Source organism: Triticum urartu, chromosome 6, assembly GCF_003073215.2.
Source record: "Triticum urartu cultivar G1812 chromosome 6, Tu2.1, whole genome shotgun sequence".
In the NCBI taxonomy this organism is placed as follows: domain Eukaryota; kingdom Viridiplantae; phylum Streptophyta; class Magnoliopsida; order Poales; family Poaceae; genus Triticum; species Triticum urartu.
In genome coordinates this window covers 274461943-274534031 of record NC_053027.1, presented here as the reverse complement: position 1 = coordinate 274534031, position 72089 = coordinate 274461943, and the positions used below count along the sequence as shown (strand labels likewise).

Sequence of the window (72089 nt, the reverse complement as noted above, 5' to 3'; positions counted from 1 at the left end):
GATAACGATTTGACCTACGAGGAGAAACCAATTAAGATTCTTGAGTTTGCCAGCCGAGTCACTCGCAGCAAGGTTATTAAGTTTTGCAAAGTTCAGTGGAGCCACCACACAGAGGATGAAGCCACCTGGGAACGAGAGGAAGATTTGCTCAAGGACCACCCTACCTATTTTCTAGACAACCCGAATCTCGAGGGCGAGATTCATCTTAAGGGGGGTAGGTTTGTAACATCCCAAATTTTCAAATTGGAATGTTATACATTAGATCATCATTGCATATCATATTTTGTTTTGCTTTTGGTTTGATCCTAGAAATTTCTACGCAACTCAAGGACCCACGGAGAGAGTTGGGAAATTCTTTATTTTCATATTTGAGTTTTCTCAAATTTTGAGAATAGGATCATTTGATTTTAATTATTTTATCATCAATTATTTCTATTACAAAAATATGAGAGAGGGAATAAAATGACTTTCCCAAAATAAATAAATATTGAGGATTTAATAATAAAATCAAATAAGATTTTATTTCGGAGTTTTTCGTTATTTTATTTGAATTTAGGAAAAATGTGCGTTTCTCAAAATTGCATTTAGGCCCCAAATAAATGTTCACCTTGTGCAGCTTGATTTTAGAAGCCCGGGAAAATTTATTTCGGGATTTTTCGAGTCCGTTTAGTATTTCTTTTTATTTTTCTTCTGCGCGTAATTACTTAAAAAAACGAACCGACCTACGGGCCGTGTCCGACCGGGACTCCGGCCCGCCAAGGCTTTATAAGCCGGGGGGAGCCAGCCCAAGGCCCAGCCGCCGCCCCGAAACCCTAGCCGCCGCCCGCCGCCGCCGCCGAGGTCGCCTCGAAATCCGTGCCGTTTTTTTTATTTTTTTTCGAAAAACCGTTTGGTTTTTCCGTCGGTTTTTCGTTGGTTTTTATTTTTTTAGTTTCGGTTTTTTTTAAATAGATCGGTTTTTCCGACTTATTTAATTAGCAAGCGTTCGTCCGTTCGTTCGTTCTAGCGAATGTTCGTCGTTTTTCTTTTTCACGGATTAAATCCGTGATTTTTCTGATCGTGATTTCCGATCTGATTTTCTTTTTAGTATAACTTTTCGCTCGTTTATTGGAATCAGGCGATTCAAGCGCATGGAGTTTCGTCTCGAAACCCTCTATCCATTTAACCAACTTAAACAAGTTTTTGCTACTGTAAAATTTGACTTAGATCCAGATTAGTAGAACGAAGTTGTTTTCTTTCGCCGTTTGACTTTCGTTGCTTCGTTCGATTTGACTCTTTTTGCAAACCGGAGTTCTTAAGTTGAACCTTCTGGTTAGATCTCTTATTAGAGTTTTACCCGTGCATTAGATGAGTACTTATTGTGTGCTTGTTTGTTTGCGATAGAGTACCCGGAGTGCGCCGCTTGTTACTTCGAATCGCTAGGTTTCCCGGATCATCAGCAAGGCAAGTAACACTTTGATCATACCTTTTCTACTACCCAGTTTTAATGCATTAGATCAAATCCTCAAACATTGCATGATTAGGATCTAATTAAATTGTGGGATGGGAAGTAGTTGAGGTAGTACCTATTACCTGTTTATTTTCAAACCTTTGGGAGTTACTTCTATGTTTGCTTATTATGCCATGCTATGCTAGTAGACGTGGATTGGGTGAGTGATATCCATGACAGATGTGAATTTGTTAATTAATGGTTTATCTAAGGTGCCAACTTAAACACACATCTGGGTGGATTGAGGTACCTGGGTAATCCAGGATTTTCCTGTTTTCTTTTGGACCGCCACCCAGGCTCAAAGGGATCATGAGATTATTCATACTAGAAACTTCCGTGTGCAGCCACAAGCTATTATGGGCTCTAGCATAGTTGACTAAGTCGTGCGAACTCTTACAGTGGTAGACTAGCAGATGTAGGGGATGCAGGTGGTACGGTCTACCCGATCGTAAGGTGCTAGCGCTTCTGAAAGACTATGTCTCGGTCATCCGTTTCTCAAACACCATGTAGTGCGAGAAACCAAACGGAGGCGATCGAGTCTTGTGGGGAAAAGTGCGCAAACCTCTGCAGAGTGTATTAAACTAATCATGGTTAGCCGTGTCCCCGGTTATGGACGTTTTGAGTATCTAGTACATGGATTATCATGTGAATCTCAACATGTTACTCTAAATTAATTTTGTTGGGTTTTCTGATAATGATGATGTTTAATTGGGATTGAGGATGCTGTCAACCATTCTCAATGTTTAACAACTACCAAGGTAGTTAAATAAATTTATTCCTTTGTAGTAGGGAAAAATTGGCTTTATGCAAAACTATAAACATAGAGCTTTCGACCAGCCAAATATGCATATAGTATAGCTATTTCATTCCATTACTCTCTATGTGTTACCTTGCCAGCATATTCCATGTGCTGACCCGTTTCGGGCTGCAACGTTAATGTTGCAGACTTTTTAGACGACGATTAAGGAGTTTTAGGTCATGGTTCTACACTCAGTGATGCCGTTGGAGTTGATGGACTCACTTATCTTCCAAGCCTTCCACTGTTATCGTTATTAGATGGCCTTAAGCCATATTTATGGTAATAAGTTCTCTATGGAGACACTCGATGTAATAAGTGTGTGATTGCTACTCTGTTATAAATCCTCCGAGTACTGTGTGGTGTCAGCATTACTGATCCAGGGATGACACCGGAGCACAGAGATCAGACTGTTTGAGGTCTGGTCACTACAATAGTACGGGTATCAAACCTATAATCCGGTCTCTCTCCAAGCACCATGAGACCGGAAAAACTAGGAAAACCTAGCTAAGGTATACCTTTGCCTTGCATATTCAACTTGAGCTTGGTGATGACTCCAATGCTTGTCCCAAGTTGGAATCCCTTTCTTGTCCACAACCACTTGGTGAAGATGCTTGAATTGCTTCCTCATATTGCAATGAGGGAAGCCTTAACTTAAGCCCATCTTCACATGAGCATTATCATGATGTGGACCGCAAGATTCAAAGCATATAACCTCCGGCTTCTCATCTTGCACTTGGACTCTTCGAACCCGATGACCATCACCAATTGATGTCATCCACACATAGGCTACTTGAGATCTTTCCTTTTGATGCAAGCCCATGAGAAATACCTAACCACATAGACATAACAAACACATAACATGGGTTAGGTAACAAAGCATAATTCACAATTACTTACCATACCACTAGATCACTTGATCGCATGTGGTACAATGTTTGCGCTTTGAGAGTTGACCATCTAGATATAATCTTCGAGCTTCATCTTGGTCAACCAACATCTTTACTCCAAGCTCCATCTTGGTTTCTTGAAAGCCACAATGAACTCTTCATTTCCCTTAATTGCTTCAATACGATATCACCAAAGACTCTTTCATGGCCATATCAAGTTCCACTATGAATATCATCTTGGCCACCACTTGCCCTTCTAAAAACTCCATCACAATCTCTTGAGAGGCATAATGAATTCGTCACTCTAGTTGCTTGCTTCAAGGCTTGATCAACCGAAACCCAACACATGAGCTCACCATGATCTTGTCTTGAGACCATTACTTGAATTCTTCTCTTTGATTATTCTCTCAAGCCCTTGATCCTTAAAAGCCCTCCATCATAATATCTTGAGAGGCACAATGAATTGTTCACTCTAGTTGTTTGCCTAAAGACTTGATCAACCTAAACCCAACACATGAGCTCACCATGATCTTGTCTTGAAACCATAACTTGAATTCTTATCTTTGATTATTCTCTCAAGCCCTTGATCCTTAAAAGCCCTCCATCATAATATCTTGAGAGGCACAATGAATTCTTCACTCTAGTTGTTTGCTTCAAGACTTGATCAACCTAAACCCAACACATGAGCTCACCATGATCTTGTCTTGAAACCATAACTTGAATTCTTCTCTTTGATTACTCTCTCAAGCCTTGATCCTCAGAAGCCCAAATATATCAATCTTTGAGATCCTCCAATGAACTCCATCATAAACATAATTAGATTAGGCATTGAAACCAATCTTGATGTCTTCAATAGAAGTACCTGAAGACCAACTTGAAACCTTACTGGATATGGGATCTCGAGAGCCAACACCTAGGCCCCGTGAGCACGGGGTATCCAGAGAGTTGACACTCGACCCCGTGCACATGGTACAAGCCCGTGTGCACGGGGTATCCAGAGAAGGATACCATGAGGACTTCTTCGGATGCTTTGATGGAAGACTTCACAAAACAACCCAATGCACTTCAAGCATCACTATGGAACATATCTTCATATAAGATTCAATGCACTTGATTCTCCATAGGAATTTTCATTTAATACCAAAGCATGGGGCAAATATATCTTCATATATATGGACTTCATCCTTGATTCCATCCAATATCCTTGTGGCACCATCTATGGACAAAACCTTCAAATATATCTCACTGAAAACATTAGTCCATAGAGATTGTCATTTAATTACCAAAACCACACTTAGGGGCTACATGTCCTTTCAATCTCCCCCATTTTGGTAATTGATGACAATCTCAACAAGAGGGTTTATACAATGAATTTAAAACAAGTATGCAATCTATCAGAGAATAAATTGTATACTTGAGGTGGTTTTGATAGCCTCAAACATCACAAAGATAGTTGATGTTATCCAAACCGGTTGTACTAGCATCGAAATACTACACAAGAATTTGATGCTAGAGGAACCACAATATATAGAGCAAACTCCCCCACAATATATGCACAGGAAATAACTTGGTGGAGTTTCCTCTATATACACATCCATGCAATGAGCAAGCACAACAAAAGTAGATAAGCAGGAATGACAAGAACCAACCCACTTCACCTAAACCCTCTAAACTTCTCCCCCATTGGCAACAAGTGCCAAAATGGAAGAAAAATCTAGACGACCAATATAGTATGAGTTCCTCCTTAATTTGTGCATTTCTCATATTGTGAGTGGAATCAAATGCACATATCCAGTTACGAACAAACAAAGAAATTCACACTATATTGAGGATCCATAGAATGCACCAAAAAGATATGACAAGAGAATCAAACATTCAAAGGATCCAATGAACATATTTTGGACAAGGGATAATGGAGATATCCAATATGATAATCATGCTAAGCATGGGTCCAAAATATATCCAACAACTCATGAGTGCAAACATATATGCAAAACATACAAGCACTCACTCAACAAGTACTAATCATGCTATGATGCAACATACACAATGTTGACTCTAATTTAAATAAATGCATGAAGTAAGTACTTGTTACCGAGAGAGAGAGAGCATTGGTTCAAGGGGCCCTTGATCTAGTAAGGTAACATGAGGGACTTGATCTTGTTCTTGGATAGGTACATGATCTACCATAGCATCTTGTTCTTATGTTGGGGGTGATGACTTCCCTTGTGGTGGATCCACAAGAGGGGCTCTTACTCCTTCTTCTTATACATGGACAAGGGGTGTTTCTTGTGGAATAATATGACCAACCCCCATTGTACTTGTATCTCGGGAAGGAGCCTCATCACCTACAACACTTGAAACAAATTGCTCCGCATGGAAGGACCGAACCGGGTTTTCATTTATCTTCTCCCTCAAATCAAAGAATCAATCAAGCTTGGCCCTAATAATTTCCCACGGTGTCTCCACCTTCCTCGTGAATAAGCCAAGCATCCAATGCTTCTCCAAGGTACCTAAAACACATTAAGGTACAAAATGGTCCCCAAACATATTGGGTCCGAAGTAGTAAGCACAACCACAATACATAGGGCAAACTCCACAATAAGTATGTGCAAAAGGATATGAAATTGAATTTCATGCACACCTTTAACCATTAATGATATTATGGAGTTTACCCTATATAGAGGATCAAGAGAGCAAGCAAGGCATGAAGAAGTACATAAATAAATATGCATGCACAAGCCTACCAAGATCCAAAGAGATATAATTTGGACAAAAGAACACTTAAAAGATGAATACTCCAATAATGACATAAAGCATTCAAGTTGTCCAAATTATATCAAAATGACGAATCCACACAGGACCGCACACAAAGTACAACATATGAACTAAGCAAAAACCAAAGAGCATAAAGGATACACATTACACACATGCTCAAAGGCTTATCTCACTCAAGTAGATAAAATATAGTACAAGTAGTGAGATAAGGCAAGTTGAAGCACAAGCCGAGAAGAAGATGATCATAAAATTCTACCACAAGAAGAAATACCAATTGGTATTTGGAATTAACACTCGGTGGTAGAATCCGAAGAAGCACAAGATCATAATCAACAACCACCCCGTGCGCACGGGGGTCAAAAGACCCCGTGCACACGGGGTATCCAGGGAGTTACATAGTACCCCGTGCGCACGGGGGTTAAAAGACCCCTTGCGCACGGGGTACCCAGAGAGTTACGCAACACCCCATGCGCACAGGGGTCAAAAGACCCCGTGCGCACGGGGTATCCAGAACTTTTCTGGTGCAAATTTCTGGATACCACGGCAAGCACACAACAGAGGCAAATAACCACCTACAAGAGATAGTTAATGGATACTCTGAGAATCTGAATTTCAAATGAGCTTGACATACCACATAGTGAATAGATAATATTGAATATCAATTCTATGTAATATTTCTCATATTCACATTTTTGGTTTGTGATGCGCACAAAACATAACACTCCCCATAATGTGATGATCCATTAATATGTCGCAAGAGCCAAACAACATACAAATAAGGCTCAAGAGAACAAGAAGCACTATGATGTGCAATGCAACCTACACATGCTAGATAACACAAATCAAGCATACTAGGAAGCACAACATATAAATGCACATGCTAGATACAAAACCTAAGCATGCAAGGGGCGAGTAACTTTCAATGTAAGCAATAAAAATACAAGTTACCGCAAGGAGGAACATTGGATAGATAAAATAAAGATAATCCACATGACTTGGCTCGAACAAATAAATGGTGAATATTATTTTTCTTCATGAACTAGCCAAATCTCCAATGTCCTCCACACACCTATTGATCAAGGTTGAGCTTGATGGTCCCCAACCAAATTGGGTCCTAAGAAGTTATTCACAATAGGATTGGCAACCCAAATGGCCTTTTCCATTTCCAAACCACTTTGGGCGCCAACAAACTTGGCAAACAAATTGCCAAGAACATCTTTCCTAAGCGAATAAGGATCATTGACTAGAGGAGGCTTAGGGATGTTACCATTGGGACAAGATGAAGATATGTGTCCCTTCTCACAACAAATATAGCAACATGTGCTCCCCCTTCTCTTCTTCTTTACTTTCTCAACTTGGGGAGCATTTCCTTGGTTCATTATTGATAGTGGCCTTTCTTTAACTTGAGGTTGACCTTGAGATTGAACTTGAGGTTGGCCTTGAGATTGAAATTGAGGCCGCTTCCCTTGTTGCTTCACATTTGAAGCATTATTCTTCAATGGACAAGATCTCACATGGTGTCCAACATTCTTGCACTTGAAGCATGTGATGTTGGCCGGATTCTTGACTTGGTCTTGTCCCTTATTCCTTTTCTTGGACTTCATGTTGTTGGAGATGAAACCAAGTCCACCCATGTCATGAGGGGATTTTTGACCACTCAAAATATTGTTGAGAATGGAATTTCCTTTATGACACATTTCCAAGTCTTTCTTCAAATTAGTGACTTGAGCCTTGAGCTCTTTGTTTTCCTCTACAAGGTTAGTATCAACAAAAGTACTAGAGGGAGTAGAAACTTCATTATTAGAGCAACAAGGCAAGGGGAGCAATTCATCACAAGAATTGACTATAATATGTCTAGATGAATTACTAGGACTAGCACATGTCAATAAATCATTTTGAATAGATATAGTGCTAATGTCCACATGAGGCTCACGAGATGTTACCTTAGTCACAATAGCCTCATGAGCTAACTTTAGCCTTTCATGGGAGATTAGAAGGTCATCATGAGAGCTCGAGAGCTTTTCATGACTTTCTTCTAAATTCCCATAATTTCTAGTTAGCAAAACAAGTTGAGCCCTTAGCTCAACATTCTCCTTCAAGATAGATGCTTCAAAAGGAGTAGAGTTAGTAGCACAAGCATCATTGACAATGTGAGAGGAGCTAGTAGAGACTAGAGACTTCACATGACTAGCTTGAAGTTCCTCATAAGACTTAGAGAGTTTGGTGAGCTCTCCTTTGACATTCTTGTAGCCAAGGTCAAGGTGCGCAAAATCCTCTTTAAGTTGATCATGAGCAACTTCAATTTCTTCTTTGGAAGATTCTAAGTCTCTAAGAGTTTCTAGAGCATCAAGAAGGTTACTATCAAGTTTTTCATTTTGTTCTTGCTCTTTGTGAAGTAAATCATTACACTTTCCAAAATGAGTAATAAGATCTTTAAATATCTCATAAGTGTTCTTATTTACCCCACGAAGAGAATTACCAATTTCATATATTTCTTGACTCATATCCCTATCACATTCATCATCACTCTCATCATTATCATTACTATGAGTAGATGATACCTCGGTATTACCTCTTGCCATGAGGCACATGTGAATATCGGAGGTTGATGATGATTCTTTTGGAGAGGGAGTTTCTTTATCATCAGGAGTAGGATGTTCGTGTCCATCCTCTTGACACTCATAGCATTTCCTCTCCAACGAGGTGATGTCCTTCTTTGCTCCTCTAGCAATTTCCTCAATAATGGTGTGTACACTATTTTCTCTTGTTTCCTCTACATGGTTAGTCAAACAACAACTAGAGCAAATAGAAGCATAGAGATCATGGAAACAAGGAGTATCAAGCATATCCTCACAAAAGGTATTCAAGGAATCTCCAAATGATATGCATGGACTATCAACACAAGAATGTAAGTCATTTTTGCTAGATATGCTCAAGTCCATAGAATCTACAACACTAGCATGTATACATGAAAGATAATCAATGTTTAGCACAACATCATCATCACAAATAATATTTCCACTCACCATGTCATTACCTTGGGACATACCATATGATGGTGAGGTGGAAGAAGTAGAAATGTCCAAGCACATGGATGAAGAATCAATATGGAGTTCTTCATGATTTGAAGATGTGGAGAACTCCTCAATTGAATCCTCCGACATATGATGAATATCAACAAGATTGGACCCACCATATATTTCTTCAAGTTTGGTCCACATATCATGAGCCATCACACAGGTCATGATTGACTCAAACACTTCGAGGTATATAGACCGGATTATGGCATTCTTAGCACCATAACCACAAAGCATATCATCATTTTCCTCATTAGTTGGAAAAAGGTCATCCTTCCACGGAGAAGCCCCTACAAGAACAATTCACACAAAATTTGGACCCATGGTCCGGAAATGACAAAGCATGCGAATTTTCCATAAGTGATAGTTTGTGCCACTAAAACAAAAGGTGCCATCATGCACTATACCACAAGTTGACATCTTTACTCTCTAGGCGGTGAAGCCTACCAAGGAGAGACCAAAGCTCTGATACCAATTCAAATGATCTAGATGACGACTAGAGGGGGGTGAATAGGCATTTTAAAACTTTTACGGATTTGGCTTTATCCGAATGCGGAATTAAACTAATGGATACTTTTCATGCACAAATCCTAAATATGCTAGGCTCAACTAAGTGCACCAACAACCTATGCTAAACAAGATAGGCACTAAAAGTAAAGGGTGTGGTATGAGATAACCACAAGTGAGTCGGAGACGCGGATTTATCCCGAAGTTCACACTCGTGAGAGTGCTAATCTCCATTAGAGCGATGCCAAAGCCAAAGCTCCGGGGCGTCACCAAGTGACTCACCGTATTCTCCCTTCCGAGTCACCCCCAACGGATGAGCCTCGGTTCACTCGGGGTTGGTCTTGAAGGCGACCACCACACCTTTACAAACTTCTCCGGAGCACACTACAACCACAGAAGCTTCCGGAGGAACTTGACCACCTAGGCCACTTCAACACCCTTCCCCGGAGCACACCACAAAAGGAAGCTTCCGGGGGAACCTTGGCCACATAGGCCTCTTCACAATCTTCTCAATGTATCACCAAACCGTCTAGGAGGCGAAGCCTCCAAGAGTAAAAAACTCACGGGCTCTCACTCGAACAAATTGATGTGGGGATCTCAAACCAAAGCAACAAATACAATGCAAGGTCAAGCAACAAATGCTCAACTCACTCTCTCAATCTCACAAGATGCAACTCAAGAAAGTAGGGGATTGAAGAGAGGGGATGCAATGGAGGAAATCAACAAATGACTCCAAGATCCATCCACAAATCCCCCTTCACTTAGAGGGGAGATAGGGGTTTGGGAGAGGTGGTAAGAGGCTCAAAATGATGTTTATAATGTGAATGAACAACCCCCCAACCGGTGGGAGGAAGGAGCCCTTAAATAGCCAAAACCCAAAACTAGCCGTTGGGGCTCAACGGGCAGTTCCTGGACACCCCGTGCCCACGGGGGTTTAGACCCCGTGCCCACGGGGTCCCGTGCACACGGCACGAGCCCGTGCCCACGGGGGTCAAAAACCCCGTGCCCACGAGGTACCCAGGACAGCCTGCAGTAGCCCACTAAAACATGCATAACTTTGGCATACGAACTTCGAATTTGATGATCTTGGGCTCGTTTTGAAGCTAGGGAAAAGCCCAAGGTCCTCACATAGAGAACCACCCAAGATCAACAAGAAATTATGATGCAAGTAATGCAAAGGTTTGAGCTCTCTACATGCGATGTGATCAAGCTACTCGCCCGAGAGTCCCTCTTGATAGTACGGGTATCAAACCTATAATCCGGTCTCTCTCCAAGCACCATGAGACCGGCAAAACTAGGAAAACCTAGCTAAGGTATACCTTTGCCTTGCATATTCAACTTGAGCTTGGTGATGAGTCCAATGCTTGTCCCAAGTTGGAATCCCTTTCTTGTCCACAACCACTTGGTGAAGATGCTTGAATTGCTTCCTCATATTGCAATGAGGGAAGCCTTAACTTAAGCCCATCTTCACATGAGCATTATCATGATGTGGACCGCAAGATTCAAAGCATATAACCTCCGGCTTCTCATGTTGCACTTGGACTCCTCGAACCCGATGACCATCACCACTTGATGTCATCCACACATAGGCTACTTGAGATCTTTCCTTTTGATGCAAGCCCATGAGAAACACCTAACCCACATAGACATAACAAACACATAGCATGGGTTAGGTAACAAAGCACAATTCACAATTACTTACCATACCACTAGATCACTTGATCCCACGTGGTACAATGTTTGCGCCTTGCGAGTTGACCATCTAGATATAATCTTCGAGCTTCATCTTGGTCAACCAACATCTTTACTCCAAGCTCCATCTTGGTTTCTTGAAAGCCACAATGAACTCTTCATTTCCCTTAATTGCTTCAAGACGATATCACCAAAGACTCTTTCATGGCCAATTCAAGTTCCACTATGAATATCATCTTGGCCACAACTTGCCCTTCTAAAAACTCCATCACAATCTCTTGAGAGGCATAATGAATTCGTCACTCTAGTTGCTTGCTTCAAGACTTGATCAACCGAAACCCAACACATGAGCTCACCATGATCTTGTCTTGAGACCATAACTTGAATTCTTCTCTTTGATTATTCTCTCAAGCCCTTGATCCTTAAAAGCCCTCCATCATAATATCTTGAGAGGAACAATGAATTCTTCACTCTAGTTGTTTGATTCAAGACTTGATCAACCTAAACCCAACACATGAGCTCACCATGATCTTGTCTTGAAACCATAACTTGAATTCTTCTCTTTGATTACTCTCTCAAGCCTTGATCCTCAAAAGCCCAAATATATCAATCTTTGAGATCCTCCAATGAACTCCATCATAAACATAATTAGATTAGGCATTGAAACCAATCTTGATGGCTTCAATAGAAGTACCCGAAGACCAACTTGAAACCTTACTGGATATGGGATCTCAAGAGCCAACACCTAGGCCCCGTGAGCACGGGGTATCCAGAGAGTTCACACTCGACCCCGTATATATGGTACAAGCCCATGTGCATGGGGTATCCAGAGAAGGATACCATGAGGACTTCTTCGGATGCTTTGATGGCAGACTTCACAAAACAACCCAATGCACTTCAAGCATCACTGTCGGTGTCAAAACCTGCGGATCTCGGGTAGGGGGTCCCGAACTGTGCGTCTAAGGCGGATGTTAACAGGAGGCAGGGGACACGATGTTTTATCCAGGTTCTGGCCATCTTGATGGAGGTAAAACCCTACGTCCTGGTTGATTAATATTGATTATATGGGTAGTACAAGAGTAGATCTACCACGAGATCAGAGAGGCTAAACCCTAGAAGCTACCCTATGGTATGATTGTATGTTGTCCTACGGACTAAAACCCTCCGGTTTATATAGACACCGGAGAGGTTAGGTTTACACAGGGTTGGTCACAAAGGAGGAGATATACATATCCGTATTGCCTAGCTTGCCTTCCACGCCAAGTAGAGTCCCATCCGGACACGAGACGAAGTCTTCAATCTTCTATTTTCATAGTCCAACGGATATAATCCGGCTGTCCGGAGACCCCCTAATCCAGGACTCCCTCAGTAGCCCCTTAACCAGGCTTTCAATGACAATGAGTCTGGCGCGCAGTATTGTCTTCGACATTGCAAGGCGGGTTCCTCCTCCGAATACACCACGGAAGAATTTGAATACAAGGATAGTGTCCGACCATGCAAAATAAATTCCACACACCACCGTAGAGAGAATAATATTTCCACAAATCCAATTTGCTGACTTGTTTTGGCAACACGACATTATGTCATGGCCCGGTGATTATTCGAACCGTTTCCTTTGACTAGCCCCGCACATAACGCAAGGCAGTTTGTTGACACGTCTTGTCAAAGCAGAGATTGTGTCCCCTTATCACGGGATTCTCATCAATACGGGCGTGGGTAACCCAACGGCGCCATCGATTACGACGCTTGGGGGATAAGCGAGTTTTACCAGGCTAGTGGGGGGCGCATAGTTTCGTCCGCCCATATAAAGGGATAAAGATTTTCCTTTTCATCCACGCCTTCTTCCTCCTTTGCTCATCCGTTTCCGCGCACTCGAGCTCCAGCGCCCAAGTTTGCATTTCCCACCTCGACCTTCTCCAACCATGTCCGGAGTGGGAGGCAGGTGGATGGTCTCCTTCGTCACGGAGGGACACATCAAGAAGCTGAGGAGAGCCGGATACTTGCCCGACGACGTCGCGCACCGGCTTCTAGACGAGGGGCAGCTCATCCCCACCCCCAGGCCCCATGAGAGGGCAGTGTTCCTCACCCATTTCCTCCGCGGTCTGGAATTCCCTCTCCACCCATTTGTCCGGGGGCTCATGTTCTACTACGGCCTGGATTTCCACGATCTGGCCCCGAACTTCATCCTCAACATCTCGGCGTTTATCATCGTGTGCGAGGCCTTCCTCCGCATCAAGCCCCACTTCGGCTTATGGCTGAAGACTTTTAATGTCAAGCTGAAGGTAGTGAACGGCTGCCAGGTGGAGTGCGGAGGCGCCATGGTGGGCAAGATGTCCAACGTCACATGGCTCGAGGGCTCCTTCGTGGAGACCATAAAGGGGTGGCAATCGGGGTGGTTCTACATCACCGAACCGCGTGACCCTACATGGGTAGCGGCCCCCGAGTTCTGATCTGGCTTCCCCACATGGCTCACCTCCTGGCAAGGGAAGGGCCTGTCCTGGGGTAGTTCGGGAGAGCTGACCGGACTCCAAACATGTATTCAAAACACGGTGAACAAGAAGCTCAAACTCGTCAACGTAGTCCAGGTCATGCTCAACCGCCGATTCTCCCGTGCCAACAACGGGCCTTCAACCTGTGGGAGTTCGACCCGGCACAACACCGAACTCTGAACAGGCTCTTCGACACAACTCACGAAGATGCCTGGAGGGTGCTGTTACAGAGCGCCGAGGTCCCCCCTCCTACTACTGAGGATCGCGGATTCAGCGCGAAGCGCCAAGCCAGCGCGGTAAGCTGCTTTACCTCTTACAAGATAGATGTTTTTCATAGCTTGACTTCATGCGGGATCTAAACTCCCATACCTTTGACAGGACTGGCAGGAGACGGCCGGACAGATCGACTGTCCGGCTCCTTTGCCCGAAGGCCCAGCAAACGCTCTTCTGACGAAGATGCTGACTCCGGCTCCTTATACGGTGCCGGAGAAGACCAAGAAGGGTAAGGGAACTCGAAAGAGTTCCGGACGCCAGGCGACATCGGACTCACCGTCCGAGGACTCTACGGCGCAATCCTCCCCCGAAGACGAGGAGGAAGAAGAAGATGCTCCACCTCCAGACGCGGGAGACAAGAAAAGGAAGGCCACCCCAACCGGGGAGGCCGAAGGATCCAAGAAGGGAAGGACTCTCCTTCCGGACAGCTCTACTACCACCGCCGACGGCGAAGACGAGTGGCTTCCCAGGGTCAAGCCCCTGGGGAAGTCGTAAGTATTCGGATACCAGAGTCACTCGTAGCACTCCTTTTCTGCACTACTTTACCTAACGCCGAATGTGATAATGCAGGTTGCCCCGAGCTAGTATCGATGTATCATCGGACGGCTGCTTGGGCTCGTCGAATATGGATAGCGATCTAGTTCTGACCGCCACCTCCCCCCATCCTGCGGACGACGCTGAGGTGCTGTCTCAAGAGGCACCGGGTCGAGGGGAGACAGTCCCGGAGGCGCCTCAAGGCGGCCTCCCGGACTCCGGGAGCAGAGGGACAAGGCCCCTGAGGGCTCCGAGTTCGGCCCTCAGCCGAACACCATGCCGGAACCTCCAGTGGTTCCGAACTCGGGCAGGCGGCCTCCTTCTAAGAGGGGCAAGACGCATGCACCGGTGACCTCTGTCCATCCAGAGGCGCCGGATAATCTGCTGGAAGCGCTTCACAGCGCTTCCATCGACGAGGAGCACTGCACTATCATGAGTGCGGTGATCCAGAAGGTTCAGTCCGCCAAGAGCGGATTGACTGAAGCCTGTGCCATCCTTCTAACAGGCTTTGAGGTAAGTGTTTAAAATATAGGAAAAATATTACCGCATAGACAGTAGCCCCTGATGCTCTGTTCAGTGTTCCCAAAGAAAAGCCGAACAGAGGATCAAACAATATCGCAGGAGTCTAATATAAGTATGTCAATATGCATATGTAGGCTTCGCTGCTGGCGTCCGCCGCACTTACTACGGAGATCACTGTACTGAAGCAGGACCTGAAAGGGTCCCAGGACGAGCTCGGCCTTGCCAAGAGGCAGCTCGAGGAGAACAAAGGTAAGTAGTACCTAGTCTATGGATATGTATAAAAAGAATGCGATTGCAAAATGACAGGATCATCATGAATTTGCCAGGGGGCACGACCGAAGTGGCGACCCTAAAGCAAGCGCTGTCCGAGGCCGAAGATAAAGCGGCCAAGGAGCGCACCGAGCGAGAAAAACAAGAGGCTCGGGTGGGCGAGGTGCAGAAAGAGCTCCAGGCTCTCGTGATGAAGCACGAGGCGTTGGAGCTTGACTCGAAGACGCGAGACTCTGAGCTTGCCGCGGCCCTCGAGAGCGCAAAAAGTGCCAAGGCCGAAGCCCAAAAGGCCCTCCAGGAGATCGACACAATGAAGAAGATAGCGGCGGGTAAGGCATTCTATATGCAAAGCAAGCATGTAAAAGTAAATCACCGATTACTTACCCAAATCCGGAGCTCTTCAGGAGCATTCGCAGATTTGCCCCGCAGCGTGTCCGATGCCGCACAATTTTACTAGGCCGAGGAGGGAAGCTAATGAGCTACATGGAGAAGTTGTTCTGGTCTTAGTATACTGGGACCGAACACCCGGTGCCAATGAGCGACCAACTGAAGCAGCTGGTCGAGCTACATAAGGCGGCCGAACAGGCTATGAAGGACTTTATAGTCTGGCTGTGGCCTGGCGACGCCCTTCCGAACAGCTTCTTCGGCCTGGTGAGGCGGCTTGTGGATGCCTGCCCGCGGCTGGAGGTTGTCAAGCGATCCGTCTGCATTGAAGGTGCACGCCGGGCTTTCGCCTGTGTGAAATTGCAGTGGGTCAAGCTAGATGCCGTGAAGCTGGTCAAGGAAGGGCCGCCGGAGGGCAAGGAGCACCGCCACCCCAAGATGTATTACAAGGGTGTTCTGCCGGGTGCCCGTCTCATAGCGGACGAGTGTACAAAAGATGTAATATTTGAGTGAACTTGCTCGTGTGATCCTGTATTTATGAAAACTTGTTTCATATGTGCTATGCAACGCTTGTTTGAATTTAAAATATTACCTTCTGTTTGGCTGTTTATCCAATCTGAGAGATGGCTAGCCCTCGGCTTCTGCCCCCATGCCACGAGTGCTGGGGTGTTCGGGATAAACCTGAGCACTCTTGTTCCCATATTTGGGTCCTTCGAGGGAGGCGCTCAGCACAACGAACAAGGTAACCGGACTAATAATGCTTTATCACTCTCACTTAGCCATAGAATTCTATAATTTTAAATTTCGGCGAAGCCCCTGGTATTCAGAAGGCCGAATTCGGGGCACGATACACGCCTTTAAGCCGGACAGGGCCGACCCCTCGATCGAAGCGGCATAAGTCTTTAGGGACTCGAAAACCTCGCCGAACAGCGATCAGTCTCTCGCCTTATCATGACAGTCAGTTTTAGCTTTCTCTACTGAGGTTCTTAGCCCAGCAGAACCAGGGCACAATCGCAGTAGTTCTCCTAGCGCTACCTTAGCCAATAGAGCGGAACGTAAGGTACCAAAACATAGGAGCCGGGCAAACCCAACATTTGACCAAAGACATGATTCGGAGCTGATGCATATAATGCTATAAGTTCAGGGTGCCGCAATTGTGAAAGTGTTCAGACTTTTCATACCGTATTGTGGGGTACGTAAGCCCCTGGTGTATTGGTTGTACAAAAGTGTACGGTTGCAAGGCGTCATTAATGAACACATATATACAAAACAAGAATGCAATAATAGTCGTAATGCTATGCATTGTTTATTAAAAAAGGTGCGTTAAAGTAGAATGGTACAGATAGTGCGATAAGCAAAGAGTAGGACTGTGTCCCTTCCAAGGGCAAGCTGAGGAATAGTACTAAATCAAATATTTCGCTCGTTACTGTAATCCACCTGGGAATTCCATGGTGTGACGTAGCTTTCTGCCTCCTTGGTTGCTGCATCATGTGTTCGGCAATAGTGCTGCCGGACAGGGTTTCCAGAGATTAAAGTCCGGAAAAAGAGAAAAAATAACAAAGAGGGAAGCCCCTAGTGCGGTTTAAGCCGCGTCTTGGGGCGTGCCGCAGTTGTGCCCCCCTCCCCACCTGCGCCCATGGTATTTTTAATGCGTAATTATGTACGTGTGGCACGGATTTCGCCATTTGGCTGGGACTGGGGTGGGGGCCGCATTGCTACGCGAGCTCAGATCGCGCCAGGTGGTCTAATTGCCGATTACTCCGAGCGCTCTTGGAGGTGTCCGGGTTTTGAAACGACGAACTGGTAGATTGCCTTGAGAGGCTGCTTTGCGCTTCTGCCGCGAGGGCCGCAGTGTGCTCCTCCGTTCGGAGAGAGCGCTCTGTGTTTCCATTAACTGTAATAACCCCACGAGGTCCTGGCATCTTGAGCTTGAGGTATGCATAATGTGGTACCGTATTGAATCTCGCAAATGCGGTTCGCCCGAGCAGTGTGTCGTAACCACTACGGAACGGGACTATATCGAAGATTAATTCTTCGCTTCGGAAGTTATCCGGGGATCCGAAGACCACTTCCAGTGTAATTGAGCCTGTGCAATGGGCCTCTACACTTGGAATAATGCCTTTAAAGGTCGTTTTTGTGGGTTTGATCCTTGAGGGGTCTATACCCAATAAAGCAGGTTCAGGCTGCTGCCGCCATCCATAAGGACTCGAGTGAGGTGAAATACGTCAATGATTGGGTCTAGAACCAGTGCAACGAATCCGCCATGACGGATACTAGTGGGGTGGTCCCTGCGATCGAAAGTGATCAGATAGGAGGACCATGGGTTGAACTTTGGGGTGACTGGCTCCAATGCATATACGTCCCTGAGTGCACGCTTCCGCTCCCTGTTAGGGATGTGGGTTGCGTATATCATGTTCACCGTCCGCACTTGTGGGGGAAACCTCTTCTGTCCTCCGGTGTGTGGCTGCCGGGGCTCCTCATCATCATCGCTATGTGACCCCTTATCCTTGTTTTCGGCAATTAACTTGCCGGCCTGCTTGAACACCCAACAATCCCTGTTGGTGTGATTGGCTGGCTTGTCTGGGGTGCCGTGTATTTGACACGAGCGATCGAGTATACGGTCCAAACTGGACGGGCCCGGCGTACTTTGTTTAAATGGCTTTTTCTGCTGACCGGGTTTAGAGCCTTTAAATCCGGCATTGACTGTCGTATCCTCAGTATTATCGCTGTTAATGCGGCGCTTATGTTTGTTGCGACGTGACCTGCTATTATCGTCCTTGGTATCCGAGGTACCATGGTTCTTTGACATATTGTTACTGCGAGCCAGCCAGCTGTCTTCTCCCGCGCAAAAGCGGGTCATGAGCGTCGTGAGGGCTGCCATAGATTTTGGATTTTCCTGACCAAGGTCCCGGGCTAGCCACTCGTCGCGGATGTTGTGTTTGAAAGCCGCTAGGGCCTCTGCATACGGACAGTCGACGATTTGATTTTTCTTTGTTAGGAACCGAGTCCAGAATTGCCTGGCCGATTCTTCTGGCTGCTAAATTATGTGGCTCAAGTCATCAGCGTCTGGTGGTCGCACATAAGTGCCCTGAAAGTTGTCAAGGAATGCGGCCTCCAGATCTTCCCAACAACTAATGGACTCTGCTAGCAAGCTGTTAAGCCAATGCCGCGCTGGTCCTTTGAGCTTTAGTGGGAGGTATTTGATGGCGTGTAAGTCATCACCGCGGGCCATGTGGATGTAGGGGAGGAAATCCTCGATCCATATCGCAGGATCTGTTGTGCCATCGTATGATTCAATATTTACAAGTTTGAAACCTTCTGGGATTTGATGATCCATTACTTCGTCTGTGAAGCATAAGGGGTGTGCGGCGCCTCTGTATTGGGCTATATCGCATCGCAGCTCAAATGGGTCTTGCCCGCTGTGTTCGGCCCGGCCGGATTTACTTTTACTGTATCTGGCATGACGTTTATCGTCTCGCATAGTGGCGCGCCCTCGTGATCCATAGATCGATCTTGCATGTTTGTCCTCCAATATGTCTCGCAGGTCTGGTGTGTTTCCCCATGCTTTTTTATTTGAATGGCATCGGGGTGCGGGCTGAGATTTTTGGCTGGAATGCCTCTCTATCACGGCCACAAGGTGGCCGATCAGCCGCAGCATATGCTTCTGCCTCCAGTCGAGGTAGCAGCCTGCATTTGGGGTAACTCTTGGAGGGGCGCTCGAGTTTATGTTCCTCGACCGCGAGGACTTCAGTCCATCTGACAGCTAGCAGATCTTGATCAGCTTGAAGCTGCTGCTGCTTTTTCTTAAGGCTATTTGCCGTGGCCATAAGCCGGCGCTTGAAGCTCTCTTGTTCGACGGGATCCTCTGGCACGGAGAATTCATCATTGCCGAGGCTTGCCTCGTCTTCGGAGGGGGGGCATGTAATTATCATCCTCCGCCTCTCCGTCTGCCGCTCTCTCAGGAGGGCTGGCTCCTCCATCCTCCTGCTCTAAATCTTGCTGGAGGGGGTTGTTGTTGTCTTCGGCACTATCCGGAGTGTTATCTGTGCCGGTATCACCACTTTTGCTTTGGCGGGACTTAGAGCGGCGCCGCTGACGTCGGCGCTTGGGTTGCTTCTTGGAGGGGTCATCCTCCACTGTCTCATTGCCATTGCCTTCTTTGGGTGTATCCACCATGTATATATCGTATGATGAGGTGGTTGTCCAGTGCCCCATGGGCAGTGGTTCCTCTACGTCTCCCGCATCGTCGTCCATACCGTCGATGTCGTCGAAGTCGAAGTCGAGCATGTCGGTTAAGTCATCGACAGTGGCTACTAAGTGGGTGGTGGGTGGGCCGCGAATATCTTCGTCGTCCGCATCCCAGTCCTGCCGGACATAGTTTGGCCAGGACTCTCCTGATAAGGAGAGAGACCTTAATGAGTTCAGTATGTCGCCGAAGGTCGGGTGCTGAAAGATATCCGCGGAGGTAAACTCCATGATCGGCGCCCAGCCAAATTCGATGGGCACGGGCGCAGGCGGTTCGGAGTCCGTGGCCGGAGAAGAATCCGGCAGTTTAACAAGACAGCTCTCGTGCAAGGTAAGGTCGATGTTCGGCTCGATTGCTGCTGAGGGTAACGCCTCCGTGGCGGGGTCCATCCACCCGTCCATGGGCGGCGCAACTGGCTCCAAATTGAGGGTCGGAGCGGCTGCCGGTGCGATCGCCTGAATGCTGTCCGATGGTAGAGCTAAATCGTACTCATCGTGACTGCGTGACGCACAAGGCAGAGGCTCGAATCTGTCGAAGATCAAGTCTCCGCGGATATTGGCCGTGTAGTTTAAGCTTCCAAACCTGACCTGATGGCCAGGGGCGTAACTTTCAATCTGCTCCAGATGGCCAAGCGAATTGGCCCGCAGTGCAAAGCCGCCGAATACAAAGATCTGTCCGGGGAGAAAAGTCTCACCCTGGACTGCATCGCCATCGATGATAGTAGGAGCCATCAAGCCTAACGGCGACGACACAGAGGAACTCTCAATGAAAGCACCAATGTTAGTGTCAAAACCGGCGGATCTCAGGTAGGGGGTCCCGAACTGTGCGTCTAAGGCGGATGGTAACAGGAGGCATGGGACACGATGTTTTATCCAGGTTAGGGCCCTCTTGATGTAGGTAAAACCCTACATCCTGCTTGATTAATATTGATAATATGGGTAGTACAAGAGTAGATCTACCACGAGATCAGAGAGGCTAAACCCTAGAAGCTAGCCTATGGTATGGTTGTATGTTGTCCTACGGACTAAAACCCTCCGGTTTATATAGACACCGGAGAGGTTAGGTTTACACAAGGTCGGTTACAAAGGAGGAGATATACATATCCGTATTGCATAGCTTGCCTTCCACGCCAAGTAGAGTCCCATCCGGACACGAGACGAAGTCTTCAATCTTCTATCTTCATAGTCCAAAGGATATAATCCGGCTGTCCGAAGACCTCCTAATCCAGGACTCCCTCAATCACTATGGAACATATCTTCATATAAGATTCAATGCACTTGATTCTCCATAGGAATTATCATTTAATACCAAAGCATAGGGCAAATATATCTTCATATATATGGACTTCATCCTTGATTCCATACAATATCCTTGTGGCACCATCTATGGACAAAACCATCAAATATATCTCACTGAAAACATTAGTCCATAGAGATTGTCATTTAATTACCAAAACCACACTTAGGGGCTACATGCCCTTTCAGCCGGGTTTGACACTTTTCAAGCCCTTGAGATAGCAGGCTATTCTTCTCCGCGAGTGCGTGATTATACAATGATCCTTGAATCAGTTGTATCAACGGCTTCAAGTCTTGGGGGCTACTGGTATATGATTACCAAACCTGTACTTACCCATATATCTTTTAAATGCTGGTCGGTGGCTCTGGCAAGCCCATCCCGAGCAGCTAGGATGTATGCATCGGCCGAGCTGAAGGCATTGAATGCCTCTTTTGAAAAGCCGAGGTCGCGGAGAGCGGCCCTCCAGCGCCGATGATTCATGGCACTCTCCACTTCAGAGTTCGTGACAGACACGTCATCTGAATCCTCTACGGAAGGACAATCCAACGTCACTCCCGTGTTAGCCTCCATCCTTAAGGCAGGGTCTGGAACCTGACTGGTCTTCGGCGTTTCTCTGAGCCTAAGCGACAAGCCATGGGAGAAGAGTTATCCAAGTTACTCGAGGCCGGATTCATTAGAGAAATAAAACATCCGGACTGGCTAGCAAACCTGGTGATGCTACCAAAGAAGGAAAAATCCTGGTGCCTATGTGTCGATTTCATGGACCTTAACCAGGCTTGCCACAAGGATCCCTTCCCCCTCCCCCGCGTCGATCAAATTATCAATGCAACCGCAGGACACAACTCATTGTGCTTCCTGGACGCATACTCCGGATACCATCAAATTAAGATGGCGGATCCCGATCAAGCCGCAACGGCATTCATCACTCCATACGGCCCCTTCTGTTTTAACACCATGCCTTTCAGGCTTAAAAACGCCGGTGCAACCTATCAACGCATGATTCAGACATGCCTGGAAACACAAATTGGCAAAATAGTGGAGGCATACGTAGACGATGTGGTCATTAAAACAAGACACGTCGAATCCTTAATGGACGACTTGAGGCTCACGTTCGACAATCTCCGAACATATGACATCAAGCTCAATCCGGAAAAATGCGTTTTCAGCATGCCGCCGGAAAGCTCTTGGGCTTCATCATCTCCAATAGAGGAATTGAGGCAAATCCGGCTAAAATCCGAGCTTTGTCACAATTGGCTATCCCAACAGACCTCAAGCAAATCCAGAAGTTAACTGGATGCGTTTCTGCCTTAAGCCGCTTTATCTCCCGATTAGGAGAAAAGGAACTACCTCTTTATCGCCTTCTTCGACGCACCGAACACTTCGAGTGGCCGGATGCGGCCATGGCCGGATTGGAAGAAATAAAGGCCGTATTCGCCACCAACCCAATATTGGCCGCACCAAATGTCGGCGAACCAATGCTGTTATATATAGCGGCAACACACCAAGTTGTAAGCGCAGTGCTCGTCATTGAACGAGAGACGGACGGACATAAGTTCCCGCTTCAAAAGCCGGTATACTACGTATCCACCGTCCTCACTCCATGCAAATCACGGTACCCACATTATCAAAAGATAGCATACGCGGTCTTCATGGCATCCCGGAAACTACGACACTACTTTCAAGAGTGTTCAATTACGGTGGCCTCCGAAGTACCATTGAACGACATAATAAATAACCGCGATGCCACGGGCCGGATTGCTAAATGGGCTATCGAGCTCCTCCCGTTCGACATAACATATAAACCACGGCGAGCCATTAAGTCGCAAGTACTGGCTGATTTCGTCGCCGAATGGACGGAAGCCGAACTCCCTAAACAATACAGCGCGTACTCCAATTGGATCATGCACTTTGACGGCTCTAAGATGCTGGCTGGTCTGCGGGCAGGCGTTGTCCTGACATCCCCCATCAGAGATACAGTCCAATACGTACACCAAATATTATACATAGACTCCAACAATGCAGCAGAATATGAGACCCTGTTGCATGTTCTCCGGATGGCAGTCTCCATGGACATTCAACGCCTAGAGGTGCGGGGGGATTCTAACCTCGCAATATCTCAAATAAATGGGGACTTTAACGCCAAGGACCCAAAAATGGCGGCTTACCGCAACGCCGTCCTCAAAATGTCAGCTCGGTTTGAGGGCCTCGAATTCCACCACATGGTCCGAGAAAACAACCAAGCGGCGGATATCCTCGCCCGCATCAGCGCTAAGCGCGACCCTATCCCACCTAATATCTTCTTGGAAAGGCTGTTTAAGCCATCCGTGGTGTGGGATGGGGAGGCCGGCAATAACAGTCCGGATCCGGCCACAACACCAGACCCCGAACACTCTGACGTAATCGGAGGCTCTGCCACTGAAATAACACCTTCAGCCCACATGATTATGGCTGTCATCGCCCCATGGACAGAACCCTTCTTGGCTTACCTTACTAGGCAAGAACTCCCTGATGTCTCAAACAAGGCACGTTGCATTGTGCAGCGGTCTAAAGCCTACAAGGTCCACGGGAGAGCTTTATAAGAAAAGCGCTAGTGGACTACTTCAAAGGTGCATCTCCAGAGAGGAAGGATAGAAACTTTCGGCAGAAATTCATGCTGGACCTGGCGGCTACCACGCTGCAGCTCGGGCCCTTGTAAGCAAGGCCTTCCGTACAGGTTTTTACTGGCCGACGGCTCGAGCAAACGCACAGGACCTCGTTCAACGTTGCGTCGGTTGCCAGCTTTTTGCAAACCAAAGCCATATGCCACCTACCGCTCTCCAAACAATCCCCATTACTTGGCCCTTTGCGGTCTGGGGGCTTGATATGGTCGGACCCCTTAAAGGGGGAAGCCATAAGAAAAAAATACCTATTGGTCATGGTGGATAAATTCACCAAATGGATAGAAGCCAAACCAGTTAAAACGGTCGAGTCTGGACCAGTGATAGACTTCATATCCGAGGTTGTACACCGTTACGGCGTCCCCCACAGCATCATCACCGATAACGGCTCGAACTTTACAGCCGACGATGTAAAAACTTGGTGCAGCAACATGGGCATTAAGCTCGATTATGCCTCTATCTATCACCCGCAAACTAACGGTCAAGTCGAGCGAGCAAATGGTCTTATCATGAGCGGCATTAAACCTAGATTAGTGTGATCCTTGAAGGAATCAGATACACACTGGGTGGAGGAGCTTGACTCCATACTATGGGGGCTGCGGACCACGCCGAATCACACTACCGGATACACACCGTTCTTTATGGTGTACGGCGCAGAGGCGGTACTGCCCTACGACATCATTCATGACTCACCTCTAGTGCGCATGTACGAAGAGAAAGAAGCCGAGCTTGATCGGCATGACACTTTGGACGCCTGGAGGAGGAGCGTGATGTGGCAAAAGCCCGCTCCACATTCTATCAGCAACAGGCTCGACGGTATCAAAGCAGAGAAGTACAGGCCAAAACTTATAACGTTGGCGAACTTGTTCTACGCCTACCGGAGAAGAAAAAGAACAAGCTCAAGCCCAAATGGGAAGGTCCCTTCGTTATCGACAAAGTTCTGACCGGTGGAGCATACCATCCGCGGGAGGCATCGGAAAATCGACTCGAACCAAACCAATGGAACGCAGCCAAACTCCGAAGGTTCTACGCCTAGCGCCGGACTCTGTGTTCGTCTCCTTACCTCCATCAATTTTTTACATATCCGTTATTTGTCTTTTCTTTCTTTCTTTCTTTCTTTCTTCCCTTTTTCTTCACGGCCTTAAAAGGTTAAAATGTGTCTTGACTACACAATCTTGACACGCTAGGCATGCTCATTATACCTGGGGGCTTCCTATACAGAATCTTAACATAACCATGTTCCGGGCTCTATGCCCCCCGCACATGTGTTACTTTTCCACATGTACCTTTCCTTCGCCATTATATGCATCGATATGACTTAAGTTTTGGCCAAGCTGGGTTGCCTGGCTCTTGTGTTTATGCCCTACGTTCCCGTTAATTCGGCTAGCGCATAAGGGGAGCACCTCTGCGATTGTTATTGCCGGGTCATCTGGATGTGTACCTCAGACTGGGTGAAGCCGAAAGCTAGCGTTCTTAAGGGAATATTCGGTCGGTGAACAAAAGATCACTTTTATTTATTGTAATACATGCCCCCAGATGTTTATATCCTGCGTCTCTTTTCGCAGTTCGGACATGCACATTAATGCATGTGTACCCAGGGAAAGGAACCCTTAACGGAACTATTCTCCCTAGAAGATGTTTCTTACTATCCATGTAATATAACATAGCTAGTTGGGTACTTCTCTGTTCAAGCACTTATGACCCCTACGCCTAGTTTCCATGCATACCCCGGTTTTTACATAACTGTGCAGGTATTCGGATACACTCTTGACTGTCGGGTCCGGGGGTCGAAGCGAAAAGGTCTGCCATGACAAATGATTTACTATCCGGCTAGGGACAATAAATGTCACTTGAAGTACACAGTCACTTAGACTGACTAAATTCTTCTTCTATACCATCCAACAGGATGTCTAGCCTACAATCCTGTTGGGAATACTTTGCGGCTAATTTCACCTGGTCATACACCAAACTAACGGGGATCTCTTTCCCATCAGACCCCACAGGTCCGACCTCGGCCATGTGGTTCGGGTCTGCCTTGGTATATCGCGTCTTCACCATGGCCCAGGCTTCCTTTGCACCTTGTCGGCAGGCTGATATCTTCCATAATCAAAAGCACTGCCGTGGTCCCTTGAGCATCTCTACAAGCTCCCCCATTCCTCCTGGCAGGGAGGCGGATGGCCACAAGGCTTGGGCAATGCCCTGCATCACCTGCCGAACTTGTTCGTGCAGTTGTGAGAGCTCTGGCAGAAGATCACCCGCAGACCCAGGCATCTCCTCTACGGACGACCCATCAGCATACCTACAGATATAATTCTGTTAGCCGGTTTCTTTGCCGAACTCTATAAAAGTTCGTTCAAGCACTTACTAAAAATGCTGCGTCGAAGCCTCTTATTCTCCTTTACGGAGTCAGCAAGTTGGGCCCGAACATCTTTCAGTTCAATGCCCAACCGGGTATTGACATCTTGGAGGTCGTTTTTCTCCCGCCTAACCTGCGTAAGCACACGCTCGCCAGCCTTCAGCTGTCGTTGACCATGTTGCTCATCCCCTCGCACGACCTTCGGATTCACTCCGGGATCATCTGCAGAATCTATTGTTAAATTTGCATGCATGCCGAATACTAACTGGTACATGTCATTCTTTTAGAAACAAGTGTTACCAGATGGGGCCTTCTCGGAATCCTTCATTGCGGCATCTGTGGCCCGTAGCTGGGCTTCGCACTCCTCCAGCTCTTGAGACAATTGGGTATTCTTCTCTGTAAGAACCTACGCACACAATGATCCTTAAATCAGTTGTGCCAACTATTTCAAGTCTCAGGGGCTACAGATATACACAATTATTAGATTTTCTTACCCATATATCCTTCACATACTGGTCCGTGGCTCGGGGAAGACCATTTTGAGCAGTTCAGATGTACGCGTCACCTAAGTTGAAGGCATCGAACGCCTCTTGAGAGAAACAAGCGTCGCGGAGTACGACCCGGCGACGCCTGTGATTCATGGCACTCTCCACTTCGGAATTCGTAGCGGACAGCCTATCCGCATCCTCCGTAGGAGGAACATCTGGTGTTGGCCCCACGTTAGCATCTGCCTCTAAGTCTGGCTCTGGAGCCCGGTTGGTGGAAGCTTGGCCAGCAGGCTCTCTGGATATGGTCCGGCGAGAGTTTTTCCTTCCAGGAACCATGGACGTTATTATATTTTAAAAGACGGCAACCACGGAGCAGGGTTCTTTTTCATACCTCTGCAACGGCGTCTCAGCCCTGACCGCCTTCCGTTTAAGCCTACCCGGCTTCGGTGCCCCTTGTTGGTGAGTCACTACGGGTTCGGCATGGCGTCCCGAGGGCCTTCCCTGTAAGACACCAGTGTGCTGTAGGTGAAGTGCGAAAAAAAGGGAATCCTTCTCGGAAGTAGGGACTTCGGTTTTACTTACATGCGATGCAGGGAGCAGTCCAGGATAATCGGCTATGATGGCCACCAAGGCACCGTTGTAGCTTAACTGATAGAACGTCCTATCGATGAGCTCCACAAATGTGTCCGGATCTTCTTTGAGTCCGGGGTCGAGGGCCCGGTCAGGGTCCTCTAGTTGTGGAGGTGGGCTGTGGACCTCCCTCATAGCTTTTCGCAGTTCCTGCTATGAAATAGCAAGGTAAATACTTATGACGAAGAATGCGGGAAGGTCTGGACTAGAAAGTAGCAGCTCACCCAGTTTGGGGGGTTGTACATGGAGAATCCATCCCGTGGCTTAATGCAGATGAACTCCTCTTCCTCTCCTTTATATAGATCGTATAGTATTTTCGCTAGAGCAGCGACGGAGTCCGGTCCCTTACGACCGCAGCGGGTGGCATCGTCTTCTCCATTAATGTGCCACATGGGTTGTCCCCGATATTGAAGTGGCTACACCCCCCGCATTATACATATTGACATAACCTCGATTATTGTCAATCCTGATTTGGCCAGCATTTTTATCCGGCCCATCAGGTAAAGGATCTCTCTGTTATCTTCCTCCTGGGGGTCCCGAGGGCGCTAGCTGCGGCGTTTCTTCAGAGGGGCATTATAGAACTCAGGAAGGCCCATCTGAATAGGATCTGGAAGGGGGACGTCCTCCATATAAAACCACTCCGAAGGCCAGTCTTCGGATGTCTTCTTCGGAGTACCGGACAGGTATCCGGTCCCGGCGATACGCCATATCTCGGCTCCGCCCACTTGATATAGTGACCCCTCCTGTGTACAGGGTACGAGGTAGAATAGCCTCTTCCATAGCTTGAAATGAGCTTTGCAGCCCAAAAACAGCTCGCAAAAGGCGACATAGCCAGTGATGTGTAATATGAAGGCGGGAGTAAAGTTATGCAGCTGGAGGCCGTAGAACTCCAGAAGCCCGCGGAGGAATGGATGGATTGGAAATCCAAGCCCCCTTAATAAGTAAGGGACAAGGCATACCCGCTCCCCCATGGATGGGTTGGGAAAGCTCTCCGCTTGCTCCCTGCCGTTGTAAGTGGAAAGTTCGGCTCAAACGGGGACCATATACGCTGGAGGGAGAAACCCCTGGGTCTGTAACTCTACTAATTGGCTGTGGGGGACGGACCACTTCTTCCAATCGCTTGGCTTAGGGCTACGGGAGCGAGAGGAGGAGCTGCGATGGCCGGCCATGATGGGATGGACTTTTTCCGGGCACGCTCCGATGGATACTCGCTGTGGGAGGATGGTGTGATCTGGATCTGAGGATCCCCGTCTCTATAAATAGACGATTTACTCACATGGTTATGGTGGCAAGTGTAAAAATGCCCTGACTTCTCGCATTCGCTCATCACGTGGAGGATAGCCATTATTAGGCGCAGAAGCCAAGGAGTGCAGCATTCATGGGAAGCCGAACACTACTCGACAGGTATTCAGAATTTGGAGAAGAACCCGCCTTGCAATGTCGAAGACAATCTGCGCGCCAGACTCATCGTCATTGAAGCCTGGTTCAGGGGCTACTAAGGGAGTCCTGGATTAGGGGGTCCTCGTATAGCTGGACTATATCCTTTGGCCGGACTATTGGATTATGAAGATACAATATTGAAGACTTCGTCCCATGTCTGGGTGGGACTCTCCTTTGTGTGGAAGGCAAGCTTGTCAATTCGGATATGTAGATCTCCCCCCTTGTAACCAACTCTGTGTAACCCTAGCCCCCTCCGGTGTCTGTATAAACCGGAGGGTTTAGTCCGTAGGACAAGAACAATCATAATCATAGGCTAGCTTCTAGGGTTTAGCCTCTACGATCTCGTGGTAGATCAACTCTTGTAATACTCATATCATCAAGATCAATCAAGCAGGAAGTAGGGTATTACCTCCATCGAGAGGGCCCGAACCTGGGTAAACATTGTGTCCCCCGCCTCATGTTACCATCCGCCTTAGACGCACAGTTCGGGACCCCCTACCCGAGATCCGCCCGGTTTTGACATCAACACCCCTCCACTAGGGCGCCTCCTCCTCTCTTCCACTAAAGCCCATGAAGGCCCATTAACTCCCCGAGGGGTTCCGGTAACCCCCGGTACTCCGGAAAATGCCCGAATCTATCTAAAACCTTTCTGGTGTCCAAACATAACCTTCCAATATATCAATCTTTATGTCTCGACCATTTCAAGACTCCTCGTCATGTCCGTGATCACACCCGGGACTCCGAACAACCTTCGGTACATCAAATCACATAACTCACAATACATATCGTCATCACGTTAAGCGTGCGGACCCTACGGGTTCGAGAACTATGTAGACATGACCGAGACTCATCTCTGGTCAATAACCAATAGCGGAACCTGGATGCTCATATTGGTTCCTACATCATGAAGATCTTTATCGGTCAAACCGCATAACAACATATGTTGTTCCCTTTGTCATCGGTATGTTACTTGCCCGAGATTCGATCGTCGGTATCATCATACCTAGTTCAATCTCATTACCGGCAAGTCTCTTTACTCGTTCCGTAATGCAACATCCCGCAACTAACTCATTAGTCACATTGCTTGCAAGGCTTATAGTGATGTGCATTACCAAGAGGGCCCAGAGATACCTCTCCGACAATCAGAGTGACAAATCCTAATATTGATCTATGCTAACTCAACAAACACCATCGGAGACACCTTTAGAGCATATTTATAACCACCCAGTTACGTTGTGACATTTGATAGCACACTAAGTGTCCCTCCAGTATTCGGGAGTTGCATAATCTCATAGTCATAGGAACATGTATAAGTCATGAAGAAAGCAATAGCAATAAACTAAACGATCATAGTGCTAAGCTAATGGATGAGTCTAGTCCATCACATCATTCTCTAATGATGTGATCCCGTTCATCAAATGACAACACATGTCCATGGCTAGGAAACTTAAGCATATTTGATTAATGAGCTATCAAGTAGAGGCATACTAGGGACACTCTATTTGTCTATGTATTCACACATGTACTAAGTTTCCGGTTAATACAATTCTAGCATGAATAATAAACATTTATCATGATATAAGGAAATATAAATAACAACTTTATTATTTCCTCTAGGGAATATTTCCTTCAATCTCCCACTTGCACTAGAGTCAATTATCTAGTTCACATCATCATGTGATTTCACACCAATAGTTCACATATTTATGTGATTAGTTCACATCTTCATGTGAGTAATACCCAAAGGGCTTACTAGAGTCAATAATCTAGTTTAGTCTACTGGTCTGCAACATTCAGATCCGCATGTATTTTGCAAATTTCTATGTCTACAATGCTCTTCACGGAGCTACACTAGCTAATTGCTCCCACTTTCAATATGTATCTAGATCGAGACTTAGAGTCATCTAGATTGGTGTAAAAAGCTTGCATCAATGTAACTCTTTACGACGAACTCTTTTATCACCTCCATAACCGAGAAATATTTCTTTAGTCCTCTAAGGATAATTTGGACCGCTGTCCAGTGATCTACTCCTAGATCACTATTGTACTTGTTGGGGATATTACTACTGGAGGTAAACCGGCGTTATGTAGCCGGATTGACTCTTTGAAGATTAGAAGCCCATGAAGATGTGAGGATAATGGCGCTTTAAGGAAGGCCCAAGGCCCAAAGGCGGGTTATAGCCTGTAAATGTAAACCGACCTAGTCAAATAACCTGTATGATAAGATAGGGAGAGTAGAGACCGAACCGGACACGTTTATGATCCGGCTTCGGGGCTCTGTAGTCCGGCGGGCGTCAACCTATGTATATAAAGGACGACCCGGCCGCGGTTTAGAGACATATAACAACAACTCGAGAGCCAGACAAAGCGGATTCGCTCCCTAGCCTTCGAAACCCTAGCAATACCAATCACAACTAGACGTAGGCTTTTACCTTCCTCGAAGGGGCCGAACTAGTATAAAATTCCCCGTGTCCCTTGTCCGGTTTAACCCCTTAAGCTAACCCGTTGCGATGGATCCACAACTAAGTCCTTTCATGAGGACATCTGTCGTGACAAACCCACGATAGTTGGCGCCCACCGTGGGGCTATCGCATGATGGTTTTGAGTTCTTGAATGGCAGCTTCGATGGACTTAAGGGATACGCTGTGGGCCGGATGATGAAGAGTCGTCGCGGCAAGCTCTACATCGACAACACAGGATGGGGTCCCGAGGCCGATTCAATCGAGTACGGGTACCGGGTCCCCTTTGGTGGGATTCATGTCTTCATCAGCAAGATCGGCGAACCGGCCCCCGAGCCGAACATCTACACCGACATCATCGAAACAGCGCGGCGTGCAAGTTCTTCGCCGATTCAGCCCGAGGCAAGGCATGTTTTCGTAGGTGTCATCCATGGATCGAGGTACGAGGATGGACTGGTGTCCGATGGAGAAACCGTAGTCTGTTTTGATAACGAGTCTTCTGGAGAGACCGAATCACTTTACCAGTTGCAGGACGGCCGGATTGAGGGAGGACCCGAGGGCAACAATATTCCGGATTCCCCCGGTCTACCAAACCGGGCCGCCATCTTCATGGCCGGCACACAATCAGCGCCTCATTCATCTACCGCTGCAGCAATGCTCTCCAATTCAACGGCAGCCACACCAGCAGGGGCAGGAAGCTCGGCGCCGCCTCCGGTCCAAGTCTTGTCTGATTTGTTCGACGCTTTGGTAGTGTTGATGTCCGCGGAGGTGGATGCAGCAGCTAGGGATCAGCACAATGCGGAGATTGCAAAGGTGAAAGATCAGATAGCCCAGGCTAAAGCGGACCTGGCAACAGAGAATGCTAGGATGGATACAGAGCGGGCTGAATTGGAAGCACAGGCCTACCGGATTAGACTGCTTCAGAGGAAGTCCTGAGAAGAAGGTATCGATCATGTCTCCCGTCGGTTTATGAGCCGCAGAATCTTTTCAACACACTAGGTGCAGGAGCTGGTAACCAACCCACGCTAAACCGGGCGGGGGCGCCGGGAACAGGAGCGCCGGTTCAGCCACGCACGACGGACCCACCTCGCCAGAACAACGTTGTGCCGTCGATGCCGCCCGGGCATTATTCCAACCCGTTGGACAACATTGTGGCCGCCGCTTCACGCCTGGCGGCCCTCCCAACCGATAGCGAGTCACCAGTTGCAGTGGAAGCACGTTGGGCCAGGGATCTCCTTCAAACAACACTAAATCAACAGCAGGCGTATTCACACAGTCGTGAGAGGATCCATTCCACTCCCCGTCCAAGCCAGAGTTATAGCAGACACGTGGAGGATGAACCGGCCATGTCCAGTAGCGCACGTCGCCGAAATTCACCACGAGGGAACAACCCGGCCGGGGGAGGCACTAATGCGCAAGATGTTGTGGACCATGGCCGCGCATGTCGGGAGGCCGAGTTGACGGCTCGACACGGAGCACAACAGCATACTCCGGTTCACCCCACGGCCTCCGTGGAGCCAGGGGTGATGTTCAGTTCCTTAGGGGTGCCGTGTTTAACTCCCGCTTTGCATAATGTGAGACTGCCCAAGGATTTCAAGGGACCTCGTAAGGTACCAAATTACACCGCCAATTTGCAACCAGAGGCGTGGGTGGAGAGCTATGAGATGGCAATGGAGATGTTAGATGTGGATGAGGCAGTGTGTGCTAAATATTTCACCATGATGTTGGAAGGAATAGCTCGCACTTAATTGAAGAGCTTGTCGACCAACTTTGTTGGATCATGGGCCGAATTGAAGCACCGGTTTATCCAGAACTTCAAGGATACGTGTAAGCAGCCAATGTCAATCGTAGATCTGGCCGCTTGTGTCCAAGAGGAAGGGGAGTCCACGACCCATTGGGTCAAATGGGTCTCGGCGATTTTGCATTCATCAGGTCGTATCAATGCAGACACTGCAGTGTTAACATTAGAGGGCAATTGCTGTTTCAAACCGTTAAAATAGAAGTTGGGAAGGCTCAAACATCACTGCAATGGCATGTCAACACTCATGGCTGCTTTGGTTAAATATGCCGATTCAGATAATACCAAGGATCCGGATTCAGAGGAGGACAAACCGGAGAAAGGTAAGAAGAGCGGCAATGCCAAAGGTCAACAACATAATCCGGTAGGTCATGGAAACGGTGGTAAGTGCAAGGCCGACAGTAGCTTGGACTTTGTTGCAAATACCAACGCGCAGGAGAATGGCCAGCGCCGTAAAGGCAAGCAGCCCCAGAGGGGTGGAGGTTCAGGCAACAATTTGGAGTGCTTGTTAAATCAACCCTGTCCAAAGCATGGATCAAGGAGAAGCCGGCATCACATCTTTGGAAAGACTGTTATATCATGCGAGATTTCAAGAATTCCAATATGTTCCAATATGACAACGGCCCGCCCGGCGGTTCAGGAGGAGGTTTCCACGGGCCAGGTTAAGGAGGTGGTGGTTCCGGTTCAGGGTTTCCAGGCAACCAAACCAGACACATCAATCAAGGGCACCAAGGCAACCAGGGAGGTTACAACCATCAGGGGAGTCAGCAGCAGTAGCAGTCGGGTTATCAGAGCAACCCAAGCAGCTGAACAGCGGGCAATATCATGTCTTCACTACTAGTTTGTGCAAACGTGATCAGAAGCTTCACAAAAGGGTAGTAAATTCTGTTGAACTGGCAGTACCTCAGTATTTTCGCGGGTCTGAGCAACCTATCTTGTGGAGTAGAGATGATCACCCCCCTCCCCGGGTTGATAATCCAGGTCACTTGGCCCTGGTGGTAGCCCCTCAAGTTGGGGGATACAAGTTCACTAAGGGTGTGTTTGGTAGCCTGCGCGGAGGGTGTATGAGACTAAAAGTTCTCTACCCAACCCACTTTCACGTGTTTGGCAGGGTGTATAGGCTCTTCTGGGCATAGCCCGTCTGATGCAAAAAAGGCCCTGAGCTATGCTCGCTGGAGCACCCAGATACATGCGAGCTGGGCTCAGCGTGGCTCTGTTGGACCCTAGCAAAATTCTCCTCCCGACCCACTACGCTCGCCCCACCCCTCTCGCTAACCTAGCCGCCACCCCTCGCCCCCATCTGGCATCTCTCTCCCGCGAGGCCGCGAACCATGGCGACTGGCGCCTGATCTTCATCCCCGCCGGCCCCCTGTTCTTCCACCTCGCCGCCGTAACCGCCGCCCCGGTCTACCTCGCCACCGCGCTGGTCTACCTCGCCACTGCGCCGGTCTACCTCGCCACCGCCCTGGTCTTGAAATTGCGGCCGCCGCACGTGGATCTCGCCGCTGCCAGGCCTAGCCAACCGTCGCCGCCAGAGAGGTAGCTTCCTCACCCCTTCCTTCCTGCCTCGTTCCCCTCTGCCCTCCTCACCCCTTCCTTCCTACCTTGGGCTCACAGGTTGTAGTCGCTGCTACTGACCAGAAACTGCTCCTCTGTTCCCTTATGATTATCATGTATAAGTGGTCAAAATGATTATAGTAGATGTATAACTTATGATTGTTGTACCTATTATGCTCATATTTTAGTTTGTTCATTGCTTGTCATGCTGGATGAATTGGAAAAAAATCTGTTGTGCTAAGTATCAATTTGTTTGTATTGTGATAGATGGATGAATTGGCAAGAAAACGAAGGCAATTAATTGTGAGAGGAGCCGGTCTAGTGGCTGGATTGTATGCATACAAGATGATCATGTTTAGAAGAGCTAGGCAACAAACCGCGAGGATAACCGTGGGCAGCATGGTCGATCGTGCCATATCTAGAGAGTCCAATTTGAGATATATTTATCACTCTAGTGACATAAATTGTTCAAATCAATTAAGAATGAGAAAAGCTCCTTTTTTCCGTTTGTGTGCTATATTTAGAGAGAGAAATCTGTTGTTGGATAGCATCCATACTTCTATTGAGGAACAAGTAGCCATGTTTCTTCTAGTAGTTGGCCATAACCAAAGGTATAGGACACTTCAACCGATCTTTAGAAGATCTACCGAAGTCATTAGTAGGTATTTTAAGGCAGTGCTTTATGCTATTGGGGGTTGAGAGATGAGATGATTCGGCCTCCCTCCAAACATTGTCATCATAAAATACAAGAAAGCACTCGCTTCAATCCATATTTCAAGGTAATTATTTTTGCAAACAAATACAAACAATCAATGTGACTTATGAATAACAATCATTTGCCTTTTTTAATTAGGATTGTGTTGGAGCAATTGATGGGACTCATGTACTTGCTAGAGTCCCAAAAAGTATCTCAGCTGCCTTTAGGGGTAGAAAGGTGGGGACTACCCAAAATGTCATGGCTGCGGTAGACTTTGATCTAAAGTTTACCTATGTACTTGCGGGTTGGGAGGGATCAGCTCATGATGCCCTTATACTTGCAAATGCATTGGAGAGGGAAGATGGGTTGAAAGTTCCTACAGGTAATAAATTAGGGCCTACTACCTAAATATATTAATATTTCTACCCATAGCTAATAGTTGCTATTTCATAGGAAAATTCTTCCTTGTTGATGCGGGGTATGCTGTGAGGCCGGGTTTTCTTCCACCATATCGTGGCACGAGGTACCACTTGAAAGAGTATGGACGAGGGAACCATCCTCAAAATGCTAAAGAGTTGTTCAACTTAAGACACTCTTCTTTGAGGACAACGGTTGAAAGGGGTTTTGCCGCATACAAAAACCGTTGGAAGTTTGTCTACAATAAGCCGTTCCATGGTTACAAGACCCAAGTAAAAGTAGTGCTAGCTTGTGCAATTCTTCACAATTGGGTACTTCAATATGGTGAGGATGAGTATTTCCCACCTGAGGAGACATGGGATCCGGAACCCAATGATGAAGATCACAATGATATTGTCCATGACAATATTTCTTGGGCTCATAAGAGAGATGAATTTGCAAATCATATGTGGGCGAATAGAGGGCTAGCAAACATTTGATGTATCATGTGTCTTGGTGTTGTAAAACTATTGATGTACTGTTTATGTGCTGAAACATGATTTTGATGGGCTGAAGTATGCTTATTTATGTGCTGAAATGTGTTTTTGTGTGCTGGAATTCATTTTTATGAGCTGAAATATGATTGTAAGCTTCTGAAATATGCTTTTTATGTGCTGAAACGTGTTTTTGTGTGCTGGACTTCATGTTTTTGAGCTGAAATATTAACTTCTGGATTGTCTATGTTGTAGATGGATGATGAGGTGCAGGAGGTTTCAAGTGTTGGTGCTCTTCCCAAGAAGGCCCCCAAGGTCATGAATTGGACTCCTCCTATGTTGGCGTTGATGTTGAAAGGCCTTTCAGAGGTGGCGGCAAGAGGTGCCAAGACTGACAAAGGATTCAAAGAGGTTGAAAAATTGAAAGTTGCAAAGCGTATATCTTCTTTCGTTGGTTATGACGTGTCTATTACGCAAGTGCACAATCATATTCACAAGTGGAGGAATAGGTGGACAAGGCTTGTCTATTTGAAGGCTTTAAGTGGGGCACTTTGGGATGATGACAAGAAGATGGTAGTGCTAGAAGAACAACACTATTTGGGCCACACTCAAGTATGCATGTCCATGTACCAGCCTTTTTTGAATGCTGAAATGAGTTATCTTAGTGCTCAAAGAGTGTTAAAATGATATAGTTTTGCCAAAAATAATGATGTTTCATAGCTGAAATGATGTCTCAGTTAATTATTTTTGTTCAAATGGTGTTGCAGGATCATCCAGCAGATGCTGAATTGCTCAATTCTCCACTCGAGAACTACGACTATATGGAACTTTGCTTTGCTAATAAGCATGCCACTGGGAAATATGCAATGGGCCCCGGTGTGCCCCTAGGAACGCCTATTGTTGTGGAAGACAAGGATAAACCGAATGTCATGGAGGGGGGAGGAACAACAGATGAGGTATTGCAACATCTTCCTGGATCTAACTTTGTACTTCCTACTGCTAGTGCCACTCAGGACCCTTCTCCTACTTCAAATAAGAAGAGAAAGAGGGCATCTGGCTTGACAGAGGAGGACTCAATCCAGTGTAGCAACATGACTGATGCTATGCGTGAGATTGCAAGTGCTATCAACAACACTTGCCATGCTGAAACACACCCTGACTTGTACAAGGCTGTCATGGACCTTCTTGTGTTTGATCAAGATGAGCGCTTGGCTGTTTTAGATTATCTCACAGAACATAAAGCAAAAGGCCTTAACTTTGTGAAGATGGATGATGAAGTTCGAAAAGCATCGTTCAAGCGAATCTTGAAAGCCAATCCCGGTCTTCTTTGAGTTGTTGTTAGTTGGTGCTTGATGAGACTATCCCTTCTGTAATGCCTATTATAAGGTGGACTTCAAATGAGACTATGTAATATGAATCTAGTGATGCACTGGTACGAATTATGGTTATTATTCTGATGTAATATGAATCTAGTGATGCACTGCTTCAAATCAAGGTTATCATGTGTTATGTTAATTGTTGATTATTTTATTTATATTATCATTGTTCAAATTATGTTGGCATGGTAACATTTTATTGCTCTAATTGTTCCATGGTTGTCGAAATGTTGTTTCAATATTTGTCTTGGCGGCAAAAAAATCATTCATGCAACATACCTCAGATACAGGCTACCAAACACAGTCTCTGTGCAACATGTCTCGTCTGATGCAGCCTACCAAACACAGTCTCAGCTCAGCATGCATCAGTACATACATTGCTACCAAACAACTGCAGTTGCATGTACTGAGCATGTCTAGACTAAGCATGTCTCAAATGGGAACAACTATGCTAGGGTGGGAACAGCTACCAAACACACCCTAAAGTGCTCATGGATGGGGGAAGTAGTATTAATATTTTGTATTATGATACATTCCGCCGTATGGGGTTGACAGATAAGGATCTTAAACCGTCAAATACGGTCTTTCATGGTGAGGTGCCTGGTAAGTCTGCATATCCTGTTGGTAAGATAGCTTTGGATGTAGCTTTTGGAGATGACTACGATTCAAGGTCAGAAACATTGACATTTGAGGTGGTAAAGATCAAAAGTCCGTACCACGCCTTGTTTGGGCGGCCGGTTTATGCTAAGTTTATGGCAAGGCCATGTTATGTTTATCTACAGCTTAAAATGCCAGGTCATAAAGGGACTATCACACTACATGGAAGTAGAAAGATTGCTTTGGAGTGTGAAGAAGGCGATGCGGCTTATGCTAAGTCGGTTTGTGCCACGGAGGAGTTAAAATTCTATAAGGAGCAAGTTGATCCGGCAGACATGACCTCTTTAAAAAAGCCAACTACGGAGCATGATCCATTGTTGAAGTTCAAATCGGCTACGGACACTAAGATGGTTGACTTTATTCCTGGCGATTCATCCAAACAGTTCAGCATCAGCGCTAACCTGGATCCCAAATAGGAAAGTGCGCTCATCGAGTTCATCCATGAGAATCGGTACATCTTCGCATGGAAACCTTCTGACATGCCAGGTGTACCGAGGGAACTCGCTGAGCACACACTCAACATTGATCCTAAGTTCAAACCGGTCTGGCAGTTCCTCCGCCGTTTCAACGAGGAGAGACGCAAGGCTATAGGTGAAGAGGTAGCCTGTCTGTTGGCTGCTGGGTTTATTGTCGAAGTTTTTCATCCAGAGTGGTTAGCCAATCCGGTGCTGGTTCTTAAGAAAAACGGCACTTGGCGCATGTGTGTGGACTACACATATTTAAACAAGGCTTGCCCTGCAGACCCCTTTGCTCTCCCTCGCATTGATCAGATAATTGATGCTACGGCGGGTTGTGACCGTTTGTGTTTTCTGGATGCTTACTCTGGTTATCATCACATCAAAATGGCGGTTAAGGACCAGGAGAAGACAGCCTTCATAACTCCCTTTGGAGCCTTCTGCTATGTTTCCATGCCCTTTGGACTCAAGAGTGCCCAGGCGACTTACCAGCGATGTGTTCAGAATTGCCTTCATAAACAAATTGGGCGCAATGTTCATGCGTATGTGGATGATATTGTGGTCAAATCCAGAAAGGAGGGGACATTGATAGATGATCTACGGGAAACCTTTGACAATCTCTGGGTTTACAAGATGATGCTCAATCCGGAGAAGTGTGTTTTCGGTGTCCCGGCAGGCAAGCTCTTAGGCTTTCTGGTTTCAAACAGAGGCATTGAGGCTAATCCGGAAAAGATTGCAGCAATTACATCCTTGGCTAAACCGGCGTGTATTAATGATGTTCAATGTCTGGCTGGCCGGATTACAGCCTTGAGCCGGTTTATCAGCCGCCTTGGAGAGAAGGCCATCCCCTTATATCAGATGCCCAAGAAAACAGATAACTTTGTCTGGAGTGAGGCAGCTGATAAGGCGTTCGAGGATCTGAAGAGGCAGCTAGCTGAACCGCCCGTGCTTGCAGCGTCGATCGATAAAGAGCCATTATTATTATATGTGGCTGCTAATGCCCGGGCTATTAGCATAGCCATTGTGGTAGAGCGCAAGGAGCCTGGCAAGGAGTATCCAGCTCAACGGCCTATTTATTATATCAGTGAGGTGCTCATTGAGTCAAAACAGAGGTATCCACATTGGCAGAAACTGGTGTATGGGGTGTTTATGGCAAGCCGGAAGCTTAAACACTATTTTCAGGGCCATCCCATCATAGTGGTTAGTTCAGCTCCTCTGGGCGACATCATTCAAAACAGAGAGGCAACTAGCCGGGTTGCCAAGTGGGCCATTGAGCTTGGACCTCATGGGCTCAAATATATACCCCGCACGGCGATCAAGTCCCAGGCACTCGTGGATTTCATCAATGATTGGATGGAGTTACAGGCACCTGAAGAGAAACCAGATAATACATATTGGACTATTCATTTTGATGGGTCCAGACAGTTGGAGGGCTCGGGGCTGGAGTCGTATTAACTTCCCCATGAGGTGACAAGTTTTGTTATGTCCTCCGTTTAATGTTCCCTTGTACTAACAATGCAGCTGAATATGAGGCTTTACTCCACGGTCTTCGGATGGCTAAAGAGATGAATTTGAGCCGGGTTAAGTGCTTTGGCGATTCAGATCTAGTGGCTCAGCAGGTGTCTGGCACTTGGGATTCTAAGGACCCACTCGTGGCTGCATATCGGAGAGAGGTGGACGCAGTGGCTGGTCACTTTAAAGGTTATCAGGTGGACCATATAGACCGGCGGAAGAATGAAGCGGCAGACGCTTTAAGTCGTCTTGGTTCCCAACGTAAACCGGTTCCGCCCAATGTCTTTCTTGATGTGTTGCACAATCCGTCAGTCAAAATACCAACTGAAGAAGATTTGGCTATTCCTGATCCGGAGGCTCAGTTGGTGGCAGCTCTGCATGCCATACCGGATTGGACGATCCCATATCTGGATTACATGAACCGGGGGGAGTTACCAGACGAGGAAACGTTGGCTCGACAGATAATCCAGCGTTCTAAGTCCATGACCACACTCAATGGGGAGTTACATCGTTACAGTGTTTCAGGAGCAATTCAGCGTTGCGTTTCTCCTCAAGAAGGTCGTGAGATTTTGCGAGAAATCCATGAAGGGGATTGTGGTCACCATGCCGGTTCAAAGTCATTGGTTGCCAAAGCTTTTCACCATGGTTTTTACTGGTTGACGGCACATGCTGATGCGGAGAATTTAGTCAAGAGATGTGATGGATGTCAAAAGTTTGCCCGCCGTGCGCACGTTCCGGCTCAAGAGTTGCGGATGATTCCAATTACGTGGCCGTTTGCAACTTGGGGGCTTGATATGGTTGGACCCTTCAAGCGCTCTAAGGACAAGAAGACCCACCTATTAGTAGCAGTTGATAAATTCACTAAATGGGTGGAGGCAGAGCCAGTCAGCAAGTGTGATGCAGCCACGGCGGTTCAGTTCATCAAAAAGGTGATATTCCGGTTTGGCTTTCCACACAACATTATAACAGATAATGGTACTAATCTATCAAAAGGGGAGATGGAAGAATTCTGTCAACGTGAGCACATCCGGCTTGATCTAGCATCAGTGGCTCACCCCTAATCTAATGGTCAAGCGGAAAGGGAAAATCAAGAAATTCTACGGGGTATCAAACCAAGGATTATGGTTCCCTTAAAACAGACACCGGGTTGTTGGGTTGAGGAGCTACCTTCTATGTTATGGAGCATCAACACCACACCCAATAGGTTTACGGGTTACACACCTTTCTTCATGGTTTATGGAGCGGAGGCAGTTCTTCCTAGTGACATCCGTCACGATCCGCCCCGTGTGGCAGCTTATGTTGAAACTGATAATGAGAAGGCACGTCAGGATTCTCTGGACCTGTTGGATGAAGAGCGTGATCTTGCAGCAGCACGTTCGGCGATTTATCAACAAGATCTTCGACGTTATCACAACCGCTGGGTTAAAACTAGAACCTTTCAAGAAGGTGATTTGGTGCTTCAGCTCATCTAGGATCAGACTGATATGCACAAGTTATCCCCCCTTGGGAAGGACATTTTGTGGTCAGCAAAAATCTGCACAACTACCTCATTGATGTTCGAGAGCATGAAGACTCACGTCAATCGGAGGAGGACACAAAGCGGGCATGGAACATAGCTCTCCTTCGGCCTTACTATACTTGAAGCCATAGGCTCTTCATCTGTACATATTTATGACAGTGTATATATCATATAATAAACCGGAGCCTCCGTTATAAGCGGGGTATCTGTTCTTTCTTATATCATGTGTGTGCTTTTACAAGTTAACTGACAAAGCGGAGTCTTTGTTAAACCGGCTTTAGCAGCTGCATAGAGATAAAGAAAATCACTAGGGGGCTTGGTCATGTTTGAACCACAGCTACACCTCTTGATAGGCATTTCAGCCACAAAAGGAAAAACTTGTGGAGCCAAAGAGAGTGTTGTACACAGTACAGACTCAAACATAGGCGCACACTAAGCATTGCTCACAAAGTTACTTGGGGGCTCTTTTTTTCAAAGCAACAAAGAGTTTGAAAGGACCCTCGTAATTGGCTATCAAGCCACGGCTTGGAAGCCTGGTGTATTCACCTAAAAACCCGGGTTAGTCTGCCTTCATCAAGTAAGCCACTCCTATCCAGGTAATCTTGGTATGACCCATCGAATATTTGACAAGTCAATCTTTTACAGACCCTGAACTTGTCACAGTTAAAATGATGATTGGTTAATTGGAGGCCCATCTTAAAAGGCTTTGTTAAATGGTTTAACTCAGAGGCCTAGCAGCCCATGAAAAGCCTCGATTTGGAGCCTGGTAGCTCGTAAAAAGCCTCGCATATTTTCCTATTTGAATTTTGTTTATTGAAAATCATAAGTATTTTTTGATAAACCAGCGTCCTTGACCTGGCTTGATTTTCAACTACCAGTTGTTGGCACATGATCAATTATAAACCGGTGTTCATTGACCCGGTCTGATTTGACTAAATAACCAGTGTCATAATGAAAATCCGGTAGTTATATCGGCCCGGTTTAATATATAGACCAGCATTATGAAGATAAAATTATCAAACGTCCCGGATTGGTGTTAACACCTTTGTTGTATACACGTTTGGTCAATCAATGAGGTATGTTCTGTACATTATTTTTTGTACAAACACTTGATTATTCATCTAAAGTACTATATCCTTCTTGGATATTATGACATGTCTAGCGGTAAACCGCTAGACACTTTTAAGTTTTTTGTACCCAGGAAGGCAATTCATCATGGGTTATGCATAAAATATATCCCGAAAGGCGACACAGATTGTCACAAAGCATTACGAAACATGCTCAATGGCATGGCAGATAAACAGAGTTTCAGCTATCCTATTACATGAAGCTTCAAAGCGGCTCAAACAGTGCCATTGTTTTTCACAGTAGCCATATAAACCGGCGACCAGATCAGGACTCTTCATCACGACAGTTTGACGGTTGCGGATCAGTTGATGTAGGCACTTCTTCATCCCTCCCCAGACGCTGGAAATCAGCCGTTGACCAATCGATTCCGGTTAAAGCTTGGAACACTGCTTCCTCATGGATAAGATCAGAAGGGTTAATATCAGGGGCGTAAGTGTGCTTACGAATCGGAGGCACAAGTTCTTCAACTTCATGGATGTCGGTCGGCTGTCTTTTCCCTTCTGCATCATAAAACGGTTGAAAATGAGACAAATCGGTATCCTCAGCCAACTTGATGGCCGCTGGCCGCATCTGTTTGGTCAGCCGCCGAAGATCATCATTGTCGAAGTTTGAACCGTCTTCTTTAACGCCTGGATATCCTTTAATGATATCCTCCACTTCAAGGTCTGGAATCCAGGCCTTGGCTCGAATAAGGGCGGTTAAAGCTCCTGCTCTGCCAGCGGCTCTCTTCAACTCAGCAATACGGGCTGGTAACATGCCCAGCTTCTCAAGGGTCTCCTTAATCAAAGTTGGAGCTGGTTTGTTATAAGCCGCCGTACTAATGGCCCGCTGAGACCCAGAGTATAGCTGCTCAACCAATGTATATGCCGCTTTGAGCTTCATCTGCATATCTGCACCAAGATGAGTGATCCGAGTGCCTGCCAAAGATTTTATCAACATTTTGGTCAGTTTTAAGATTCATTGACTAGCGCAACATACATAAGCAGACACTTACCAAAGATAGCAGAGGTCATAGCATTGATTTGGCACTTCAAACCGGCTAGTTCTTCAACCAATGGTTTCAGGGCTGCCTCAACGTCTACAGCTCTTTTGGTTAGACCGGCTTTTTCGGTTTCCCATTAAGCACGATCCTGGTTGAAGGATTCTTTTAGCTTTTCCATTCCGACCAGGGCCTGGGTCAGCTCCTCTTTGGCTTTTGCGGCTTCGGCTTGTTGAGACTTCACATTTTCTTGCAAATCAGAATTTTGGGCATCTTTGCTTCTCAGTTCAGCCTGCAACATTGAAGGTATATTCAACAAACAACATATTTATGCACTAAGTATAAAGCATATAACAAGTTATACACTTCATACTTGGGGGCTAATGCCTATTTGCTCACAAATACTACACTTTATACAAGTCTCCAGAACAATGCAAGCATTATCCTTGACACTTGGGGGCTAATGTGCGTCTGTTCTAAAACGGCTGTGTGAATTAAAAACCGGATTAACTTGCCAAGTTAAACCGGCCTTTGGGGGCTATGCTGCAGAAAGTTATCTAATTTTTTCAAGATGAGTCTTATCTATTATTGGTGACACGCCATTGCAAGGATCAATGATGGGATGCTTGAAGTGTTACAAAGACCCGGTTTGTGATTAACAATCATAAAACAGCCCTTGGGGGCTACTTGGGATAGAGTTTCAGCTACAAATCAATATACAAAGGGAGAAGAATTTACCTCAAATCGCTCTTTCATCAAGTTCACCAAACCGGCTTCATAATCCTGGTTTGAGTGCAGACGGTTCAAGAAGCCGGAATGAAGCTCATCAGCGTTAGGATGAACATAGTTTGATAAATCGCTGCTCCATTTACCTTTATCCCTGGCAATTTGCTCTTCTTTGGCACTATGATGAGCTAAAATGACGGGATGGCCAGGAGAGCTGTGGCCTATTCCAGTAATAATAACGTCATCACCTTGGCCTTCAGGATTTTTGATGGATGATGATGGAATTTCAGTGTCTTTCATCGGACTAGCCCGGTTTGGTTCTGCCGATTCAGTATCGGGTGCGGCAGTCTCAACATATGTTGGTTCATTGGTATGTTAGCCTTCAAGGGGCGGATCATCAAAAGTAGTTTCAGGATGGGGGCCTTCCGGTTCACCAGTCTGTTCCGGTTCACCTCTTGGTTCTTCTTCTTCGGCGATAGGGTCTTCTGGCGGATTGGTGACCCGAGCTTTCTTGCTGGGTCGGGCTTTGGCCCTGCACACAGAATAAAAAAGGATTAATATGCTATTAAAAGGATGTAGGGCGCATTGAAAGGAAAGGTTTTTACAACTCACCCAACCACAGTTTTCAAAGGGGGGAGTTGAGTTGCTGTCGATTCACCAGAAGAGGAAGGAGGTGTCACCTGATAATTTGAATCAGACGGATTAAGAGGTTGTCTGAAATAACCTGCCTTGGGGTAAGAATGGTCAGAAGTCGGAGAGACCTCAGACCGGCGCTTCCGAACCGGAGTGTCAGGTAAACCGGTTGAAGTGACCTGTTGGCCACTGTGCCGGGTTGTCCGGCGAGCTTCATGCTGTTGATTCTTCAAAATAAATGTTGGATCCAAGTGAGCAAGAGGATGAGAAAAGCTTACTTTTCGGATTGCTTGGCGAGTTTTTTTGTGTTGGCATAGAGTCTGAACCAGAGGAAAGGGTAATTACCTCTACGTCATCAGCTTGACTAGCTTCTGCATCCTCCTGAGGAAGATCATTGTTAACAAGATGCATAAAAAGAGAGCCAAGTGAGTCAAGTTCTACCTCAACTTCTGGATCATTAGTATCATCATCAAGCTCCATATTAACCCCGTCAGCCGTTTTCTGCTTTGACGTCCATTTTACGGCTTTGGTTTTGGGCGGGATGGCTTGACCGCTTTGTCTCCAGTTGGCTTTGCCGCTTTCTCTATGGATTTCCGTTTCCAGAAGGGGTCATCACCCTATATATATAAATAAGAAGGGTTACAGATTGTATAAGTTAAAGATATTAGAGATGAAGAGGAAGTGTAATGCTTACAGCAGGCGGTTTGTTCTTGGCATAGAAGGGACTCAGACCGGTTTGACTACAGACCAGTTCCGATTCATTTAGAATCTTCTTTACACCTTCAGTAACTTCTTCTTCCGATAATTGGATGTTGCAATTGCGTTGGGGTCGTCAACCTCACTGGTAGATTCGCACATTAAACCGGGACGCCGGCTTAGCGGCAAGATACTCCAGGATATCCAACAGCGCACAAAATCCATGCATGTTAAACCGTTTGCCATAAAGGCCCGGAGCTTGGCGAGTTGAGGAGCGTATTTCGCCCTTTCTGAAGAGCTCAGGCATTGTGGCATTGGGTGAGTATTGGATAGTCTGTGATCACGAAAGTCGGGGAGGGGATTTTCATCCTCAGGCGAAGTGTCTCTGCAATAAAACCATGTCTGGTTCCATTCCTTTGGGTGACTATGATGTTTGGCATGAGGAAATTCCACTTCTTTCCACTTCTGAATCGAGACACCACCAAGTTCTGTGTTCGGGCCATTTACAAACTCTGTGCACCGGTTTAAGTGAAAGAAATCCCAGAACAGTTCTGCAGTTGGTTCTTCTTGTAAATATACTTCACAGAAGACCTAGAAGTTGCATAAGTTGGAAACTGAGTTGAGACCAATATCTTGTGGAATGCAGTTGGAAGCTGGCAAGCACATCTCGATAAAACTTTGACCCTGGCGGTTTGAAACCACGGCCTATATGGTCAACAAAGACCACCACCTCGCCCTGCCTTGGGGTTGGAGGATTTTCTGTTCCTGGTACTCGCCATTTGATCTCAGTTTTCTTAGGCAGAGAGCCGATGCTAACCATCTCATTCAACTGAGCCTCAGTAACCCGGGAACGAGCCTAGTTGCAGGCAGTGAATTGTTTGGCCATTGCAAAGCGAACAAAATGAAAATGAAAGGCCGGTTTATAAATTACGCATGATTATATACAAGAGACAAGGGAGTAAGAAACATACTGATATGTGAAATGGTACAACCCGGAGACCAATGCAATAAGAGAAAAAGGGTATACTAGCACAGGATTGCTGAGACACTATTAAACCGGAGCATAATTATGAAGGTAAAATGCTCCTCCGGTTTATCAGAGGGCTAATGGCATAAACTGTTTATACAAGGTCAAACCGCCTATATTGGTGCGAGGAGAAACAGATCTCACAGGAACATAGAAACAGATCTCATAGTGACATATAAAACTTTCGGATCTAAGATAAGACAAAAGCAAAAATAATTGGATCTTGAAGGGGTGCAGAACTGAAGCAATTTATGACAGACTAGATCAGTTCTTTGTGCATAAGGATTTGTGATGACCATGGTAGGTTAGCTACGGCAAGAGATACGTCAAGCATGAAGTGTTCATCTACATACTAAAGGAAGAACATGAAAGAACAGCACTGATGAACTTCGGAAGAACTGCGAAGAACGTCGAAACCCTAGAACAGAACTGTGGCAAAAAAAGCAGAGAACTTACCGGAGCTGGTGAGGAAGCGGAAAGGCGCCACAGTATTCTGATGCGTTCAGAGTGATGTAGCGGCCAGGGTCGGAGCAGAGGCGACGGTCGACGGTGGTGGCGGAGCTCCTGAGGCTGAGCGACGGTACCGGGTAGTGGCTTCTTGGGCGTGTATGGGAAGACAAAAGATACACCTGAGGCACGGGAGGACTAGCAACGTATGAACGGAAAAGACGGCATACATTAGGGTCATGCAAGCTATGCTCTTACCAAAGAAGAGAAGGAAATCTTCTTTGAATGCCTGCTCAGTATTAAGGTACCGTCTGGCTTCTCGTAAAATATAAAGGGAATAATAAACATGGCAGAGAAAAAGTTCCAGAACCTAAAGTCTCATGACTACCACGTGATTATGACACAACTGCTTCCGGTTGCATTGAGGGGGCTTCTACCAGAAAATGTTCGATTAGCCATTGTGAAGCTATGTGCATTCCTCAATGCAATCTCTCAGAAGGTAATCGATCCAGAAATCATACCAAGGTTAGAGAATGATTTGGTGCAATGAAAATGAGGAGGAAGCATCTCCAAGGGCCATGAAAATGAGGAGGTCATTGAGTTTTGTATTGACTTTATTCCTGACCTGAAGCCGATTGGTGTTCCTGAATCGTGGCATAAGGGCAGACTAGATGGAAAAGGCACGCTAGGAGGGGAACAAATAATATGTATGGACGGACATTCTCTCACTGAAGCACACTACACAGTTCTACAGAATTCCGCCTTGGTGGCTCCGTATATGGATGAACACAAGAATTTGCTACGCTCCAAACACCTGGAGCGGTCTGATGACTGGATTACACGTGAACAAACCAGGAGTTTCGCTAGCTGGTTGCAGACACGTACCATGCATGACGCCTCTATTGAAGATGACATGTACTTGCTGTCCAGTTACCATCTTCGAATATAATGACTTTCAAAGGGTACGAGATAAATGGTAATACATTTTACACGATCGCCCAAGATAAGAAGAGCACCAACCAAAACCGTGGTGTCTGCTTTGATGCAGAAACCAAGACGGGAAGGGAAACATATTATGGTTATATACAGGACATATGGGAACTTGACTATCGACGTGGTTTGAAGGTCCCTTTGTTTCGGTGCAAATGGGTCAATATGACACGAGGCGGGGTAACGGAAGACCCGCAGTACGGAATGACAACAGTGGATCTCAACAATCTTGCGTATGCAGACGAACCATTCGTCCTAGCCAATGATGTGGCACATGTTTTCTATGTGAAGGACATGTCTACCAAGCCGAGAAAAAGAAAAGATAAGGAAGCGAATGCATTGTACGATGAGCCAAAGCGGCACATAGTTCTTTCTGGGAAGAGAAACATCGTGGGAGTGGATGACAAGACAGACATGTTAGGAGATTATGAAAAGTTTGATGAAATTGCTCCATTCACAGTGAATATTGACCCGAGCATCCAGTTAAATGATGAAGATTTTCCGTGCCTACGGCGCAAAGGGACACACGCGAAGAAAAAGTTTCACACCCAAAGATCTGGGATGTGATCAGCTTCACTATCATCACTTTCTTTTGTGTTTCACACCCAGGAGGGAATCTCTGTAATAGTTAGGGTAGCTAGTTATTTGTTTTGGCATTTGAAACGCGAAGAAATTTTATGTGCAAGCAAATTCTTTCATGCATTTACTGATTTTTTCAACAAAATGACCCTGAAATTGAAAAGCATTTCAAATGAACTCATAAAAGGTTGAAAGTTGGCATGGTATTATAATTTCACCCACATAGCATGTGCAAAAAAGTAGAGAGGGTTACCGCAAAAACTGGATGCACTTTGTGTACAAAATGGACAATCTCTTTCGAAGTATCAGGGTTTCGGACGAAAACTCATCCGTTACAAAGGAATTTCATTTTTTAAATAACCTAAGCATTACCAAATTGAATATAATGATAAAACACACTAATATTAAACATAAGAAAAAAGAATCACTGACAAATCTATTTTCAAAGTTAAGTTATTCACAAACTAGTGATTCACACAAATTTCAAATAATTCAAAATTTAAACTATTCAAATTTGTAAACTACCGGTACTAACAGAAAGTTTGTAATTTTTTGTACCTAAAGCAAACATATTCAAAAAGAAACTCTAAATACAGCAAAAAAAACAACTCAAAAATAAATAAAACAAAAATAAATAAAGCAAAAAATAAGAAGAAAAAAAGCCCACCTACTGGGCCACAGCGGCCTGCATACGACTAGAAACCCAAATTCTAGTTGGGCCAGGATGCAGGCCCGCTAGACCAGTAGGCCCAACAGGGCATCGCAGCAGAGGTAGGCCCAGAAGGCCTGCTTAAGAGAGGAGCTCGAGATAGCAGCGACAGCGGGGCTTATAAGCAGGTGCGAGTGCCCCTCGGCTAGCGAGGTGGGACTAAACTTCTGCGCCCCTCGTCTGGCAGCGCACACCCTTTAGTACCGGGTAGTGGCTCCAACCGGTACTAAAGGAAGAAGACGCGAAGAGGCACGCAGGGGAAAAGGTGAAAATGACCCCTCGGCCCTATTTATAAGGTGAAGCGATAAAACGGCAAGCACAGGAATCGAGGAGCCCAAAAAATGGATAAGTTAATAAAGGTGTCGCCTCGATGACTGAATATATATTAAATGAAGGTAATCTCCAACATCAATGGATGGATGACATCAGGGCGGTTTATCATAATTTTGAAATATGACGTCATGGCGATTTACAAGATCAAAAGTGAAGATAGGAGAGAAGATTTTTTCTAAGTATGGAAGATTGACATGAACAAGTTCAAACCAATCTGGGGCCTAATGTTGGGGATATTACTACTGGAGGTAAACCGGCCTTATGTAGCCGGATTGACTCTTTGAAGATTAGAAGCCCATGAAGATGTGAGGATAATGGCGCTTTAAGGAAGGCCCAAGGCCCAAAGGCGGGTTATAGCCTGTAAATGTAAACCGACCTACTCAAATAACTTGTATGATAAGATAGGGAGAGTAGAGACCGAACCGGACACGTTTATGATCCGGCTTTGGGGCTTTGTAGTCCGGCGGGCGTCAACCTATGTATATAAAGGACGACCCTGCCACAGTTTAGGGATAGATAACAACAACTCGAGAGCCAGACAAAGTAGATTCGCTCCCCGACCTTCGAAACCCTAGTAATACCAATCACAACTAGACGTAGGCTTTTACCTTCCTCGAAGGGGCCGAACTAGTATAAAATTCCCCGTGTCCCTTGTCCGGTTTAACCCCTTAAGCTAACCCGTAGCGATGGCTCCATCACTAAGTCCTTTCATGAGGACATCTGCCGTGACAAACCCACGACAGTACTCCCTTGACAAAATCATGCTAAGGTATACAATAGGTCTGGTACACATCATAGCATACTTATAGAACCTATGACTGAGGCATAGGGAATGACTCTTCATTATCTTTCTATTTTCTGTCGTGGTTAGGTTTTGATTCTTAACTCAATTTCACACCTTGCAACACAGGCAAGAACTCCTTCTTTGACTGTTCCATTTTGAACTACTTCAAAAACTTGTCAAGCAATGTACTCATTGAAAAATTTATCAAGCGTCTTGATCTATCTCTATAGATCTTGATGCCCAATATGTATGCAGCTTCACCGAGGTCTTTCATTGAAAAATTCTTATTCAAGTATCCTTTTATGCTATCCAGAAATTCAGTATCATTTCCGATCAACAATATGTCATCCACATATAATGTCAGAAATGCTACAGAGCTCCCACTCACTTTCTTGTAAATACAGGCTTCTCCAAAAGTCTGTATAAAACTATATGCTTTGATCAACTCATCAAAGCGTATATTCCAACTCCGAGATGCTTGCACCAGTCCATAGATGGATCGCTGGAGCTTGCACACTTTGTTAGCACCTTTAGGATTGACAAAACCTTCTGGTTGCATCATATACAACTCTTCTTTAATAAATCCATTAAGGAATGTAGTTTTGATATCCATTTGCCAGATTTCATAAAATGTGGCAACTGCTAACATGATTCGGATGGACTTTTAAGCATCGATACGAGTGCAAAAATCTCATCGTAGTCAACACCTTCTACTTGTCGAAAACATTTTTGTGACAATTCGAGCTTTGTAGATAGTAACACTACTATCAGCATTCGTCTTCCTCTTGAAGATCCATTTATTCTGAATGGCTCACCAATCATCGGGCAAGTCAATCAAACTCCATACTTTGTTACCATACATGGATCCCATCTCAGATTTCATGGCCTTAAGCCATTTTGCGGAATCTAGGCTCATCATTGCTTCCTCATAGTTCGTAGGTTCGTCATGGTCTAGTAACATGACTTCCAGAACAGGATTACCGTACCACTCTGGTGCGGAACTTACTCTGGTTGACCTGCGAGGTTTGGTAGTAACTTGATCTGAAGTTTCACGATCATCATCATTAACTTCTTCACTAATCGTTGTAGGCATCGCTGGAACTGATTTGTGTGATGAACTACTTTCCAATTCGGGAGAAGGTACAGTTACCTCATCAAGTTGTACTTTCCTCCCACTCACTTCTTTTGAGAGAAAACTCCTTCTCTAGAAAGGATCCAATCTTAGCAATGAAGATCTTGCCTTCAGATCTGTGATAGAAGGTGTAGCCAACAATTTCTTTTGGGTATCCTATGAAGATCACTTCTCCAATTTGGGTTTGAGTTTATCAGGCTGAAACTTTTTCACATAAGCATCACAACCCCAAACTTTATGAAACGACAGCTTAGGTTTCTTGCTAAACCACAGTTCATATAGTGTCCTCTCAACGGATTTTTAGACAATGCCCTATTTAACGTGAATGCAGATGTCTCTAATGCATAACCCCAAAATGATAGTGGTAAATCGGTAAGAGACATTGAGGGAGTCCTGGATTAGGGGGTGTCCGGATGGCCGGACGATACCTTCAGCCGGACTCCTGGACTATGAAGATACAAGATTGAGGACTCCGTCCCGTGTCCGGAAGGGACTTTCCTTGGCGTGGAAGGCAAGCTTGGCGATACGGATATGTAGATCTCCTACCATTGTAACCGACTCTATGTAACCCTAACCCTATCCGGTGCCTATATAAACCGAAGGGTTTTAGTCTGTAGGACGACATACACATCAACAATCACATCATAGGCTAGCTTCTAGGGTTTAGCCTCTTCGATCTCGAGGTAGATCTACTCTTGTACTACCCATATCATCAATATTAATCAAGTAGGACGTAGGGTTTTACCTCCATCAAGAGGGCCCGAACCTGGGTAAAACTTCATGTCCCCTGCCTCCTGTTACCATCCGGCCTAGATGCACAGTTCGGGACGCCCTACCCGAGATCCGCCGGTTTTGACACCGACATTGGTGCTTTCATTGAGAGTTCCTCTGTGTCGTCGCCATCAGGAAGGATGCCTCGCCCCGTCTTTAAAGACGGCACCGTTGCTAAGGGAGCTTTGGCTGTTGGCCAAACCCTCCAGCTAGGTGGTTTTCTTAGGACCGCATGTTCGGCTTCTGCGCCAACGATGACCTCTCGAGCCATCGAAAACAATCTTCATGTCAGCTCGGAACTCACCGAGCAGTTAGATCCAATGGAGCTTTCCTCCATAAACGAGCTCTTGGATCGCTTCACCGCCCTGGGAGTCGCTACGGATTACGACCAGATTGGGCCTAAAACCGATCTGAGAGAGATTAACTCTCCCCAAGTCACCCATCACGTTGCCGTGGTAGAGGGACAGTGCGGCGACCCTTCATCTATCTTAAGGACTCGCTACGTCCGGATTCCCGATCCCTCCAAGCCGGATACCCGCAGAGGGAAGGATATCACTCAAGACCTGAACTTAGAGTCAGGCGACGGGCTGGATTCATTAGACAACATCCAGGAATCCAAATTTTCGAGTTCGGAAATCCCTCGGCCTCTAAGCCTTAGATGGGGTGAGGCTTGGTTTAATTCCACCCACCCACCCCAACATAAGCGATCTATCCAAAATCAGGCAAGAACCCGATGAAACAGTACATCATTACTGGGCTAGATTCCTCCTGGTTAAGAACAGGCTAAGGGACTACCGCGAGGAAGACTAAATCTCAATCTTGTGCAATAATTGCACGGACAAGGGAATACTCAATGCCATAAGTCGCCGTGATATTACACGCTTCGCTGACTTGGCGTCCATTGTACGAAAGTACTGTGCGATGGAAAGCGCCTGGAAAACCGAAATAAAATTTTGCGACAATCCGGCCCCGAATACAAACCCAGTCCGAAATAAAAGGGTGCATCATCACCAGTCACCCGGGTCAAGCACTAAAAAGCAAAAACCCTTTACAGGGCATGGAACCGTACTAGAAGGATGGCTTAATGGACCCTGTAAAATTCACAGTACAAAGGATGCCACACCAACACACAGCCTCAGAGCATGTTGGATACTCCGGCAGGTGGCCAAAATTGGCGAAAATCTCCTAATTCCGGAGACCACAGAAAGCCACCCCAGAGACACCAATACGGTATTAACAGTCTTCGAGACTTTCGCATCAAATAATATGCGAAAGAGGACACTCCGCAGCCTTACAGAAGTCTACCAAGTAGCAACAATAAACCCATGGAGTGACACGGCTATTACCTTTAACGCTAGTGATGAACCTAAATTCCGAACAGCCCGAGCACTAGCCACATTGGTCCTCAGTCCAATAGTAGACGGCTTTCGTCTTACCAAGGTACTCATGGACGGCGGCAGCGGATTAAACCTCATTTATGAGGAGACCCTTCAAAAAATGGAAATAGACTGGAACCGCATTGAGTGAAGCAGCACAACCTTTAGAGGAATAATCCCCAGTCGGGAAGCGCACTGTACAGGAAAAATCACACTAGATGTGGTGTTCGGCACGCCGGATAATTACAGGTCCGAAGAGGTCACGTTCCAGGTGGCTCCGTTCAGCAGCGGTTATCACGCTCTGCTAGGGCGGGAAGCGTTTACAATCTTCCAAGCAATACCCCATTACGGGTACATGAAGCTCAAGATGCCCGGGCCTAACGGGATCATCACTCTCGCTAGTGATCTGGACATAGCACTCCGCGCCGAAAACAAGACAGCCGCACTGGCCCTCGAGGCACTATCCGAAGCCCTAGCGGCTGAGGAGCTGACTGCGCTCTGCTCTACGGTGAATAGGGACGATGTGGTACTCGACAAAAGATCCAAGTCCACCTCCTTTAAACCGGCGGACGAAATAGTCAAATTCCAAGTCCATCCAACGGACCCCAATAAAACAGCTTCCATGGGGCACAGTTAAACCTTGATGTCGACGCCGCATTGCGAGAGTTCCTACGAGAGAACTGGGACATTTTCGCCTGGCACCCTTCAAACATGCCAGGAATCCCACGCAGGCTAGCCGAGCACAGCTTAAATATCCAAACAGGATTTAAACCTGTCAAACAGGCTCTTCGACGTTTTTCCGAACCTAAGAGACAGGCCATGGGAGAGGAGCTAGCAAAGCTATTGGAGGCCGGATTCATTAGAGATATAAAACATCCGGACTGGCTAGCAAACCTGGTGATGGTACCAAAGAAGGACAAATCCTGGCGCCTGTGTGTTGATTTTAAAGACCTTAACAAGGCTTGCCCAAAGGATCCCTTCCCCCTCCCCCGCATCGATCAAATTATCGATGCTACCGCAGGACACGATTCGTTGTGTTTCCTCGACGCATATTCTGGCTGCCATCAAATCAAGATGGCAGAACCAGACCAAGCCGCAACGGCATTTATCACACCATACGGGCCATTCTGCTTCAACACGATGCCCTTCGGGCTCAAAAACGCCGGCGCAACATATCAACGCATGATTCAGACATGTCTGGCAAGCCAGATCGGCAAAACAGTGGAGGCATATGTAGATGATGTGGTCGTCAAAACAAGACATGTTGAATCTCTAGTAGACGACTTGAGGCTCACATTTGATAACCTCCGAACATACGACATCAAGCTCAACCCGGAAAAATGCGTTTTCGGCGTTCCAGTCGGAAAGCTCTTGGGCTTCATTGTATCCGGTAGAGGAATTGAAGCAAATCCAGCCAAGATCCGTGCTCTGTCGCAACTGGATATCCCAAAGGATCTCAAACAAATACAAAAGTTAACCGGATGCGTGGTGGCTCTAAGCCGCTTTATCTCCCGCTTGGGAGAAAAGGCCCTACCCCTTTACCGCCTCCTTCGGCACACCGAACACTTCAAATGGACGGATGCAGCCACGGCCGGACTCGACGAAATAAAAGCCATACTGGCAACAAACCCAGTCCTGGCCGCGCCAAACATTGGCGAACTAATGCAGCAACACATCAGGTTGTAAGCGCAGTGCTCGTCGTCGAACGAGAAGCGGACGGACACAAATTCCCCCTTCAAAAGCCGGTCTATTATGTGTCCACTGTCCTCACTCCTTGCAAATCACGGTACCCGCATTATCAAAAGATTGCGTACACGGTATTCATGGCATCCCGGAAGCTACGACACTACTTTCAAGAGTGTTCAATAACAGTAGCCTCGGAAGTACCACTTAACGATATTATAAACAACTGTGACGCAACAGGCCAGATTGCAAAATGGGCCATTGAGCTCCTCCCGTTCGACATAACTTATAAGCCACGACGAGCCATCAAGTCACAAGTCTTGGCCGACTTCGTCGCAGAATGGATGGAGGCCGAACTCCCTAAAGAGTACGGCACATATTCAAATTGGATCATGCATTTTGATGGCTCCAAGATGTTGGCCAGACTGGGGGCTGGCGTCATTTTAACGTCCCCCACAGGAGACACAGTTCAATACGTACTACAGATTATGTACACAGACTCCAACAATGCAGCCGAATATGAGGCCCTTTTACATGGTCTCCGGATGGCAGTATCCATGGGCATCCAACGCCTAGAGGTGCGCGGGGACTCGAACCTCGCAATATCCCAAATAAATGGAGACTTCGATACCAAGGATCCAAAAATGGCAGCTTACCGCAACGCCGTCCTAAAAATGTCAGCTCGGTTTGAGGGGCTTGAATTTCACCATATAGCCCGGGAAAATAATCAGGCGGCAGATGTCCTGGCATGCATCGGCGCAAAACGCGATGTAGTCCCCCCCCAATATCTTCTTGGAAAGGCTGTTCAAGCCATCCGTAGCATGGGAAGGGGAGCCGAACAATAACAGCCTGGACCCAACCGCACTGCCCGACACCGAACATTCTGACACAATCGGAGGCTCTGCCAATGAAATAACACCTTCAGCCCATGTAATAATGGCCGTCATCGCCCCGTGGACAGAACCATTCCTCGCCTACCTTACTAGGCAGGAACTCCCCGAGGACCAAAATGAGGCACGCTGCATAGTGCGGCGATCCAAAGCCTACAGAGTCCACGGGGAGAGCTTTATAAGAAAAGCACTACCGGAGTCCTTCAAAGGTGCATCTCCGAAGAGGAGGGGCGGAACCTCCTGGCTGAAATTCATGCCGGACTCGGCGGTCATCACGCTGCAGCCCGGTCCCTTGTAAGCAAGGCCTTCCGTACAGGCTTTTATTGGCCGACGGCCCGGGCAGACGCTCAGGACTTAGTCCAACGATGCACCGGTTGCCAGCTCTTTGCAAACCAAAGCCATATGCCACCCACCGCCCTCCAAACTATCCCCATTACTTGGCCCTTCGCGGTCTGGGGGCTTGACATGGTTGGACCCCTTAAAGGCGGAACCCACAAGCAAAAATACTTAGTAGTCATGGTGGATAAGTTCACCAAATGGATAGAAGCCAAGCCTGTTAAGATGGCCGAATCCGGACCGGTGATAGACTTTATATCCGGGGTTGTACACCGTTATGGCGTCCCCCACAGCATCATCACTGATAACGGCACGAACTTCATGGCCGACGAGGTAAAACTCTGGTGCAAAAACATGGGCATCAAGCTCGATTATGCTTCCGTCTATCACCCACAAACTAACGGCCAGGTCAAACATGCAAATGGTCTTATCATGAGCGGCATCAAACCCAGATTAGTGCGGTCCCTCAAGGAATCTAACACGCACTGGGTAGAGGAGCTCGACTCCGTACTCTGGGGGCTGCGGACCACGCCGAATCGCACCACCGGATACACACCATTCTTTATGGTGTATGGCGCAGAGGCAGTTTTGCCTTGTGACATAATTCATGACTCACCTCGAGTGCACATGTACGAAGAAAGACAAGCCGAGCTCGATCAGCAGGACAGCTTGGACGCATTGGAGGAGGAGCGTGACGTGGCAAAAGCCCGTTCCGCATTCCATCAACAGCAGGCTCGAAGATACCAAAGCAGAGAAGTACGGGCCAAAAATTACAACGTTGGCGACTTAGTTCTACGACTACCGGACAAGAAAAAGGACAAACTCAAGCCCAAGTGGGAAGGTCCCTTCATAATTGACCAAGTCCTGACTGGTGGAGCGTACCGCCTGCGGGATGCATCGGATAACCGACTCGAGCCAAACCCATGGAACGCAGCCCGTCTCTGAAGATTCTATGCCTAGAGCCGGACTCTGTGTTCGTCTCCTTCCTCTGTCCATTTTTATATATTTTCTGTCTCACATTTCTCTACTTCTCTCTCTCTTATAGCCTTTAAAGGCTCATAAAGTGACGCGCTATCCGCGCTCATTAAACCTGGGGGCTTCTTTAAAACAGAAGCTTATTCATATGGGCTTCATGCCCAACACATGTGTCACACTTCCGCATGTACCTTTTATTCACCATTATATGCATCGATATGACTTAAGTTTTGGCCAAGCTGGGTTGCCTGGCTCCTGTGCTTACCCCTATGTTCCCGATTGTTCGACTAGGTGGTAAAGGGAGCACCTCTGCGATTGTTACTGCCGGGTCAGCCGGACGTGTACCTCAGATTGGGTGAAGCCGAAAGCTAGCGTTCTTAAGGGAATATTCGGTCGGTGAACCAAAGATGATATTTTTTATTTTTATCTATAAGCCCCCAGATGTTTTTCCTGCATTTCTTTTCGCAGCATGGACATGCACCTTAGGGCATGCCTCCCAGGGAAAGGAACCCCTAACGGAACTATTCTCCCTGGAAGATGTTTCTTACTAACCATGTAATATAACATAACTAGTCGGTCACTTGTCTGTTCAAGCCCTAATGACCCCTACGCCTGGTCTCCATGCATTCCCCGGTTCCTATATAACCGCACGGGAATTCGGACACACTCCGGACCGTCAGGTCCCGAGGCTGAAGCGAAAAGGTCGTCCATGACAAATGATCTACAATCCGGCTAGAAGGCATTATAAATGCCAATTAAAATTACATAGTCATTTTGACTGATTGTATTCCTCTTCAATACCATCTAATAGGCTGTCTAATTTACAGTCCTGCTGGGAATACTTTGCGGCCAACTCTACTTGGCCGTATACTAAGCTTACAGGGATCTCCTTCCCATCGGGCCCTACAGGACTGACCTCGGCCATGTGGTTGGGGTCAGCCTTTGCGTACCGCGTCTTCACTATGGCCCAGGCCTCCCTAGCGCCTTGACGGCAGGCTGATATCTTCCACAATCGGAAGCGCCGCCGTGCTCCCTTTAGCTTCTCCGCAAGCTCTCCAAGACCTTCGGGCATGGAGACGGATGGCCACAGGGCCTGGGCGACGCCTTGCATCGCCTGCCAAACTCGATCGAGCAGTTGCGAGAGCTCGGGAAGAAGGTCACCCGTAGAACCAGGCATCTCCTCTGTAGGACGACCTGTTAGCACACCTACAGACATTGCTCTATTTGTCGACTTCCCCGCCGAACTTTCTTTCAAAAGGTTCGTTCAAGCACTTACTAAATATGCCGCGCCGAAACCGCTGATTCTCCTTCACGGAGTCTGGCAGCTGGGCACGAACATCTTTCAGCTCGACGCCCAGCTTGGTGTTGGCATCTTGGAGATCGTTCTTCTCCTGCCTCACCTTTGTCAGCACCTTCTCACCAGCCTTTAGCTGGCGTAGGAGGTGTTGCCTTTCCGGATTCAATCCGGCGCCATCTGCAATTTCATTTGTCAGATTCGCACCCATGCCGTGCTTCGCAAAATACTTATCTTTCGAAGTGTATATTACCAAAGGGGGTCTCCTTGGGCTCCCCTGCCGCGGCTAGTGCGGCCTCAAGTTGGGCTTTGCACTCCTCCAGCTCCTTGGACAGTAGGGAAATCTTTTCTGTAAGAACCTGCATAACAAATGATCCTTAAATCAGTTATTCTAACTGTTTCAAGTCTCGGGGGCTACTTGTATATATATATATATATATAATTACCAGAATTTTCTTACCCGTATGTCTTTTACATACTGCTCCGTGGCTCTGGCTAGACCATTTTGAGCGGCATGGAGGTACGCATCTCCCGAGTTGAAGGCATCTAACGCCCCTTGGGAGAAACAAGCATCGCGAAGAATTGTCCGGCGACGCCTGTGGTTCATGGCACTCTCCACCTCAGAGTTAGTGGCAGAGAACCCGTCCACATCCTCTGTCGGAGGAGCGTCTGGCGCGTGCCATGCGTTCGCCTCTGCCTCCGGACCAGGCTTTGGAGCCTGGCTGGTGGGGGCGCGATTGGCAGCCTCTCCGGATATAGTCCGGCGAGGTCTCTTTGTCCTGAAAAGAGCGCAAGTGTCAATATGCCTCGAAGGTATAACACCTGTGATAAGGGGGCGCACCATACCTTTGCGCTGACGCCTTGGTCCGGACTGCACATCTTTTTTGCCCGCGGGGCCCTACGGCCCCTCGTTGGCTTGTCGCCGCAGGTTCGGCCTTCCGCCTTAAAAACCTCCCCTGCAAAGTTCGGTTGCAATCAGGAAACTGAACACGAGTGGGCGGACACCTATTCGGGGTACTGGGACTTCGATCTCAGGTACCTGGGGCGTCAGGATTAGCCCTGGGTAATCGGTCGTAATGGCCACCAAGGCGTTATCCTTGCTCAATTGATGAAACACTCCATCAATCAGCTCCACAGATATGTCCGGATCCTCTTGAGAGGCCGGGTCGAGGGACCATCCTGGGTCCTCGGGTTGTGGAGGAGGGCTGCTTATTTCCTTAACGGCCCGGCGCAGTTCCTGTGTTAAAGTCGTCAGACTGATGGGAATACAAAACGGATGGACAAGTAAATACGTCCGCTTACCCAGCTCGGGGGATTGTGCATGGAGAATCCACCCTGAGGGTTGACGCGGAGAAATTCCTCCTCTTCTCCCTTATACAATGTGGACAAGATCTTTAGTAGAGCGGCAGCTGAATCCGGACCCTTATGACCGTAGCGGGTGGCGTCGTCCTCCCTGTTGAAGTCCCACATGGGGTGGCTTCTATACTGAAGCGACTGCACCCCCCGCATAATGCATTCGGCCATAACCCCGATCATGGATAGTCCGGAATGGGCTAACAATCTTATTCGGCCCATCAGGTAAATGATGTCCCTGTCACTTTCCCTCTAAGGGCTCTGTGGGTGCCAGCTTAGGCGCTTCTTTAAGGGAGCACTGTTGAATTCAGGGAGGCCGATCCGGACAGGGTCCGGCAGCGGGACGTCTTCTATATAAAACCATTTCGAGGGCCAGTCTTCGGACGCCTTCTTTGGGGTTCCGGACAGATATCCGGTCCCGGCGATGCGCCACACTTCGGCTCCGCCCACTTGATACATTGACCCCTTCTTGGAACGGGGCACGAGGCAAAATAGCTCCTTCCACAGTCCGAAATGAGCTTCAACACCCAAGAACAGCTCGCAGAGGGCTACAAAGCCCGCGATATGCAATACTGAGGCAGGCGTGAGATGATGTAGCTAGAGGCCATAGAACTCCAACAGCCCCCGGAGAAATGGGTGGATTGGGAATCCGAGCCCCCTTATTAAGTAAGGGACGAGGCACACCCGCTCTCCTTTGGAGGGGTTAGGGGCATTCTCTGCTTGCTCTCCGCCGTTGTAGACGGCAAGACCAGCTCGAACCGGGACCATATAGGCCGGGGGGAGAAATCCCTTGGTCTGGAGCGTCACTAGCTCGCTATGCGGGATGGAACATCTCTCCCAATATCCAGGCTTAGGGCTGGAAGGGCGAGGGGAGGAGTTGCGACGGTTGGCCATGGTGGAATGGAGCTTTGTTGGATGTGCTCTGATGAACACTCGCGGAGGGGAGAAGGTGTGGATTGGATCTAAATCCTCGTCCCCTTAAATAGGGCAGCTCATTTACGCGGCTAGGGATGTGAATGCAAAAACACTCAGACTTTTCATATTCGTTTGACACGTGGGAAGCGGCCATTATTGGGCGCAGAAGCCAAGGAGCACAAACATCTACAAGAAACCGGACTTTATTCAACAGGTACACGGGATTTGGAGGAGAACGCGCCTTGCAATGCCGAAGATAATCTGCGCGCCGGACTCATCGTCATTGAAGCCTGGTTCGGGGCTATTGAGGGAGTCCTGGATTAGGGGGTGTCCGGATGGCCGAACTATACCTTCAGCCGGACTCCTGGACTATGAAGATACAAGATTCAAGACTCTGTCCCGTGTCCTGAAGGGACTTTCCTTGGCGTGGAAGGCAAGCTTGGCGATACGGATATGTAGATCTCCTACCATTGTAACCGACTCTATGTAACCCTAACCCTATCCGGTGCCTATATAAACCGGAGGGTTTTAGTCCGTAGGACGACATACACATCAACAATCACACCATAGGCTAGCTTCTAGGGTTTAGCCTCTTCGATCTCAAGGTAGATCTACTCTTGTACTACCCATATCATCAATATTAATCAATCAGGACCTAGGGTTTTACCTCCATCAAGAGGGCCCAAACCTAGGTAAAACTTCGTGTCCCCTGCCTCTTGTTACCATCCGGCCTAGACGCACAGTTCGGGACCCCCTACCCGAGATCCGCCGATTTTGACACCGACAGACATCATAGATCGCACCATATCTAATAAAGTATGGTTATGATGTTCGGACACACCATTACGCTGTGGTTTTCCAGGTGGCGTGAGTTGCAAAACTATTCGACATTATTTCAACCGAAGGCCAAACTCGTAACTCAAATATTTTGTCTCTGCGATCAGATCGTAGCAACTTTATTTTCTTGTTACGATGATTCTCCACTTCACTCTGAAATTCTTTGAACTCTTCAAACGTTTAGACTTGTGTTTCATTAAGTAGATATACTCATATCTGCTCAAATCATGTGCGAAGGTCAGAAAATAATGATACCCGCCGCAAGCCACAACACTCATCGGACTGCATACATCGATATGTATTATTTCCAATAAGTCAGTAGCTCGCTCCATTGTTCCGGAGAATGGAGTCATAGTAATCTTTCCCACGAGGCATGGTTCGCAAGCATCAAATGATTCCAAAAGTCCATCAGCATGGAGTTTCTTCATGCGCTTTACACCAATATGACCTAAACGGCAATGCCATAAATAAGTTGCACTATCATTATTGACTTTGCATCTTTTGGCATCAATATTATGTGTATCACTGTGATAAAGATTCAATAAACCATTTACATTAGATGTAAGACCATAGAAGGTTTTATTCATGTAAACAGAACAACAATTATTCTCTGACTTAAATGAATAATTGTATCGCAATAAACATGATCCAATCATATTTATGCTCAACGCAAACACCCAATAACATTTATTTAGTTACAATACTAATCCCGAAGATAGAGGGAGTATGCGATGGTGATCTTATCAACCTTGGAATCACTTCTAACACACATCGTCACCTCGCCCTCAACTAGTCTCTGTTCATTTTGTAATTCTTGTTTCAAGTTACTAATCAGAGCAACTGAACCAGTATCAAATACCCAGGGGCTACTATGAACACTAGTAAAGTACACATCAATAACATGTATATCATATATATATATATATTTCACTTTGCCATCCTTCTTATCCGCCAAGTATTTGGGGCAGTTCCGCTTCCAGTGAGCATTTCCTTTGCAGTAGAAGGACTCAGTTTCAGGCTTGGGTCTAGCTTTGGGCTTCTTCATGGGAGTGGCAACTTGCTTGCCATTCTTCTTGAAGTTCCCTTTCTTTCCCTTGCCCTTTTACTTGAAACTAGTGGTCTTGTCAACCATCAGCACTTGATGCTTTTCTTGATTTCTACCTTCGCCGATTTCAGCATCGCAAAGAGCTCGAAATCGTTTTCATTATCCCTTGCATATTATAGTTTATCACAAAGTTCTAGTAACTTGGTGATAGTGACTAGATAACTCTGTCAATCACAATCTAATCTGGAAGATTAACTCCCACTTGATTCAAGTGATTGTAGTACCCAGACATTCTGAGCACATGCTCACTAGCTGAGCTATTCTCCTCCATCTTGTAGGCAAAATACTTGTCAGAGGTCTCATACCTTTTGACTCGGGCATGAGTCTGAAATACCAATTTCATCTCTTGGAAGATCTTATATGCTCAGTGGCATTCAAAATGTTTTTGAAGTCCCGGTTCTAAGCCGTAAAGCATGGTGCACTAAACTATCAAGTAGTCATCATACCGAGCTTGCCAAACGTTCATAACGTCTGCATCTGCTCCTGCAATAGGTCCGTCACCTAGCGGTGCATCAAGGACATAATTCTTTTGTGTAGCAATGAGGATAATCCTCAGATCACGGAGCTAGTTCGCATCATTGCTAATAACATCTCTCAACATAGTTTTCTCTAGGAACATATCATAAATAAAACGGGGAAGCTATACGCGAGCAATTGATCTACAACATAGATATGCAAATACTATTAGGACTAAGTTCATGATAAATTTAAGTTCAATTAATCATATTGCTTAGAACTCCCACTTATATAGACATCCCTCTAATCATCTAAGTGATCACGTGATCCATATCAACTAAACCATGTCTGATCATCACGTGAGATGGAGTAGCTTTCAATGGTGAACATCACTATGTTGATCATATCTACTATATGCTTCACGCTCGACCTTTTGGTCTTGGTGTTCCGAGGCCATATCTGCATATTCTAGGCTCGTCAAGTTTAACCCGAGTATTCTGCATGTGCAAAATTGGCTTGCACCCATTGTATGTGAAAATAGAGCTTATCACACCCGATCATCACATGGTTTCTTGGCATGACGAACTGTAGCAATGGTGCATACTCAGGGAGAACACTTGTACCTTGAAATTTAGTGAGAGGTCATCTTATAATGCTACCACCGAACTAAGCAAAATAAGATGCATAAAGGATAAACATCACATGCAATCAAATCAGTGATGTGATATGGCCATCATCATCTTGTGCCTTTGATCTCCATCTCCAAAGCACCGTCATGATCACCATCGACACCGGCTTGACACCTTGATTTCCATCGAAGCATCGTTGTCGTCTCGACAACTATGGCTTCTATGACTATCGCTACTTCTTAGTGATAAAGTAAAGCAATTACATGGCAATTGCATTTCATACAATAAAGAGACAACCATATGGCTCCTGCCAGTTTCCGATAACTATTACAAAACATGATCATCTCATATAGCAAATCATCACGTCTTGGCCATATCACATCACAACATGCCCTGCAAAAACAAGTTAGACATCCTCTACTTTGTTGTTGCAAGTTTTACGTGGCTGCTAAGGGCTTCTAGCAAGAACCGTTCTTACCTATGGCATAAAAACCACAATGTGGTATATTGATTGCTTTTTGATCTTCAGAAAGAACCCTGTTCATTGAATCCGATTCAACTGAAGTTGGAGAAACTGATACCCGCCAGCCACCTGTGTGCAAAGCATGTTGGTAGAACCAGTCTCATGAACGCGGTCATGTAATGTCGGTCCGGGCCACTTCATCCAACAATACCGCCGAATCAAGAAACAACTAGTGACGGCAAGCAATATGTATATACCCCCGCCCACAATTCCTTTGTGTTCTACTCGTGCATATAACATCTACGCATAGACCTGGCTCGGATGCCACTGTTGGGGAACGCAGTATTTCAAAAAAATTCCTACGATCACACAAGATCTATCTAGGACATGCATAGCAACGAGCGGGGAGAGTGTGTCCACGTACCCTCGTAGACCGAAAGCAGAAGTGTTAAGTAACACGGTTTATGTAGTCGAACGTCTTCGCGATCCAATCGATCAAGTACCGAACGCACGGCACCTCCGCGATCTGCACACGTTCAGCTTGGTGACGTCCCTCGTACTCTAGATCCAGCTGAGGCCGGGGGAGAGTTTCATCAGCATGACGACGTGGTGACGGTGATGATGAAGTTATTGACGCAGGGCTTCGCCTAAGCACTACGACAATATGACTGAGGTGGAAATCTGTGGAGGGGGCACCGCACACGGCTAAGAAATCAACTTGTGTGTCTATGGGGTGCCCCCTCCCCCGTATATAAAGGAGTGGAGGAGGGGGACGGCCGGCCTCATGGGGTGCGCCCCAAGGGGGGAATCCTACTCCTACTAGGAGTAGGTTCCCCCCTTTCCTAGTCCAACTAGGAGGGGAAGGAAAGGGAAGAGGGAGAGAAGGAAAGGGGGCGGCCCCCTTCCCAATTCGGATTGGGCTTGGGGGGTGTCGGTGTCAAAACCGGTGGATCTCGGGTAGGGGGTCCCGAACTGTGAGTCTAAGGTCGATGGTAACAGGAGACAGGGGACACGGTGTTTACCCAGGTTCGGGCCCTCTCTATGGAGGTAATACCCTACTTCCTGCTTGATTGATCTTGATGAATATGAGTATTACAAGAGTTGATCTACCACGAGATCGTAATGGCTAAACCCTAGAAGTCTAGCCTATATGACTACGGTATTGAGTATATCCTTTCCGGACTACACCCTCCGGTTTATATAGACACCGGGGGGATCTAGGGTTACATAGAGTCGGTTACACAAGATGGAATCTTCATAGTTGTTCGCCAAGCATGCCTTCCACGCCAAGGAGAGTCTTAGCCGGACACGGGTACAGTCTTCGGTCCTCGTATCTTCACAGCCCATCAGTCCAGCCCATAGATAACAGGCCGGACGCCCGAGGACCCCTTATTCCAGAAGTCCCTCAGGGGGAATGCCCCTCCTCTTGGCCGCCGCCTCCTCTCTTCCACTAAAGACCATGAAGGCCCATTAACCCCCCCGGAGGGGGGGGGTTCCGGTAACCCCCCGGTACTCCGGAAAATGCCCGAACCTATCTAAAACCTTTCTAGTGTCCAAACATAACCTTCCGATATATCAATATTTATGTCTCGACCATTTCAAGACTCCTCATCGTGTCCGTGATCACATCCGGGACTCCGAACAACCTTCGGTACATCAAATAACATAACTCACAATACATATCATCATCGAATGTTAAGCGTGCGGACCCTACGGGTTCGAGAACTATGTAGACATGACCGATACTCATCTCCAGTCAATAACCAATAGTGGAACCTGGATGCTCATATTGGATCCTACATATTCTATGAAGATCTTTATCGGTCAAACCGCATAACAACATACGTTGTTCCCTTTGTCATCGGTATGTTACTTGCCCGAGATTCGATCGTCGGTATCATCATACCTAGTTCAATCTTGTTACCGGCAAGTCTCTTTACTCATTCCGTAATGCAACATCCCGCAACTAACTCATTAGTCACATTGCTTGCAAGGCTTATAGTGATGTGCATTACCGAGAGGGCCCAGTGATACCTCTCTGACAATCAGAGTGACAAATCCTAATCTCGATCTATGCCAACTCAACAAACACCATCGGAGACACCTGTAGAGCATCTTTATAATCACCCAGTTACGTTGTGATGTTTGATAGCACACTAAGTGCTCCTCCGGTATTCAGGAGTTGCATAATCTCATAGTCATAGGAACATGTATAAGTCATGAAGAAAGCAATAGCAATAAACTAAACGATCATTGTGCTAAGCCGACGGATGGGTCTAGTCCATCACATCATTCTCTAATGATGTGATCCCGTTCATCAAATGACAACACACGTCCATCGCTAGGAAACTTAACCATCTGTGATTAACGAGCTAGTCAAGTAGAGGCATACTAGGGACACTCTGTTTGTCTATGTATTCACACATGTACTAAGTTTCCGGTTAATACAATTCTAGCATCAATAATAAACATTTATCACGATATAAGGAAATATAAATAACAACTTCATTATTGCCTTTAGGGAATATTTCCTTCATTCCGTAAATAGTCATACATGCTTTATTAAAAGAACTTGCATGACATCTTTTGCCCTACCCTCCTGTGGCAGCGGGGTCCATATTGGAAACTAAGGGATATTAAGGCCTCCTTTTAATAGAGAACCGAAACAAAGCATTAACACATAGTGAATACATGAAGTCCCGGTTATTGTCACTCCGGGGTTACCGGATCATAACACGTAGTAGGTGATTATTACTTGCCAGATCAGATCTAGAACATGAATATAATGGTGATAACATAAACGGTTCAGATCTGAAATCATGACACCCGGGCCCAAAGTGACAAGCATTAAGCATGGCAAAGTCATAGCAACATCAGTCTAAGAACATAGTGGATACCTGGAATCAAGCCCTAACAAAACTAACTCGATTACATGATGAATCTCATCCAACTCCTCGCCGACCAGCGAGCCTACGAAGGAATTACTCACTCCCGGTGAGGAGCATCATGGAATTGGCGATGGAGAAGGGTTGGTGATGACGAAGAACGAAGATCCCCCTCTCCGGAGCCCCAAACGGACTCCAGATCTGCCCTCTTGAGGAAGAACAGGGCTTGGCGGCGGATCCGTCTCATGGATCGCGATAATTCTTTCTCCCTGATTTTTTTTCTGGAAAAATAGGATTTTATAGTGTCAGTTTCAGGGTCTGCGGGGCCACCAGGTGGGGACAACCCACCTAGGCACGCCAGGAGAGGGGGTGCGCCCTAGTGGGTTGTGCCCACCCAGGTACCCCTCTCCGGTAGGCTTGGCTCCATAAATTCTTATTATTGATATAAAAAATCCTCGCAAAGTTTCATTCCATTTCGAGAACTTTTATTTCTACACAAAAACAATACCATGGTAGTTCTGCTGAAAACGACATTAGTCCGGGGTTAGTTTCATTCAAATCATGCAAATTAGAGTCCAAAACAAGAGGAAAAGCATTAGAAAAAGTAGATACATTGGAGATGTATCAACTCCCCCAAGCTTAAACATTTGCTTGTCCTCAAGCAATTCAGTTGATAAACTAAAAGTGAAAAAGAAAAACTTTTACGAACTCTTTTGCTCTTGTTTGCATAAATAAGCTTAAACAGCACCCAGGTTTTCAGCCAACATTATAACTAACCGTGTCGACAATAACTCTTAAAGATTATAATGACTCATATCAATGACATAATAAGCTAGCGAGCAATAATAAGATATCTCAAACAGCAACACATTGTCAAAACAACCATGATATAATATGACAATGGTGGTATCTCGCTAGCCCTTTCTGAGACCGCAAAACATAAATGCAGAGCACCTCCAAAGTTCAAGCAGCGACTAAACATTGTAATTCATGGTAGAAAAGATCCAGTCATGATGCACCCAACATTAGCTACACACAATGCATAAATCATGACAATTGTGATCTTCTCAGTTTCTGGCGCTTGTTTTAGAAGGTGATGACACAACATAAAAGTAAATAGATAGTCCCTTCGCACAGGGAAGCAGTGATTTGCAAAGGTGCCAGAGCTCAATTTTTAAAATAGAGATATATGATATTTTGAGACATGCACCCTTCTCATTTACTTCACGACCATCAGTTATCAATATCTCCCATGCTAAAAAGGCTAGTGGCGGTTCCCAAGCGATAAAAGTAAAGGTTTTGACTCCATCGGGAGTTTTTGTTTGATTATTCGAGCGATTAACTCTTTTTGTATTTTGTAGTTTGGGACTGGGCATCCCTATTACTGCCATTTTCTCGTGCGATGGCGAGTGAACAAACACTTAACCTGAGAATAACCCTCTTAGAATGGAAGATACCGACCACCTCCTATCGTTCCATGAACGATCCAGGCGCACAAAACAGATTTTTTTAGAATTTTTTTAGAGGTGGCACATGCAAATTTACTTAGGACGGTAGGGTAATACCGCATATAGGTAGGTATGGTGGACTCATCTGGAATAACTTTGGGTTCAAGGTTTTTGATGTACAAGCAGAATTCCCACTTAGTACAGGCGAAGGCTAGCAATTAGATTGAGAAGCGGCCAGCTAGAGAGCAACAACGATCATCACCATGCATAAGTAAAACTGTACACTAGCATGAGTAGGATATGAACACCATGAACATAAATATCATAGAGGCTATGTTGGTTTTGATTCAACTACACGCATAAACATGTGCCAAGTCAAGCCACTCGAACATTCAGAGGAGGATACCATATCATCATACTACATCATGATCATTTTAACGCTATGTTGATATCCAAGATAAATCATTATCAACTCCCAGCTACTTATGCATGGCATGAGAAACTATAATCTCTAATTATCATTGCAAACATGTTTAATCATAATGGGATGAAGCATGGATACTACGATAAACATATTTACACAGATAGAACAAGTCGAGTTCATACCAGTTTCTCCCTGCCACGGCTAGTTCATCGAATGTCATCTTATTGCCTTTCACTTGCACTACCGAACGGTATAAAAATAATAATAGTGCAAGAGTGCCATGGACTAAGCTGGAATCTGCAAACATTTTATTCAATAGGAGAAGACAAGGTAAAATGTGCTCTTTATTAGTTCAACAATTATTCATATGAGAGCCACTCAACAATTTCATCGTGGTCTTCTCCCAAGGTAAGACTCGAACAAAAAGAAAAGAAATTCAGAGAAACACACTGAAATATTTTTGGAGTTTTGGGTTTTCTTCAACAAGCAAATAAGGGAAAAGCAAAAATGAGAAAAACTATTTACATGAGAAAGCTCCCAACAAGTAGAAGAAGAACAAGGAAATCTTTTGGGTTTTCTATTTAATATTACTATTAAGCATGCATAGAAAGTAAATTAACTATAACTATTTTTTTGGTTTTTTTCTAAAGTTTATCAAACACACAAGAAGAAAGCAAGAAAATAAATCTAAGCATGGATGATACAATGAAAAAGTGTGGACACTGACAAATGGAATAAATAGACATGAATGTAAAGTCGGTGGAAATACGTACTCCCCCAAGCTTAGGCTTTTGGCCTAACTTGGTAGTTGACCAGTAGCCTGGAGGGTAGTAGTCGGCATGGTAGCTCATGGAGGCTCTTGGCGCGGAAGTCTCGGCCTGCCGGGCTGCTACCACTGCTGCGTCATGAGCCCAGGCCTCGCTCTGAAGAACAAAATATCTCCCCTTGCTGTGATAATCGAAAAGAGCAGGCGCAGGCAAATATGTGTGCACAACAGATATTTGGTTAAACATTAGATTGTAAGTGAAATTATCAACCTTTCCCTTAAGGATCTTATGTTCTTTTAAAGTTTCCAAATTTAAATACTGTGTGGGGAGGATAGGATCAAAGGGCAAAGGTGAAACACCCAGCCCTCGTGCTAAACGCGTGGCATAAATTCCACCATAGAACCAGCCACTATTAGCATTATGCTGAAGTCTGCGTGCAACTATCGCTCCAAGGTTATAATTCCTTTCACCAGTGAGAGCAGTGCGAATGAGGCTCAAGTCTGGCGCACAAAGTATGCTACAATATTGCTTGCCTACTATGCATTTCCCATTAAATAATGCAAAATACTGAATTGCGGGAAAGTGAATGCTCTTTATTCTTCCTTGTCTCACTCCCCTATTTGCACCGTAACAAAGGCTAGTCAAGAAAGACTCGAACTCAGCCCTGGGTGGCTCATCAAGAGAACCCCAAAATGGAAGTTTGCAATGGTAAGCAAAATTCTCCAATGGAATAGTAAATGGTTTATCATAAACCATAAAGGACACCCTCGACTCATGAGGGAAAAATGTAAATCCTTTGACCCATGATTCAGTGAGAAGTTGGCGTTCACACTTATTTGAAAGGTAGGGACCGAGGCCGGCATTTTGAACATATTGCTCAAATTCCTCTTTAATGCCCACACGCAGCACATATTCTTCGCAAGGCCATAATCATGTTTTGGTGGCAACATCTCGTGTGGAACTTTCACTTGGTTCAACATAAGAACGACGAGCAGAACTGTCACTAGAGGATGCCCCCGAGGATTGTCTCCTCAAAGAACTCCTTCCAAATAGGTTCATCATGTCTGCGTACAATTTTCTGAAAATAAAATTTTGGGGGTGACAAAAAATTTTCAACAAAACTTTATAAGATTGATAGCAACCACTCACACGGATGCATAGAGGCCATAACAAGCATTCAAACTACTTAGAACTCTAAGAATTTAACATGCAAGCACATCTACAGCAGCACCAAGAGCAGCTAATTATTCAAAGTATAAACCACTAAAACAAAAACTAATTGGACAAACGGTGGAGTCACATACCAAGCAACAAATCCCCCGAAACAGTTTCAGAAACGTAGATTCGAGCAAAGAGATCAAAATCCGCGGGTTTGAGCTCAAGAACACGGGAGAGAGAGCAATGGAGATTTTTTCTGGAGGTAAGTGATGATGTGGGATGAAGAGGTAAGTGAGGGGGCCCACGTGGGGACCACAATCCACCAGGGTGTGCCTCGGGGTGCTGGCGCGCCTAGGTGGGTTGTGCCCACCTGGTGCACCTCCCTCTGATGTTATTTGCACCAAAAATTCTTCAATATTCAGAAAAA

At 46.3% G+C, this 72089-nt stretch overlaps 1 protein-coding gene across 1 annotated transcript; it reads left to right on the top strand.

Annotated features, from left to right (window-relative positions):
- Positions 1-35343: 35343 nt before the first annotated feature.
- On the top strand, positions 35344-36252 carry LOC125517117 (protein ALP1-like). The gene is made up of 2 exons (XM_048682306.1): positions 35344-35707; positions 35779-36252. The coding sequence occupies exons 1-2, from the start codon at positions 35584-35586 to the stop codon at positions 36219-36221; spliced, it is 567 nt and encodes a 188-aa protein (XP_048538263.1). The 5' UTR covers positions 35344-35583; the 3' UTR covers positions 36222-36252.
- The last annotated feature ends 35837 nt before the right edge of the window (positions 36253-72089 follow it).

Excerpts from the sequence above, each read along its gene's own strand:
- LOC125517117 (XM_048682306.1), top strand. The coding sequence starts at position 35,584 with ATGGCTGCGGTAGACTTTGATCTAAAGTTTACCTATGTACTTGCGGGT. Across the intron at positions 35,708-35,778 it reads TGGGTTGAAAGTTCCTACAG|GAAAATTCTTCCTTGTTGAT; the intron begins GTAATAAATTAG and ends GCTATTTCATAG.